The sequence below is a fragment of the Lissotriton helveticus genome, chromosome 1_2, assembly GCF_964261635.1.
Source record: "Lissotriton helveticus chromosome 1_2, aLisHel1.1, whole genome shotgun sequence".
Classification (NCBI taxonomy): domain Eukaryota; kingdom Metazoa; phylum Chordata; class Amphibia; order Caudata; family Salamandridae; genus Lissotriton; species Lissotriton helveticus.
In genome coordinates, this window is record NC_136058.1 from 347,661,189 (window position 1) to 347,733,277 (window position 72,089).

A 72,089-nucleotide genomic window follows, 5' to 3' on the forward strand; every position below is an offset into this window, starting at 1 on the left:
GACCGTCACCCAGGCACTCGTCACCAGCCGACTGGACTACGGGAACGCCCTCTACGCCGGAACCACAGCCAAACTCCAGAGAAGACTCCAACGCATCCAGAACGCCTCCGCACGACTCATCCTGGACATCCCCCGACACAGCCACATCTCCGGACACCTGAGAGACCTGCACTGGCTCCCCGTCAGCAAGAGGATCACGTTCCGACTCCTCACCCACGCACACAAGGCCCTCCACGACCTGGGCCCCAGTACCTCAACGACCGCATGACCCTCTACACGCCCACCCGCCAGCTACGATCTACCAGCCTCGCACTCGCCACCGTACCACGCATCCGCAAAGCCACCGCCGCAGGAAGATCCTTCTCCTACCTGGCAGCCAAGACTTGGAACTCCCTCCCCACCCACCTACGGCGAACCCAAGACCATCTCTCATTCAGGAAGCAACTCAAGACCTGGCTGTTCGAGCAGTAAAATACCCCTCTTCCCCAGCGCCTTGAGACCCTCCCGGGTGAGTAGCGCGCTATATAAATGCCATGATTGATTGATTGATTAAGTGGGGTTTTGTCTGCATTTGTTAGAATTACCTTCTCCTTAGCAGCATACAGCATAGATTTAACAAGCATTTACAATGCAATGGTTTTGCCTTTGTTAAAGTTAGAGCTATTGGCATTGCTCTTGACATTATTTTTATTTATGTTTATTTTTAACATAAATAAATGGCATTGTCATTTACAATCCCACTAGCTTTATCTCTCGCAAATGACACACACAAACACACACAGAGCCCCCCACACACACAGCCACACAAAGCCCCCCACACACACAGCCACACAGAGCCCTCCACACACCCACACAGAGCCTTCCACACACACCCACACAGCACAAGCAGGCAACAGGGGCACACGGAGGCACCCTGCATAAAAATGTAAACTTGGCTGAAAACCTTCAACCACCCCCTTTTGGGGACTATATCCTGCACTCTTACAGTGCATAATCATCTCCATCCTATCTACTCATCCCACCAACCATATTCATGACCTTACACAACCCCCACTATTGATCACACCCAACGCCTATTAATCTAATCTACCACTAGGAAACAGGACCAAATGCATAAAAGTAATTCCTTGGGAGCACAATACTAATGCCAGTAACCAAAAATAAACACACCAAAGATGATGGGAGGAATGCTTGCATCCCAATCTATCGTTCCTTCTTTGCTCATCATGCCATTTCATTTTGGACTCAGCTATATGTAAATCAGTAAGAACAGTCCAGCCTGAACTGCCAGGACGGGTACTCCCCGAACTGGAAAAGAAGCAACGCAAGACCAGCTGTGCCCTGATTCGATCTGAAAAGGGACTCACTTCTTGTACAACAATGGTGGTGCAGCATCTCCTGTCTTTATACAATTAAATTCTCAATAGCCGCCTACGTGTTTACTAGTTGAAAGAGACTATGGCTCATGGTGGCAAACAAGCAGTGAAGGAGTACTAGGTGTTGTAAGACACCCTTGGTTGATCGGGTCTTGCGATTTGGGTATAACTTGGAGGATGCTGCAAATTGCTAATGAGACAAGTTGCTATTTTATGGCTCATCATCAAACATTGACCATCTTGTAAAAATATAATCATGAGAAGTTATTTCATGTTCTCTGCTCTGAATGGCCCACTCTGTCGAAGCAACATGATTGTACCTGGTACCCACTGGGATTGATTCCAGTTCGTGAAACTGAGGGTTCTGGGGTGGCTTTCAAGTATGAAAACTAGATGAGTAGGTTGTGTGACAGGAGATAGAATATGTGCAATTTATTCTTTTTAGATGCCCAACGATCAAAGTTAATGTGACCAATCAGGAGAGAGGGATTTGCAGACACAGGAGAAAATACATAGTGTGATTACGAGGGTTGTTGACGACTAGATCTGTTATCGATTGATTATTTTAAATTTTAAATATTATTGTAGGTTTGCAAGTGTATATTTATGAAGAAATGTACAGTATGTTAACTAAAATAAAGAAGTAAATAAAGCACTCCCTGTACAAGAAACCTAAATCTTGAACTATGAGTCAACTTGATTCTGTTTCATCCATATATAGATCAAATCCCTTAAGCAGACCGACCGATTTCTCCACGCTCTTCTCATCTTGGTACATTTACCAGCAGAGCATTGATGCATCGGTGAAGAGTGCTGCAGGCTGGAGTGCAGAATGTCATTAAAACCTACCACAGAACCAAGCAGCCTTCAGCAAAATACAAATGCTTGTTGGGAGATTTCCAACTTCCTTCTTGCTCCTTTTCCTTGTCTTGTTCTCTGTGTCTATCTCGGTCTATTTTGCTCTCACTCTTTCTCTCTGAATTTTCCGCATTATCTATCTATCTATCTATCTATCTATCTATCTATCTATCTATCTATCTTCCTATCTATCTTCCTATCTATCTATCTATCTATCTATCTATCTATCGACCTATCTATTGATCGATCTAGCTACCTGACATTCATTCTTTCTCTTTTTCAGTCCGTCTCAGTCTGTCTCTCTTCCCCCTCCTTCTACCTGTCCCACCCATTCGCGTTTTCTTTTTGTTCCTTATACCTCTCTCTCTCTCTCTCCTTCTCATTCTTCTTCTCCCTTTCTCTCTCCTCCCTCTTTCTACCTCTCTCTGTGTTTCTCTTTAACAGGACCCTCTCTTGATCTGTATCTATCATTCTTCCTTTCTTTTTTCTCTCTGACATTCTTTCTTTAACCCTGCTCTTACACTCCCTCACTCACCTACTCACCTCTTTGTCCCCTTCTCTCTTTTTTTGTTGCAGTTTTATATAGTGCGAACTCGACCAGAAGGTATTGGAGAGCTTTACATGAGCACCAGTTACCTTACACAAGGACGCATTCATTTTAGGTAGGCAAGTTGAGATTAAGTGATGTGCCCAGAATCACTGGAGGTTGAGCCGAAGCCGAGACACGAATCTTGTTTTCCGGCGCCGAAATCGCCAGGTCTGGCCATTAGGCCACATCCTCTCGATATTTATTTTCCCTTTCTGTCTCGTTTCTCTCCGCTCTCTTTCTTTCCCTCATTATTTCTCTCACATGCACCACTTATCTTGATCCCTCCTCTTGCTTCTTTTCTGTCCTCTCACTTACACACCCCTCCCTTTCACTTTATGTCTCGCCATCTTTGTCTTTCTTGTCTCTCACTCAATCTCTATCTCTCTCTGCCTTTCTCCTGCTGTCCCTCTTTTTTCTCTCTCCCTCCCTCGCCCTCACGCACACTCTCTCTCGTTGTGACGTGTCAGATACACTGCTCCCCAGGCGGGACCTCAGACACCCGTCTAAGGCTGTCAGATGCCACAGCTGTTATTCCTGACAGTGGCTTTTAGCAAACACAGCCAGGGACCTCAGCCCAGTCAGCGGAAAACAAGACAAACATTGTAAAGAAAACAATAATGACAACAATAGGGAATGCCCTGTCACATTGTCATGGTAACTGTTTGCATTCATTCTGCTGCTTAGCTCCTCGTGCACAGCCGGTGCATTGCTAATTGTGAGGAACGAGCCTAGGTCATTTGAGAGGAAATATGGCATTCCTTCGCCTTATCCCACTAATAGATTGTGCTAGATACACCAGGTGCTCTAATTCATGACAGACCACCAGGCCCTCTCACGTGTATGCTTATAAAGAGCCTAGTTTATAATAGGACGCCTCGCAGCGCTGTACATTGTATGCCTGGATCTAACTTGGCCTTCTTCACTGGATACAGAATGATTTAGGGGTTCTTTCTGTTATGCACTATGTAAAGCGTTTAGGATGACACCCGTGATTTACACCTGCCTCTCCCCTATCAGGCGTAGGCCCTACTAAGAGCCTCGTTAGATCTGCCTCGGTATTTTGGTGCGGTAATACCGCACCTGGTAAATACAGATATTATGGGTGTCCTATTACCCAGGGGTGGGTTTAACGTATTCTGGTTTCTGCGCCTCCTATTTAGGAATACTGCGGGAATACACTGTACTTTCGCTCTTACCAGGTGTGCTATCTCGGAATGTGAGTATTGTGCCCATACAAATGCTGTCAGTTTTTCCTGACGAAAAGTGTGAGAGCAAAAACACAGCGGTCTAGTAATTACCGTAAAACCCAGAGTCCTAACTCGGGTGCAAACTCTTGTGAAGCTGCTTACAACATCCGCGTGCCACTGTGCACAGCGTTTTATCTGAGGAGTAGCGCTGAGGTTAGAGCACGTATTAATCCCGCTTTTTACAGCACCGGAAGGCTCCTTGCAACGGGTTACTGCGTCCTGCGGCCACACACGAGGTAAACGGAGGAGGGGGGGGCGGAAAGGCACGAAGAGCGGGAGGGGGGTCGGGAACGGCCACACACGAGGTAAACGGAGGAGGGGGGGCGGAAAGGCACGAAGAGCGGGAGGGGGGTCGGGAACGGCCACACACTGACAGCGGGAGGGTGAGGGGCGGGAACAGACACACACACACGGACAAAGCAACAAACTAAAAAACAAAGCACTCACCTGGACATCTTCCGGCAGATCTCTTGCTTCCTGCTCTCCACTCCTCCTCCCGATGACGTGGTGGAGGCTCGGCCGGCTGGGCCAATCCCAGCGCAGCCCTGGCTGGAGGCGGACGGCTGCTTCTTTCGGCTGGCCGGCCTGAGGAGAGGGAGGGAAACGGGCTGCCACGGAGCGGGAGGGAGGGGCTATCGAGCGACTTTTGTGCAATCGTCCCGAGCAGGAAGGCTGATGCAGGTGCCGGCAATGGCGGACCAGATTCGGGGGCGTTCCCGGCTTTTGGCTGACGTCGCGTGACGTAGCCAAAAGGGAAAAATTCTCGGGAACGCCCCCGAATCTGGTCTGGGATTGACAGACAGAGCCCTCTACCAATGGCTAGCCTCCATTTATGGAGCTAGCCAATGGGAGGAGGGGGCAGATACCCGACCCCACATAGAGGATATCATTAGATTTTGCTAGCGCATGCGTACTTCGTACGCATTGCGTAGGCAAAACCTAAAAAACTAAAAGATTGAAATGCGCGGCAGGATTGTAGATTTCATAAAATGTGATTTCTATATGTGCTGGAAAAGAATCTCGACCACGAAGGGACTCAAACCCTCAATCTTCTGATTCGAAGTCAGACGCCTTATCCATTAGGCCACGCGGTCACTGTGGTAAACATCTGTTTGTGCTGCTGACCCCGCTCGGAGCATCCCTGGCCCCTGTGAGCCGAGCACGGAGAGGACTCTGGGCGCTGCACTGGAGAGAGCCCGCGCCTTCTACTCAGAAGCACTCGCTTGTAGGCGCTATGTGTGTCCGCTCCACTCCATCGCTTATTTGCCTGCGCCTCCATGAGGATCGAGAGATTACGTTTTGATAAACAGTCCTTGTAGTATGAAATATTTCAAGATCACAAGGGCAGTTTGTTGACTTCTGATCTCCTGTGTATCCGTTTTGTCTCTGTTCTTCATGCTAACATTGTGTTTTTCTCAATCATCTCTGCCAGTCTTATTCTTCTTTCAGCCTCGGTGGTTTGTTTTCTCGTCGCCTCTGTGTAGATCCCTCCCTCGCTGACCCTCTCTGCTGTTCTGTTTCTTTCCTTCCTCCGAGGCGCGTGTTCCTGCAGTAGTCTGTGTGTGTTTTATTCCTGTACAGAGCTGAAATTACCAACCTCCTCCCACACACCCTGACTCAGACCAGCTGAGTTTGTCTCTTTATTTCTTGTTTTTCTCTTTGTGAAGAAACTCAGGATTTCCTCCACAGAGTTCACACTGAGGGGCAAATGACATCCTAGCTCTCACATGTACGGAGCACACCTGCTCTGAAATACAACAAGCCCGGATTCTGAAAACACGCCTCCCATATGGTCTAGCGGTTAGGATTCTTGGTTTTCACCCAGGCGGCCCGGGTTCGGCTCCCGGTATGGGAAGATACTACTTTTCACTCACAATTTTTTTTTTAATACAAGGATTACACAGATTTCACTTAATTGTATTTACACTCCCTTCCCTCTATTGTCTTATACCTTCGGCATATTACCCAGAAACCACCACTATAAGACCTAACTGATCCCCACACCCTTTTTGGGTCTCGCTGGCAATGCATCCGTAAGGATGCGCCAGCTGGAGACCAATAGCGATCACTTTGGGGGGAAGGACGGACCAGAGGGTGTGCGAGCTTTTCTAGCTGGATTCGTGTGCGCGAACGCGCACGTCGCGTCCCGCGCCGTACACATGCGCGCGCAGACAGACACTCGCTCACACACACACACACCCCCTCCCCCACAGTCAGACACACGCACTCCAAGACACATACACACACACACACACGCACGCACACACACACACACACACATACACAGGCCCCCCCCGCGCGTACATGTTTCCCCCCCCCCCTCCCCGCCCCGCAGCTCAGCAATGCACTCACCGGCTTCCTCTCCTCAGCTGCAAGGCCCGGCAGCAGGACTCTTCTTCCCTCCTTCGGCACCGGGGCGCAGGGTAGGCTCCTGCGCCCCGGTGCTCCAAACACGGCTCCAATCGCGGCTCTTCCGTGGGAGGCGGGGTAGGCTCCCGCCCTCCTACTTCCTGTTTCCTGTTGTCGCGCCGGCCTGCCTGACTTCCTGGTTGCAGGCCGGCAGAGTAACGAGGATGTTTTGCGGTATTTATTTATTTAATTAATTATGCATTTTTATATAGCGCAGACTTTACCCGAAGGCGGTATTTATTTATTTATGTATTTATGCATTTTTATATAGCGCGGACTTTACCCGAAGGCGGTATTTATTTATTCATATATTTATGCATTTTTATATAGCGCGGACTTTACCCGAAGGCGGTATTTATTTATTCATGTATTTATGCATTTTTATATAGCGCGGACTTTACACTTTTGGTGCTTTGCCCCTTTGGGTAAATAATTTGAGTATTTTAGCCAAAAATGGCACATAAATCTTTTCTTCGTGCCAAGTATTAGTTAAAAACTCTGTCTTGAAAGCTTCCAGGCCCTTCTACATACTTGTTAGCTCTGGGTTGTTTTCAGAAAACCTCACTTGAGTTCCTCCATGTCATTGGTGCTATTTTCCCACAGTCTTGCACGGGACGTGCATGAGAGAGAGTGAGCTGGGGCTGCTTATAGCCATTGTTTAGTCTAGTGTATGTGTGTTTACATCCGTGCTCTACATTTATAGGCAGCCATGGGGGGAAAACAGATTGTGCCAGATTGATTGAGGGCATCAGGTGAAGAATGTTTTCTTTTTACTGTCCTTTTTCTTTAAAATTTAGTGTGTGCTTTCGCTTTTTAAATGTAAAAACGTGTCATGTTCAATCATTTTTTCCAGAAATCCTGTCAGTAATGTTTCATCCCCAGAGAAATCTGCCTGCACGTGTGATTACATTTGTATTAGATCATTATGCTGAAATGTGAAAAATTGCTGCTGTTGAAGTACTTTAGTGTGTTTATTTTTTAACAGTGTAATAGTTCAAGTTTTATTGGAACTAATAGTTCTGTTTTATCTAACAGTTTAAGATCACCCCTAACCCTTTATGTTGAATGGCTACACAGCTGCAGTATTGTTCAGTATTGTTTCTCTCATCTTCTTTGTGTCTTTCTCTAAAAGCAGAGGCTGCAAATCATCTTGCTATTTCATGTACTGCTTTCAATTGAATGCCACCTGATAAACTAGGGCATTACTATTGCAGTTCTGTGTGAGTTGTGTGTACGTAAACACTTTACTTAAACGATTTTAATAAGAACAATTAAGTGCTGACCTATTTCTGTTATGTGTTTGTTTTTGTGAAAACGTGTTAGTCTGGGACTGTCTTCATATCTTGTGTTTCTAGTAAATGTTTTCCTTATAGACCAGCGTGAGTACCTGACCTTGATTACTGGGCGGATCCATAATAGGTTGGCACCCGAGGTAGGCATGTATCCAAGACCAGTTGAGCATGGTCTTGTAAAATGTCACCTGGTACGTACACAGAAAGTATATTGCAAGCCTGCAACATCCATGTAATACACTTCCATTTTATGTACATGTTCGAGATGGGACGCAAACTACCAAGCGTTATCCTGGTAGTGATAAAGTGTAGTGTAGTTCCTATTATCCCAATAGGCTCTGCGCATTGGAATAATACCTTCAATAGTATAGGCCTAGACCAGACGTTAACTAGGTCTACTACTGTCGATATTAGACTTAAAGTTTTGGGTTTGCCAGCTAGCTCAGAGTTCACTAGAAACTTTCTCGAATAGGCAAGGAGGAGTTGAACCTCCCTGGATAGACAAGAAGGGATTTAGTTTCTGACAACCATAGAACATGACAACTTTGCTCTCCCCTAATCAAGAGTGTATCTCTAGAGTTGTGTGAAAACAAAAGACGACTTATTTTACTCAGTCAGTACGTGCATTCTTAGTCTCACCAGATTGTAGAGAAAAGGAAGAGACGGGCGTGTTCAATAAAAGATGGTATTTATTGATCAGTCTCTTTTCTCATACAAGAGAAATGGATCGATATTATTGCAATACTTATGGTTAAGTAAAGTGCATACATTAAAAGCAGCAGTATAAAATAATACTGTACAAACATTGATATGGTTTCTAAGCCATATGAAGGTTTAAAATGAATAAAATAGATACATACACATATACATTTGACTAATCGTACTCAACTGGTGTTTCTAACTACGCCTACCCCGTGTACCTGACCTAAGCCTAATACGTGGGCGGGAATAGAAAGTAACAGTTTAAGTTAAGTTTGTTTTGCCAAGTGACTGACTAAAGAATTCTCTGCGAGGGGTTATTCAGTTCTGTACCTGGAATCTAGGATGGTTGAGGGATGGTATCTCTCGTCTCTGGTCTCGATATTCCAGGCTGCCTGCGAGGGATACCCGGAAGCGCCGGAGCTGGATTTCTCGGCAGGAGAAAAGGCAGCTTCTCGTTCTCAGCGCGTCAGGAAGGCGGGGCTGCGCCAGCGGGGTCTGCTCTGCTCTGGGCTTCGGCAAGTCTGGCTGCTCTGATCTCGTCACCACCACGTGTGTTTGCATAGGGCAATATCGGTAATATTTAAACCTTTAAGGTGCCGAGATTGACGTAAGGATGGACATAGATACGTCAATAAGGATGTCATACGACTTGGTCGTTAGCACATTCTTTTGCTGAAGTTCTCGGTGAAATCAAAACAATGGCCGCCGGGTTTTTCCCAGGTTGTCATAGGTTTGATTTGTTTTGAGAACTCCGTATGCCTTATCAGGGGCTGGAGGAATATCGCTTGTCTAATTAGATGGCAAGCGTTATGACCTAATCAGATAACACGTTCCTGTGCCGTAGTGTGGCTTAATCAGATAACGGTTTCTGCATCATGAGGGTTTTCTGCATCATGGGCTGGCTGCTAGTTAACTTGTTAACCAGAATAGGGTCAGGAATAGGGGGATCGATACAGAACCTATAGGAATACATCACACCCACTCCACGCTAACTATGGACATATTTACTAATCTATGCATAGTAAAACATACTGTAGAGTATAGTGTATACCTTACCACCCCAAAATACATAAATGCATTTTGAAATTATCAAATATACGGAAAAACAGTCATATGTATTATATGCACTCAAGCTGTAGAATAATGCTAAAGTAATCACGCATATCTATACATTATTGCTAATTGGTATATGAGAATTTACACATGAAATGGTTCTTAATACAGAAAAAAGGTTCGAGACCATTTCATCACAGAATAAAATAATTATGAACATACCAGCGGGCAGCTAATGTCTATAAAGTATCTAAAATACTGCATCTCACCAGAACTCCCGAGGCGACTCCGGGAGCAACGCTGCTTTTAAAATTACTTGGACACTAGTCTACTAGTTCTTAGCCCGCCTACCTGCTTCGCTGTTTGGCGCTACGGAGCCAGCGCTTCTGCTCTTCCTGGCTGCTCCTGTCCTGCTCGCTGACCCAGACCGCCACCGCTGATCGCCCCCTCCCTGCTGACTCTTGGAGTGGGACGGGCGGCTCCACCATCTTGGGCGGGTCTGGGCTCGGCGCTGCAGTTCTTTGGCCCCTCCCCCCTCGTCAAGTACTTCAGGCGGTCAGCTGCTAGCGCGCCTATCCTGCATCTCACCAGAACTCCCGAGGCGACTCCGGGAGCAACGCTGCTTTTAAAATTACTTGGACACTAGTCTACTAGTTCTTAGCCCGCCTACCTGCTTCGCTGTTTGGCGCTACGGAGCCAGCGCTTCTGCTCTTCCTGGCTGCTCCTGTCCTGCTCGCTGACCCAGACCGCCACCGCTGATCGCCCCCTCCCTGCTGACTCTTGGAGTGGGACGGGCGGCTCCACCATCTTGGGCGGGTCTGGGCTCGGCGCTGCAGTTCTTTGGCCCCTCCCCCCTCGTCAAGTACTTCAGGCGGTCAGCTGCTAGCGCGCCTATCCTGCATCTCACCAGAACTCCCGAGGCGACTCCGGGAGCAACGCTGCTTTTAAAATTACTTGGACACTAGTCTACTAGTTCTTAGCCCGCCTACCTGCTTCGCTGTTTGGCGCTACGGAGCCAGCGCTTCTGCTCTTCCTGGCTGCTCCTGTCCTGCTCGCTGACCCAGACCGCCACCGCTGATCGCCCCCTCCCTGCTGACTCTTGGAGTGGGACGGGCGGCTCCACCATCTTGGGCGGGTCTGGGCTCGGCGCTGCAGTTCTTTGGCCCCTCCCCCCTTGCCACACCCCCGGACTCTTTCCCCCATGTGTCGCTACTTAATGGTTACCCAGTCCCGGCCGCGTAGCGGACGCGCGCAGCGGGCGCGACGAAGGCGCGCCGAAGTTGCGCCTAAGTTAAGCCCGTCTGCGCCCGTCCGCGACAGGCCGGGACCAGGGGCCACACCCCCTGCCCTTTCTTTAGCTTATACCTCCGCACAACTCCTAGCTTTCAATGCTGTTTCCCCACTTTCACCCCCACTCTTGCGCCACCTTGACACACTTGGTATTCTCGTCCCTCCTTCCCCTCACTTGACTCCGCTTCTTTCTAGCCCCAATAGCACTTCCCCCCTAGCTACTGATCCCCCCTCTGCCTCCTTTTCCTCCTCCCTCTCTGCCTCTGCCGCTGCCGCCGCTTCTGCCATACTGCTTAACACCCGCTCAGCGGCCAAACATCAGACGGCTCTCTTTAATCTTCTTACCTCCGACTCCCCAGATTTCCTTTTTTTGACCGAAACTTGGTTCACCGCTGACTCCCTTCCCGACCTCTTAGCCATTCTTCCCGACTCCTATTATGCCCTCCGGGCTGATCGTCCGGACGGCAAGGTGGGGGGAGGGGTGGCGATGATCATTCGGTCAACCCTTAAATTTCAACTTCTTAATTACCCCCCTATCTCTAATGTGGACTACCTAGTGGCCCGCTCTCTCAATCTACCTGTCCCCCTCACTGTTGTCCTTGTGTACCGTCCTCCTCAATCTATGCCCTCTTTTGTAGCCTCCATTCAGGACCTTATGGCCACCCTTGTGGTCAATAATTCTTCCGTCCTATTGCTCGGCGACTTTAATTATTGGCCGGGCGACCCCAGGGAAGACCTTCCCTCGAAAGATTTCTCAGGCACTCTCCAATGCCTAAATTTCACTTCTCATATCTCAGTTCCCACTCATGTCCAGGGTCACATCTTGGACCAAATCTGGTCCTCTCGCCCTATTGTTTCACCCCCTCTTGTTTCCCCTTGCGTCTGGTCGGATCATTTTTCCATCTCTTTTGCCATCCTCCTGGGAGTGGTTGACAAGCCTCCCCTCCCTAAGAACATCTCAGCCCGCAATTGGAATCGAACGGACCTTGACTCTCTCTCGCTCACTTTGGCTTCATCTGTCCCTACCCTCACCAATCTTTCTCTTGATTCTCAGGTCAATGCCATTGGCACATGGCTTTCCTCCTCCTGCGACCTTGTCGCTCCGCTTAAAAAGATCAAGGCGATGCGTCCTCATGACGCGCACAAATGGTTCTCTCCAGAACTTAAAACTCTTAAACTCGACCTAAGGCGGTCGGAACGCCACTGGAGACGGAACTATTGCCCCTTGTTGCGCGCCAAATACAAATCACTCCTTGCTGAATATAAAAATGCGATCCTGGCGGCAAAAACCGCCTATTTCTCTGAGAGAGTAGCTCTCGCGAATAACAAATCCCGTGAAATCTTCTCTCTGGTCTACAATCTTGCCACCTCTGATCGCTCCACCCCCAGTCCGGTTCCCTCACAGTCCCTCTGTTCTTCACTTAACGATTTTTTTATTGATAAGATCGTTAAGATCAAAGCTAACATTCCCACACTGCCACAACCCCGCCCCACCTGTCTTCCCATCTATCCTCCCTTCTCTTTCTCCTCTTTCCCTTCTCTTTCTACTGAACTATTTCTAAATCTACTGATCAAAATCAAGTCCGGTTCCCCCTTGGATTGCGCGCCAGCACGCATCCTTAAAACCCTCTTCACCACTTGCTCTGGACCTCCTCTTGCCCTCCTTAACTCCTCTCTGGCTCTTGGATCTGTCCCCTCCTCTTTCAAATCTGCCATAGTCCTTCCGATTTTAAAGAAAACTGGTTTAGATCCCTCTCTTCCCTCCAATTTCCGTCCCATCTCTCTCCTTCCCTACCTGGGCAAGATCCTCGAGGCTCATGTCACTTCTTGCCTCTCCTCTTACATTGAGGAGAACAGCCTCCTTGCATCCCATCAGGCAGGATTTCGCCCGGGCCACTCCACGGAGATGGTGGTCCTCGCAGTCTTGGATGAGCTTAAGGGGAAGGCTGACTCCAATCTCCCCCAGGCTCTGGTCCTTCTCGATTTGTCCGCTGCGTTTGACACGGTCGACCATGCCATCCTTCTCGACCGTGTCAGCGCAGCGGGCATTCGGGGCGTGGCCTTTTCCTGGCTGGCGTCCTTCCTTCAGGATAGGTCCCAGGCAGTTCATCTCTCCGGTTTTTCCGCTCCTCCCCGTCCTGTCACTTGTGGAGTTCCCCAAGGCTCTTCTCTCTCCCCTCTCCTCTTCAATCTCTATATTCACCCCCTCATCACTTCTCTTCTTGAGCTGGGGGTCTCTGTGTATAACTACGCAGATGACCTTCAGCTCGTCTTCGATCTTTCTTCCTCCCCTGACTCTCTTCCCAAGTTCTGTTCCACTTTAGTTTTCATTTCTGACTGGATGTGCGCTAACCAACTGAAGCTCAATCCAGATAAAACCGAACTTGTTCTCACCGGTGGCTCTTCTAACCCCTGGACTCCCGCACATTGGCCCCTCTCTTTTGGTCCCCCCCCTGTTCCCTCTTCTTCTGTCCGCACTCTTGGCATCAAAGTCAGTCATGACTTATCCATGCACAGTCAGATCAGCTCGGTTGTGTCCTCCTGCTTTCTTTCTCTCCGTTTAATCCGGAAAATCTCCCGCTTCTTCTCCTCTGATGCTCTCAAATCCATAGTCATGGCCCTCGTCATCTCTCGCCTTGACTACGGGAATGGCTTGTATGTGGGCATACCTGCTTACGAATCTCGCCGCCTACAGGCCATTCAAAACCAAGCCGCTCGTCTCATTCTCTCCCTCCCCAAATCCTCTCATATCACCCCGGCTCTTAAATCACTTCACTGGCTCCCTGTTCGTCTCAGATCCTTTTTCAAACTGGCCTGTCTAGCATTCTTGGCTCACTCTCGCTCCGCACCCCTGTTCATCAACTCTCTTGTCTCTTCCCATGCCCCTGTCCGCACCCTCCGTTCTTCCTCTCTCTCTCTTCTTCACACCCCTCGTTTCCGCAAATCCAGAACCGGGGGAACCCGATTCTCAGTCCTTGCCCCCCAGTTTTGGAATAGCCTTCCTCTCTCTATTCGCTCCATTCCCATCTACTCCCACTTTCGCAAAGCCCTTAAAACCTTCCTCTTCCTTCAGGCATTTCCCTCTTAAATCTTTCCTGGGTCCCCTCAGCCGAGTTTCTGATCAGGTCCCCAGCGCCAGGAAGCCGCTTGGCCATCGCGCGCTTTATTAAATATTTTATTCATTCATTCATTCATTCATAAAATTAGAATTTTTAGTTCTCTAAGAATAGTTCTTACTTTAAGCAGAAGATAAGTGTCCCGAAAAATATGCAAAAATATTTTGGGGCTGCTGAAAAAATTGCTGTCCGTGAACTGGAGGGAAAATTGTTCATGTGACTCTATTATTAAAGTTGAAGGCCAAATTCAGGGAACGCCGTGTGCGAGCTTGCTCAAAAGTCTCTATTTCTGCTCTGGTGAGAACATCATATCATTTAGACTGTCGAAAAAGCTGTCAACAGCTTCCTGGGAGAGTTCCACTAACTCGGAAAAAGGTGTAACCATGCATTCGTGCGCATGATTGTCTCCATTGACGTTTTGATTTGGATTGCTGACAGAAGGTCGTACCTGATCGATGCTGCTTTCATCTCGAACTTCACTACCCCTTAATCGTAGTGGTGTAGCTTCCACGAATACCGTCATCAGGATTGGTAGCCGTTGAGGGCAGCACAAAGCATGAGCCTTTATTGGACTCAACAATGTTTCTGCATCCATTGGCGCATCCGATTGTAGCGTCAGACAGGTGTCTAACACGCATTCTTCTCCGCATAGCAAGCACCTTAATACATGTAAAACACATCAATGCCACATTGGTCGAAATGATAGAAACCAAGTCATGTTCAGGTCTCTAAGCCGGGATAGTCCCAGGATTTTTGATATCCGGTCCCGGTATCCATTGGCTAGGATTGTTTCTTCCCTTGTCGCAGGTGTTTTGTCTGTGACATGGTTTGCCATAACGAAATATTAGGACCAAGAATAGGATTCCTGCAATTAGTCCCAAAATGAGGGGAAGACCGCCAAAAATCGAATGGACGAAATCTGGAAAAATACCCAGTATGGCTTTGAATGGTGTTAATGCCATCGAAAATACTGTCTTAAATACTTGTGAGACTCCACTGGTATCAGAAATATTTAAGATTTCATTCAGGATTTCTGCGAAATGTATGGGGGAATTAGTTGATAACAAAGAGTGAATCTCTGCAGTCGTCCTTGCGACTTGGAGATCATACGTTTCTTTTGATGACGTGAGCCTGGTCCGCGTCTGAAGAAGCACTGTTTTCATTCTGCTTAAAGTATCTATTCGAATAGAAGTAATTTTCAAGTTGGGCCATGCCCTTGCCTCCCTGTCTGGAAAGGAGCTGGGGAACAATGAGTGTCCACAGCACTTGACCTTCGCAGTCGTAGTTACGAGATAAGGAGTCCCGGGCATAAGACTACAACATCTGCGATCTACAATTAGAATGTAACTCCCATTATAGAGTCTTTGAAAGAATGGTTCTATCTCTGTTGCAGGTGCGCCTTGCTGGTGACATGAAAGGTTATTTGAGTTCCCTTCACAGGCTCCATGCAAACTAATTCCATTACACAGAAGTGTACCGCTTAGTGACATTGCACAATTATTGCCACTAAGAAACACTTTCTGTCCTTTATTACTGACACATGCATGTGAATAGGGCAAGTTCCATGTTGTTTTAATGTACCCTTTTCCCAATTTTTCGTACATGCCAGCCTGTATATATTTTTGGCAGTATTGAAACCTGAAGGTTGATATTGGAATATTAATTATCCCATGTATTATCCATTCACTGACAGGTCGTTCTGACATTGTCACTGGTAATCTTTCGAGTTTCTCAATGCTCAGGATTGTATAATCAGCACCCTTTTGTGCCATACTGATTTGTCTATCAGTAAGGTTAAAGATATGAAATAGTGACGTTGTGTTGATTAAACGCCAAGGCACATAGCCTGAACGCAGATTTTGTAGCGTCCAGCCAAGCTGTACAATAGAACGCAATTGAGACTGACCGTGTTGTAACAACAGTAAGTCTTGCGATAATATGTCGATTGCTGAAGACACAATGCTGTCCAAAGAAAAAATTCTGGAGGACAGAGTCATTAACCCATTGTCCACTACAGAAAGTGATTTTTCCAAATTAATACGGTAAATTTCCCGTATTCTCTCTGCTGTTTCAATTTGAGTCACCTTCCAGGCCTCGTTGTATGCTGCATATACAGAGGCTGCTATGAAACGTTTTTGACGCTGTTTGCGTGGTCCCATAATGAAATCACGCAAGTCAGCACCATCAGTAAGTAAAGTTAGGTGTTGCTTAATTTCTGCCAGTGTGGAAGTTTGCAGCCATTGAAGGCATAATTTGCCCACACTGTAGGTGGTTATTATCCCTGGGTGATGTCTTTGGGGATATCTAGGGTCTGGCCTGGTCATTTTGAACCCCTGTGTTTTGTTCAGGAATCTGTCTTGACAGTTATTAGTATCTGTGGGCCAGATCAACCACTGTTTCCAATCAGGATGTGTTCTGTTTTGGTTTAATACATAGTTTACGTCTATCTCTTCATCTGTAGAGCTATTGCTGTACATTGTTGGCTTTGGAATAGACGGTTTATTTAAGTCTTTGATTTTGGCTAGGCCAAGACAGGTGGTTTGTTGGACAGTGTCATTTAAAAATATAATTTGTTCTGGGATCATGCAGGCTCTAAACAAAGATTCTATACCTTGTACTTGCCATTCTTTTGTACCCCAAACACTCTTCAATTCAACATTTTTGTCCCAATAATCAAAACCAAAAGTATTCATTTGTTCAAAGAATGAGTCTGAATATATCAATTTTGTGTTTGTTATCATGGTCTTTGTCCCTGTCTTATTTGACAATTTGAAATAAAATGTTTCAGCGTTACTTGTGTTAAAACCTGAAAAGTATGAATATTTGTCATAAAAGGTTCTTGAGCTTTCTTTTGGAGGGGTTGCACAATGTTCCCATTGATTATAATTTAAAACATTTCTAGGTTGTGCAGATTTATGTAGAAAATGGTTGCCATAGTGGTTATAACAGTACATACTATCATAATTTGTTGAACCCTGCAAATAATCATGTTTGGTAAATTTAGCAGACATCACTAAGTCAGACATCATATTATTTATACTTTCGAAGTCCCAATCATCCGCAAATGAGCTTGGTTTTACAAAGTCACTCAATGAGATCTTAATTTGGTGTGGATATTTCAGGATTTCAACCGGACCATAGATTTCGTAGTCAGTGTTGTCCCATGCTACCCCACCCGGTATAGGATTGGCTGTGAAGTTGACTGAAGAAAGTTCTCTTTTCTCGATGTGTGAAGATGTGTGTGGTTTGAGGATCAAGTTGATTTTCTGACTTGCTGTGTCCATTTTAGCATATTTTCCCTCAATGAAGCGTCCCTAAGTTAGTACCATGATGAGCCAAAGTATGAGGATAAATGCACCAAAACCCACCCAAAATTCGATCCATGGAGAAATCAGATATGTTTCTTTCAGTTGTTTCAAAAGTTCTTTAGCTTTATCTTTAAAGGTTTTTGTTGATGGCTGTGCTTTTGATTCACTGAAGCCTTCAGAGGAATCATCGAAGTTTATGAAGTAGCCGGATGCAGTTCTGTCAATTGTTCCAATTGCTTCTGGATTACTGTTTCTTGCATTATCATTTGGTACTTCATTGTAGATTGGTGTGTCTCTGCTAAATGTTTTTATTTGGGTTTTCAGAGGTCTAAGTTCCATTGCATTGTAGCATAGTCCTTGTTGTTCTTCTGTAGGCGTTACGAATGTGATTAGCCTCTTTGTTAGGACCTCTGTACTGGTAGCAAACCTTGGTGTTCTGCTACTTATTGGGAGTCCACTTGGCCTACTGTTTGTTATCGGCCACATGATTGTGCTTTTACCAGGTCGATGGATACAACTCGGTTCTCCTTTTTACCAGCAAGCGGCGGTAGTACAACTGATCTTGTCCCGTTGATGGACAAGACAGGAACTGCTTTTCTGTAAGAAGGCCCAAATTCCTTCTTTACCGCGATCTTTTCTCTGACTAGATCCCCGACTTTTGGAATCCAGACAGGTCTTGCTGGGACAGGTGGTGGTTCTTCAGTGGTTGTTGGCTGTTGTTTCAACTTTATGTTGCTCAAGTCTTTTCTTGTTTCGTTTAAGTCCTGTAAAATAGCCAAACGATCTTTGATATCAAAGCTTTTTTCCTTCACCACTGAAGTCTGACTGTCGAGGTCAGAGATTAACATCCTAGTTCCAAATAATAATTCGTACGGACTGAATCCCTTCAGAGAATTTCTTGGCAGGTTATTTAGACTACATTGGACACTTATTAGATGTTTGACCCACCCAGCTCCTGAACCTAATACCTTTGCCGTTATAGATTGCTTTATGTCACGGTTTTTTCTTTCAACAATTCCGTTCCCCTCAGGGTGAAATGGACAAGAGTACCGCAATGTAACGCCCATGCTGACCATGGCCTCCTTATAAGCTCTAGAGCTAAAAGCAGGACCATGGTCCGAATGCAGCATGCCAATTGCGTATGTGCCGATAAAGACTCGCAAATCTTTTATAACAGTTCTGGCGTCAGCCGTTCGCTGCGGCCACATCCATATGAATCTCGTGCATGAGTCCACTGCAACCAAGATATATTTATAGTTACCATCCCTTTGTAAGGGACCACAGTGGTCTAGGTAAACACAGGCTAATGGTTTATCCGAGATTAGAAGGGGCGTCTGTGCTGGACGTCTCACCGTTGATACTTTCATTCTTTGACATATTTCACATTCTAAAACATAGTTCCTTGTTTGTCTTCTCATTTGCGGCCACCAGTATCTCTGTTTTAATAATGATACTGTGGCTGAGACGCCAGCATGTATAGAAGCAAGCCCTTCGTGTGCCGCTATTATCAGTCCTAACCTATGTTCCATGTTTGGAATTGCCCTATCCCCCACTCCAGGGATTCGAGCAAAAGGAACATTGTTTGCATCAGTTATGTATGAGTATTTTACTGGAAAGCCTTTCGGGAGTGTTTCTATCGAATCCTTTTCTGTAGCGCTGACAGCCTGTAATATTTCGCTGTCTATTTTTGTTTTTGACCGTGTGATGGCAGCTACGGAAGCCGTTTGCACAGCTGCCTTCGCGGCCTCATCAGCCAATGAATTCCCTGCAACGTGAACGCCATCACGTTGATGACTCAGCGTATGTATCACGTGAGTCTTTGGTAGTTCTTTTTGTAATAGAACTACTTGTTCCCAGAGCATTTTATGCTTGATTGTGCCTCCTTTTGATTCCTTGAAGCCATTCTGAAGCCAGATCTGCAAGTATTCATTGTAAGACTGAACGCAATAATACGAATCGCACACTATGAGTGTGGGGAATTCTCGATCGGTATTTTCAAGCGCCATCTTGAATGCCAGTAGTTCAGCTCGCTGAGCTGTACAATCTCCTAGAGATTGTGTTTTAGTGACCGCTGGTTTAAATTTTCCTTCGTGCCAGCGACCTTTAACAATCGCGCACGCAGCAATGTAAGCTTGTTTACCCCCCACTGCGGGTTGTGCTGATCCGTCTGTATATATTATACAGCCGTAATGTTCTAGAGGCAGAATTTCGGTCGGCGGAGGACATTCAAATTCATATTGGAGAAATTCTTGTGTTTTTAAGTTAGGATCAAATTCGTATGCCACGTCTGTTGCAGCAAGAGAATTAGCCCATTGTATCCATCTCAGATGGAGCGCTTTAGCATTCGGAATGCTTGCTTTTGTTACAGCCTCTAGGGCTGGTATCGGTGTCACGATTATTATTCGTTTACCTTGTGCCAGGGCTCGTTCTTTTGCTATAGCTGTCTGTGTTGCAGTTAGAATTTTTTCCGTTGGGCTAAATTTCATTTCAGCCTTAGTGTACAAGTGTGATTTGAATGCAATTGGTACCTTTTCTCCCTCATTAGAGGTCAGGTATGTGAATCCGCATCTTCCTGGGATGACTCGAATCACAAGATTGCGTGTGTTATCACGTGTTTCTAATTTTGTTTTAATTAACATGTCTGTTTGTAAGGATCTCAGAATTTCTGTGTGTATCTGAGTCCAATTGGTTCTTTTAAAATCTGGTTTTATTAGATCATAAAGGGGTTTGACCCTTTCTGCGTAATTTGCAATGTATGTTCTTCCGAAGTTTAGGAAGCCTAGAATTGACTGTAGGTTTTTTAGTGTTCTAGGTGCTTGGAGTACGGCACATTTCTCTAGGAAATTGTCAGCCAGGCTTTTGCCTTCACTTGATAATTCATATCCTAAGAACAGGACTGTCAGATGGGCAATTCTGGACTTTTTAAAGTTGAATTTGTAACCCTCTGCTGCGAACCCAAGTATTATGGTGTTCACTCTCTTCAAGTGAGTATTCAAGTCATCATCTGTTAAGTATATGTCGTCGACATAAGATAATGCTTCGTCATCATATGTTTGTAGTAATTCTGTTACTCTCGCTGAGAATACTCCCGGGCTGTTCTTGTACCCCTGGGCTAACCGACAGAATTGTTTTTGAGTGCCATTTATTGAGAACGCAGACAAATATCTGCTCTCTGGTGCTATGTTTTGACAAAAGAATCCATTAGAGATGTCTAATGTTGTTTTGTATTTTTTGCGCACTATGTTATTCATTAGTGCAGCACTATGCGAGTTTTGCACTGCAAAAGTTTTGCAACATGAGTTAAGGTGTCGGTAATCCAAAACTAGACGATATGAATTGTCTGGTTTGGAGACCGGAAACAAAGGGTTGTTCATTTGTGAGGTGCAAGTTTCAATCACCCCCTGGTATTCTAGCTGATCTAGTATTTCTTTTACCTGTTTTTTAGCTTCTTGCTTAATTGGGTACTGCCTTTGTGCAGTAGGTTTTGATTTTAACTGGATTTTGTGAGGAGGAGAGTCCTCATCCCATCCTACATGATTTTTATATAAAGCAGGAGCTAGAGCTACTGCCCACTTTCTAGCAAGTGTGTATTTTTTATGAATTGGGATATGATTTGAGAAGGCAGGCATAATTATTTCTTCGCCATGAGGGCAATCCCTGACAAACTCTGGTGGCCAGTCTTTTTCAGCTAGAAGGATGTCATAACCCTTGGAGAGATTATCCCAAAATAGTCCCTTTATTTTTCTAGTCTTATCTCCCTCTATACGTAATGTTATTTCATATATTTTGTGAGGTTTGCTAACTCTGGTGTCTGCAGTTTCCACTTGAAGATATTCATTCGTGTCCACTGTCTCCAGATGATTCATAAGGACTTTGCGAGCTATGCTCACTTCTGCTGCGCTGTCTAGCATTGTCTGAGCCCATTCTCCGTTTTTCAGTTGTGTCCTCAGTATTCTCGGCATTGTTAACTACTTTAATGCTGGCTACCTTCTTTTTTGGAAATTGTAATTTCTTTTTTAGATGAGCAGGTTCCTTGTCTTTGGACTTGGCGTGCTCTTCTCTTTGTTCTGATCGTCCTCTTCTTTCCGATTTCTGCGAGGAAGTCTGAAAAGATTGAGAGGGACGTGTATCAATGTCTTGATATCTATCAGGCTTCTTTATATTATCCCTATTTCTAAGGTTATATCTTTTCCCAGAGGGATCACTTTGGGGTGACCTATGTCTTTGGTTCGGAGATTTTTCTCTCCGCCTAGGTGACCTTCCTCTGGACTGGAATTTCTTTTCTTTAGGATTGGATTGTTTGTTTCCATCCCAGCTCTTTTTTTGTGATGTTGAATTATTATTAAAAAATATTTTTTCAGGACTTTCAATCAGTTGTGGTTTTACTGGTATTCCACCTAAACTATCTCTACCTAGTTCCTCATAGGATTTTTCTATGATTCTGGCAATTTCAGCTGGTTGGTCTGCTATATCTGTCTCTTTTAACCTCTGGCGGATCGCCACGTTCGCTGCTTCTCCCTTTATGTTGGCTAATAATATAGCCGAGACCTGCTTGAAGTCTTTTAGTAATTTCATACCAAGAGTTAAAGCGGGTTCTGGACCATATTCATCTTGAATTTGTTTTAGCACATCTGGTATTACCGAGATGGATGGAACACCATGCGTTTTTGTGTAAATGGAAGCAAAGACTGTACCCCAAGTGTCACAGTCCTCCACGTGTGGTGCGATTCCCATTGGAAGACAGATAGTCAGAATCCTGTGTTTTTCTAACGGGGTGGTGTCTGGAAACACCGCCTCTATTTGGGTGATTTTTTGTGCTAGCCAGAATGGTATTTGTTCCCGTTTAGCCGGTACTTTACCTAGGCAGGACTGTATGTTTTGTGGTGTAATTTTATTTGTGTTCCCCTGGTGAGGGGTCAGCTGTGGAATTTTAATTGCTGGTTGAATTGTTGAAGTCCGCATCACATATTGGACTAATTGTCTATGTAATTTTATTAATTGTTTTAGTTGTGTTAAAAGCTCTGCTGCAGACATCCCGTCGATGTCTGGATGTGGTGTGTATCCGGCTAGGACCGGCCACGTTGCTCCTGGTCTTCCTAAAGGACCGAGCCTGGTGATGTGATTATTATGTTTTAGGGCGCCATTAAATAAGAGAGAAATTTAAGTGGTACTTCCACCTCCTCGAAAGGAGTGTACTCATTAGGAGGTACCTCTGTTTTGTAATAGTGGAAGTACTTTGTTACAGCATTTGCTGCTGGAAAATGTATCCATGAATAGTATACCTCTGTCTGCCGATATTCGTGTGCCTCAATTACGAATATGACTGTGCCACCTCTAGGTGTCAGTCCATTTTCTATAAGTTTTAAGGTTATAGATTTCCTTTTAATGACCGGGATGAGTATTATATCCGGGTCTGCTTCTTGCATAGTATTATCAGCTTCTGCGAGTTCAGTTGCTATTCTAACTGTCTCTCTTTCATCATCACTGTCTACCATTTTACCGACAGGAAGGTTATTCTGTTTGTTTGCAGATCAGGTTTCTTATGGAAACAAAGATTAGTTGCACAATATTTTGGAACAGTGTATCCTTCAACGTTGACTAAACCAAGAACCATACATAGGAGTTTCCTCCTGCGAGGTCTGGCGGATATGACCTTTTACCCACTCCAGACGTCTTTGGAGTATTATGGGAAAAAAGGGGTCTGAGTGAAAAAGCACGACCGAGTTACTCTAAATGTCTTACGTTAGTTTTATCGCCTTATCCAAACAGGTTGGGCGCCATGTAGTGTAGTTCCTATTATCCCAATAGGCTCTGCGCATTGGAATAATACCTTCAATAGTATAGGCCTAGACCAGACGTTAACTAGGTCTACTACTGTCGATATTAGACTTAAAGTTTTGGGTTTGCCAGCTAGCTCAGAGTTCACTAGAAACTTTCTCGAATAGGCAAGGAGGAGTTGAACCTCCCTGGATAGACAAGAAGGGATTTAGTTTCTGACAACCATAGAACATGACAACTTTGCTCTCCCCTAATCAAGAGTGTATCTCTAGAGTCGTGTGAAAACAAAAGACGACTTATTTTACTCAGTCAGTACGTGCATTCTTAGTCTCACCAGATTGTAGAGAAAAGGAAGAGACGGGCGTGTTCAATAAAAGATGGTATTTATTGATCAGTCTCTTTTCTCATACAAGAGAAATGGATCGATATTATTGCAATACTTATGGTTAAGTAAAGTGCATACATTAAAAGCAGCAGTATAAAATAATACTGTAAAAACATTGATATGGTTTCTAAGCCATATGAAGGTTTAAAATGAATAAAATAGATACATACACATATACATTTGACTAATCGTACTCAACTGGTGTTTCTAACTACGCCTACCCCGTGTACCTGACCTAAGCCTAATACGTGGGCGGGAATAGAAAGTAACAGTTTAAGTTAAGTTTGTTTTGCCAAGTGACTGACTAAAGAATTCTCTTCGAGGGGTTATTCAGTTCTGTACCTGGAATCTAGGATGGTTGAGGGATGGTATCTCTCGTCTCTGATCTCGATATTCCAGGCTGCCTGCGAGGGCTACCCGGAAGCGCCGGAGCTGGATTTCTCGGCAGGAGAAAAGGCAGCTTCTCGTTCTCAGCGTGTCAGGAAGGCGGGGCTGCGCCAGCGGGGTCTGCTCTGCTCTGGGCTTCGGCAAGTCTGGCTGCTCCGATCTCGTCACCACCGCGTGTGTTTGCATAGGGCAATATCGGTAATATTTATACCTTTAAGGTGCCGAGATTGACGTAAGGATGGACATAGATACGTCAATAAGGATGTCATACGACTTGGTCGTTAGCACATTCTTTTGCTGAAGTTCTCGGTGAAATCAAAACAATAGCCGCAGGGTTTTTCCCAGGTTGTCATAGGTTTGATTTGTTTTGAGAACTCCGTATGCCTTATCAGGGGCTGGAGGAATATCGCTTGTCTAATTAGATGGCAAGCGTTATGACCTAATCAGATAACACGTTCCTGTGCCGTAGTGTGGCTTAATCAGATAACGGTTTCTGCATCATGGGGGTTTTCTGCATCATGGGCTGGCTGCTAGTTAATTTGTTAACCAGAATAGGGTCAGGAATAGGGGGATCGATACAGAACCTATAGGAATACATCACAAAAGGGTTACTGCCCATACCCAGAGTTAGGTTAGAGGTATAGTCCTGCAATAAGTGCTAGACACTCAGGCTCAGGAACAAGCGTTACATGGGCAAGGTGGCACTTGTGCAAGTATCAAAGGTAGCCCGAAATACAGTACCACTGTGATCACAAAATTCTTAAGCACCCTGCAACACTGGGGATTTACAGGAATCCAAACACCAGCGTAAAGTACTCGAACAACAATAACGTCTGTCTTATAAATGTGACAAAAAAATGTTAATATTTCACTTCTGTTCTTGGATTTGCGTGAAAATACAACACATATTGCATTACAAATGCTATAGGTGTCACATTTGTGAAAGTTAAAACTATTGGCATTGTAAATGACAAAGCTATTACTTTAGCTATTACTATAGCTATTTTCACAACCAACACATAAATAAAAAAAATGCAATTTACAATACCAATGGCTCAAACTTTCCTAATGCGAGACCTATTGCATTGCAAATGCTTGTTAGTGGTATGAAGGAAGGCACCTTTCATGTCTCACATCAATAGTATTCACGGAATACTAGAATAAACAGAATAACACAGACCAGACCCGGTCTGTGTTTATTCTGATGGTTTGTGAATTCTTCAGAACTCTTAAGATATTGGGGGATGTTGATCTCAGCTGAGTGACCCCGAAGATTCACAGGAAACGATGACCCCGAACTGCAATTCAATCAACAAATTATAGATCTGATAAGCAAAGAGAATGTGTCTGCAGAAACTGAAAATCCATTATGTATATATACTTATTGCATTTTGGGGACAAGAAAACGAGAGGTTACAGAGGCGAAAGGCGTTGGCGTTGGCACAGGCGTTGCCACCAAAATAGCGCTCCAGGGTGAACTAAAAAAATGTGAGTAGTTTGTTACATATGAAGGTGGTGGTAACATTAACTATCTTTAAAAAACAGATAGATTAGAATGCCGGCAGGATTGTAGATTTCATAAAATGTCTATTCTATAATTGCTGAAAAAAGACCCTCGACCACTAAAGGGACTTGCAATGATTTAGTGAGGGACACCGTGCAGTGTTTTAGTGAGGGACACCGTGCAGTGTTTTAGTGAGGGACACCGTGCAGTGTTTTAGTGAGGGACACCGTGCAGTGTTTTAGTGAGGGACACTGTGCAATGATTTAGAGAGGGACACCATGCAATGATTTAGTGAGGGACAATGATTTAGTGAGGGACACTGTGCAATGATTTAGTGAGGGACACCGTGCAATGATTTAGTGAGGGACACCGTGCAGTGGTTTAGTGAGGGACACCGTGCAGTGTTTTAGTGAGGGACACCGTGCAATGATTTAGAGAGGGACACCGTGCAATGATTTAGTGAGGGACACCGTGCAGTGGTTTAGTGAGGGACACTGTGCAGTGTTTTAGTGAGGGACACCGTGCAATGATTTAGAGAGGGACACCGTGCAATGATTTAGTGAGGGACAATGATTTAGTGAGGGACACTGTGCAATGATTTAGTGAGGGACACCGTGCAATGATTTAGTGAGGGACACCGTGCAATGATTTAGTGAGGGACACTGTGCAATGATTTAGAGAGGGACACCGTGCAATGATTTAGTGAGGGACAATGATTTAGTAATGGACACTGTGCAATGATTTAGTGAGGGACACCGTGCAATGATTTAGTGAGGGACACCGTGCAGTGGTTTAGTGAGGGACACCGTGCAGTGTTTTAGTGAGGGACACCGTGCAATGATTTAGAGAGGGACACCGTGCAATGATTTAGTGAGGGTCAATGATTTAGTGAGGGACACTGTGCAATGATTTAGTGAGGGACACCGTGCAATGATTTAGTGAGGGACACCGTGCAATGATTTAGTGAGAGACACCGTGCAGTTCTTTAGTCCGGAACACAGTGCGGTGCTTTAGTGAGGGACTCTGCAGTGCTTTAGTGAGGTACACTGTGCAATGATTTAATGAGGGACACAGTGCAGTGATTTAGTAAAAGCCACTCTGTGCAGTGCTTTATTGAGGGACGCTGTATAGTGCTTTAGTAAGTGACACTGTGCAGTGTTGTGAAAAAGAGTTATAATTTGGGAATTTGCAGCAAGTTTATGTATTAAGTGGGCGTTTTGTCTGCATTTGTTAGAATCGCCTCCTAAGCAGCATCCAGCATAGATTTAAAAACAAAAAACTTTTAAATGCGCGGGAGGATTGTAGATTTCATAAAATGTGATTTCTATAAGTGCTGAAAAAGAACCTCGACCACGAAGGGACTCGAACCCTCAATCTTCTGATTCGAAGTCAGACGCCTTATCCATTAGGCCACGCGGTCACTGTGGTAAACATCTGTATGTGCTGCTGACCCCGCTCGAAGCATCCCTGGCCCCTGTGAGCCGAGCACGGAGAGGACTCTGGGCGTGCACTGGAGAGAGCGCGCACCTTCTACTCACAAGTACTGGCTTGTAGGCGCTATGTGTGTCCGCTTCACACCGTCGCTTATTTTCCTTCGCTTCCATGAGGACCGAGAGATTAAACAGTCCTTGTAGTATGAAGTATTTCAAGATCACAAGGGCAGTTTGTTGACTTCGGATCTCCTGTGTATCCGTTTTGTGTCTGTTCTTTCGTACTAAGTCTGTGTTTTTCTCAATCATCTTGGCCAGTCTTATTCTTCGTTTCAGCCTCGGTGGTTTGTTTTCTCGTCTTCTCTGTTTACCCGTTTTGTTTCTATTCTTTTAGACTGAGCGTGTGTTTTTCTCATCCTTTTCTCTGCCAGTCTTGTTCTTCTTTCAGCCTGGGTGGTTTGTATTCTCGTCGCCTCTGTGTAGATTCCTCCCTCGCTGACCCTCCTGTGGTGTCTGCTGCTGTTTCCTTCCTCCAAGCCCCGTGTTCCTGCAGTAGTCTGTGTGTGTTTGATTCCTGTACAGAGCGGAAATTACCAACCTCCTCCCACACACCCTGACTCAGACCAGCTGGGTCTGCATCTTCATTTCTTTCTCTTCTTTTTATCTAGAAACTCAGGATGTACTCAACACTGATGTACGCACTACCAGAGGATACAGGCTTCTACACTACAAATAAACTGAACCCTGCAGAATGTTCCACACCTCCCATATGGTCTAGCGGTTAGGATTCCTGGTTTTCACCCAGGCGGCCCGGGTTCGACTCCCGGTATGGGAAGATCTCATTTTACTGTTGCATTTTTTTGTAATACATATGGTTTACACATTTGATTTTATTTTATTTCCACTTTCTTCACTCTGTGTGTTGATACCTTAGTCACATTACCCAGAAACCACCGCGTATAAACCTAACTGATCTCCACCCCCCCCCCCCCCTTCCTGCACTTGCAAGTGATGAAGTGAAAGAGGCGCCGCTGGCCACATCTTCCTCCCAGAAGCGCCTCGAGGTTTGTCCTTGATCCACCATCACTCATCGAAAGAAGGCACCGCTCAGACCAAGACAACGGGGTAAAGTCGCTTTTTACTGGTATGAAGGAAGGCCCCTTTCATGTCTCACACCAACAGTATTCACAGAAGGGGTCTGGTCTGTGTTTATTCTGATGGTTTATGGAAGCTTCAGACTTCTAAGATATTGGGGGACGTTGATCTCAGCTAAGTGACCCCAAAGATTTACAGGAAATGACAAAAACAATCAACACAAGCAGCAATTGAATCAGAAAATTATAGATCTGACAAGCGAGGAGAATGTGGGATCATATATACATAAATCAATTATGTATATACTTATTGCATTTTTGGGGGGCAAGAAAACAAGAAATGACACAGGTGATGGTCTACAGGCGATGCCTCCAAAATAGAGCCCAGGATGAAGTAAAAAAGGTGCGCAGTTTGTTACACATGAAGCTGGCGTTAAAATCAACTATTCTCCACTCTACAAACGTGTCTTCGAGGGTTTGTAGGAGTCCAGGGGCAGGGGGAGAATCCTCTGGACTTGAACAGCATCGCATGTTCATTATACTCGAGTTTAAATTGAGAAAATTCCTCTTCTGGACAGTGGGACAGGGTACAAAGTGGTTTTAGAACAGTGAAGGTGTGATGCAACCTTACCAGACCCTGTCCAAAAAGACTCACGTGTAGACAATGTGAGAGGCAATGAAATAGAATATCAAGAGGCCACTTTGGACCCTGCCAGCGCCTGGAAACCCTCACGGGTGACAAGAAGCGCTCTGCAAATCTACTGATTGACTGAAAAACAAGAACCCCTGAGCTAGAAAGAGCAATCAGATTCTATAGCGCTTTGTGAAGATGCAAATGGCGGAAATAGGCGGCATAAATGCAGTCCTGCACAGCCGTGTGCTTCTGGGCTGAAAAAAAAAGTATGGGCCATATTATCAAGAAAGGGCGATACATTATCGCCGCTTTTATCGGCAGGAAACACCAGAACCTGGGCTTCTATGGGAATTCACAAGGGCATATACTCAAGCACATTATCGCCGATTTAGCTGCAGTTTCCTGCCGATAAAAGCGGCGATAATGTATCGCCCTTTCTTGATAATATGGCCCCATGTTCTACCTGTCCAGGACTAAAATTAGCAAGGTGTTATCATTTTACACAATTATACAAAAGTTGTAGATTGTCACCAAGAGTGTAGTGATGTGTGTTTGGAAGAGTCCGATTGACGGAAAGGTCCACAGTGAAGTGACGGAGGGTTTAATGTATTTTATGGAAGATGTGGAGTAAGCCGAACTGTGTTTTTAATGTTGAACACTTTATAATTGGATGGTTTATATGTTTTTACGCTGGAAATAAACCTATTTTAAAAATTAAAAAAACAGCTGATAAAGGGTATTCTAAATAGTAATAGACTCTACCCCCACTTTCCCCTGCAAAATCAGGGTACTGTTTTTTGTAATGTTTGTGTTCTTTGATCCATAGTCCAGGCAAGCATGTGCCTCTGGGTGTGAGTTCAGTCAAAACAGACCGATTGCTAACAACATCCATAGAGTAGGCTTTGGCTCAATCCCTCTAAAAAACTGGGCTCCTTATAACAGCCTCGTCCATCCATTGCCTTTAGAATTTGTCTTTTTTTAATCAATATTTCTAGTAGACAATTTCCTTAGAGTACATCTGTGAGCTACTGTCATCATTGTTACATTGTTACATTTTACGTAGGTACAGCCTCGTTCATCCATTGGCTGTAGGCTGTGTCAGTCACGTCTTGTGTGGTACTGACTTCTGAGCTAATGCCATTTGTCGTTTCTGTGTATCCTTCCACCTCCACTTGAATGCACTCAAGTGCTCGTATTGAACTGCAGAAGGGACTACTTAGAAACTACAGCAGTCACTGGTCGCAGCTACTGGCACCTAGTGTATTTTGCACTATTATGTTAATGCTGTTTTAGCACATTAAATACACACCTATGGACTTTGCCAATGCTTATTGATTTGTTAGCTGTGAGTAAGCAGGCAGCCAACTGGTGTCTATAGAGAGCCCCTCACAGCGGGGCCCCAGTGCCAGTGGTAGCCGATGGCGCCTCCCTGCAGTCATACAGTGGCAGTCACGGTGACACTGATGGTAACGCGGGCAGTTGCTCAGTCCTGCAGTGAGCATGACTCTATGCAGTGCAGCAGTGAGTGAGTCTGACTCTAAATAGTGCTTTGTGGACAGATGCTGCATACAGCGCTGCAATGAGGTTCACTATGTGCAGAGCCGAAGTGATGGGTTTTTCAGAGGAGTTTTTCTTCCTAAAATATAGGGCAGAATTATGGGTGGGCGTAACTCACGTAATTCAGCGTAGCATAAGCCAGCCGCGGCCGGTAGTGGAAGTACCGGCCGGGCTGTGATGTGGGGAGGGGAAGGGGCTGGGTGGGGGGTAGTAATGTATGGATTACGGAGTTTAACAGGTAAGTAAACATATGGCGGCCAGTACTCCCACTACCGGCCGCGGCTGGCATAAGCATGCTGAATTACATAGGAGCTCTGTGAGATTACGCTTGAATTACACGAGTAAGGTAATTCTGCATTTAGCACTATTTTGTAAAGCAAAAATGACCCCTTGCTTCTAACGTGGACGCGAGGATGGATTTTGCATCGAGAAATAGCGCTAAATGCAACAGAACATGAATAGCGAGCAGTCATGTGCGTTTGCTAATTGTGCTTTTGGGGTAGGATCTTTCCCCAAATTACTACCAGCATTTAGCTCTATTTTCTTAGCGCAAAATGCACCCTGGCAACCTAAATGGACGTAAGTGTGCATTTTGTGCTAGACAACAAGGCTAAATGCAGCAGAACAAGAATAGTGAGAACGTGCGGCATTCGAGCTCCCTAAATGTGCTTTTGTGGCAGGGTTTTCACCTCAAATTACTCTTAATTACTCGTGGAGCAAGTGCGTAGTTATCATAAAAGAGCAATGCGACATTTTCGAAATTACTCCAACGACTCTGGCGTAATAACATTTCTGCCCGGGCCTAGGCAGAATGGGAATGACGCCTCTATTGGTATGTCTACAGAAAATGCACCTACGCAGTTATCACAGCGACCGACTCTACCAGAAGGGGCGCAGCGAGAGGTAATACAAAGTTACGATTTAGAACTTTGCAGCCATTTTATTAATTGAAACATATGGTAGCCTCTCTAAGAGAGAGATGTTGTGACCATTGTTAGAATCACGTAATTCTCAGAATCATCCTCCATGCCTTTAAGAACAGAAACGTTGAAATGCCGGACATGAGTATACATTTAATAAAATGTATGTAGTGTAGCAGCAAACCAACAAATAAAACAAAAATCGACCACGAAGGGACTCGAACCCTCAATCTTCTGATTCGAAGTCAGACGCCTTATCCATTAGGCCACGCGGTCAGGAAACTTCGGCCTCTCTAGGTGATATTTAGCCTCAGTGCACCCTTGACCGCTCGCACCAGTATCGTAGGTAGGCAGAGGGGACTAGAACTGTGTTTTGCCTGAAAGAAACTGTATTTTCTACTCAGAAGTACTTCTCTACAGGTGTAAATGTACAGGAATTTATATAGCGCAAATCACCAAGCGGTTTCTAAGCGCTTGCTTAGGGAACCCGTCCTGGTATTCCCCTGTGAGATAACCCCGGCAGGGTATCCGCAAGGTGAAAGCCAGGCATCCCACCGCGAGGGGCCGTTGCATCTCCTCACTGCCTCTACACACCTCCGCTTACTTTCCCCTGTCTTCTAAAGAAATGAGAGATTACATTTTGGAAAAACGTGGATCTAAGTACATTAACTTTTGTGTCCATTCTAAATGGTGCTCAAAGTCGCACGTGAACAAGATCACAAGTGCACTTTGGAGTCTCGCGCCCACTTCTGTTTACCCGTTATGTTTCTCTGTTCTTTCATGTTGTGCCTGTATTTTTCTCAGCCTTTTCTCTGTCTGTCTAATTTTTTTCGGTCTCACAGTAGTTTTTAGTCTTTTTCCCTCTTATTTCTTCCTCACTAGTCCTCTCGGCTCTGTCTTTGCTGCGCTGCCTGTTTCCTTCCCATTACTCGACTCCCAGTGAAGGAAGGTGCGTTTTATTAATTTAAATTCACTCATTTCTATTCTGTTCTTTCTCAAGATTCAATTAACACCGATTGATTTTCAGAGAGTTCATTATACTTTTTCTGCTCCCTCAGGCCCGTGTCATAATATCCTGGGGAGCACAGCCGCCTGACTTTTAAAAGACAAGTCATTTATGAAAGAGGAGGACACGCGTGACCTTTAAAAAAATCTTTTTTAAGGCTCCACCATATATGTAGATATTTTACAAATGTCTTATTTCACAACGATGAGGGTTGTGCACTCACTCCTCACCCTTTGCAAGGTTAGCATTGATGGAGCGAGATAGAAAACAAAATTTTGTTTAAACTCGCAAAGTCACATTTCCATAACATGAATAAAATTATTAATGATTTGTGATATGTTGTGCTAATACAACCTAGATTAAACTTTACACGTGGGGGGGACTAACATGTGTGCTCATAAACGTGCATAAATGTTGCATCTTTTTGTTCGTGCAAAATAATAAAATAATTTATTGTTTTCGTTTTTGTCATTACTAACTGCTGCATATTTAAAATAAGCATGTGCTTGTTTTGCTTTTTCTTGTCTGTGTGATGTCATTTCTACTATTCTAGGTGCATATGGGTCTCATAGAAAAACGGAGACTGGTAAATATAAACGCTGCTTTATTTGTTTGCAATGGCTAGGTAACATTTTGATTAATCGGGTGGGCTAATTATTTAGTAAACCATGGGGTGGATACAGAATATACTTTATTTCTTACATTAATACTTTTCTTGTGTTTGTTTTATACTAGAAATCATAAGTTGCCTGCTTTTGAGGCCTAGCTATTTGAGCCGCAAAATAAAAGCTGATCTATAATTCTGCAGAAAGTCACGAGACGCCCATTCTGAATTAAAACGTTTATTGAAGCTGCATTCACAAAGCAAAAACTGATGAGCTGACATCATTCTGTCGGACATGGCCAAGGTCGAAAGTGAACTTTTTTGTCAGTCCTTAACTTGGCATCCGCGGAAGTTGCTCTGAAAAGCTATGGAAGCTGCGAGGATGATCTGTTACAAAGTTGCAATAGCAGGAAGCCTCTGGCTTCACGTGGAAGAGACAATGGTCTTTGTAAGACATGATTTTGTGGAACTTTTTAAGAATCGGGTGACATGTCACTTGTCACTTTCAGCCAATGGGACGTCGAGTATTTCTGAAAACTTTCCTTTGCTAGTTTAGTTAGCGTAGAAAGGTATAAAAAGTCATGCCCTTAGGGTTGGGCTGGCTGCTGCTTTCTGACTTTCCGATGAGGGTGATGTGCTGCTGGACTTTGCGTGGAGCACGTAAGAATCCTCAAAGAACTTTACTTTAATTTCTGTCTATTTAGCTCAGTTAGGGAAATAGGTTTTAGAAATGCTAAACTTTATATAATTTCTTTAAATTGATTCAATTGCTTAAATTGTAATTTTCTTATTTCTTACTATCATGTTTGCTTTAATGCTAATAAAATTTCATTTATAAAACTTACAACTTATATACCATAATCTAGAAAATAAAATCTTACTTTTGACAAACAAGCTGGTCTTGGTTATTTAGAAGTATAGGTTACCTTTAGCTAGATCACGTCGCCTATGGTGGTCGTTTAAATGGTTGGGTTTTATTCTAATGACAATATTCTTTCTGCAAATGTATAAATATGTTTATAGTTTGTAAATAATGTGTATATAGATTTATTTGACCACCTGATTCAGTAGGCCCAAAAATATATCAGGTTCATAAATGGGTCCATGTATAGTTTAGAATTTTGTTTATAGGTTATGAAATTGGGTAGCGTAGTTTATGATATATTTTCTATAGCCCGCTGGATCAATTATCTGGTAGCAGAAATTGATGGTTGCTAAGGGGTAACCAAGGTAACATGTTGGTTGCTAAGGATTACGTCATGGTATGCAAATAGGATTGATGTTTTAACACTTGTTAAGTTCGTTTTTCGTGCCTATCTGTAAGCTATACCGGTATAGATTGTGTGGCGAGAAATTAGTCACGCAAGCCATCTGTTCGTTTGTAGTGATATCGCCGAGTATCACAAGAGGTATCGCCGTGTACCATAGTGTTGTCGCCGAGCAGCACAGTTTTAGGGCTAGGTCTGAATCTTGTATAGTGAGGATTTTCTAAGAAATCAAAGCAGCATGAGAATAGGGACAAAGCGCCTTCCATAAAACTCACTGTGATGAGAGTATTAGTTATATCCAAGCTTGAGTGAAGGGTAAAATTTAACGTCGGTGCATGATTATCTATAAACAGGTTAGAGTCCTGTACGGGTACATGTTTCATATCTATAAACAGGTGAGAGCCCTGTACGGATAACGTCGTTATTTTGCTAACGGTGCATGATTTCTATAAACAGGTGAGAGTCCTGTACGGATTTCGTGTGTGTTTGAATTTAGGGAATTTTCCGTGTAAAAGTGCGAGTTTGAATTGTATTTTATGTTCAAGTGGAACTCTTAGAACTTTCACTTCGCGGTGGGTTCAGAGCAAAGCGAGTTCATAATTATACGTGTTAGAAGGGTGGGGTAAGGATACTCTACTGACAATTGAATATTATCCTTAGTGTGAATAGCGCCGTCTATTCCGAAGTGTGGATACTTGAATGTATGTAAACTATCCTAAATAGTGAAACGAACAGATGTTGTCTTTATAGTCATTGTTAAGAATTAATTTACACTGAAAAGTGTTCTTAAAATGGCGCTGTGAAAAGATTTTGTGAAGGAGGGGTAAGCGCCAGGAGTGAGAAGCGAGAAACCGCAGCTGCTGTGTACGTCACAGAGCCGCGCTGGGATTGGGTGACCTACGTCACAAGCTGTATTCTGATTGGCTCCTGAGTCTCTGACGACCTGTGAGCTGATTGGTCCTTAGGAAAATCTCCAAAATTATTGGTCGAGCTGAAAAGTGACGCAGCTCAACTGCCATTGGCTTGTTGGTGTGTTTCGCGCACGGATTGGTTGTTTGCGGAACATCCCGGAAATATTTTACGAACGATTTTGTGAATTAAATTTAACTTTTAAAAATGAGTTATCATTTTAAACATGTTGAGAAAAAGACAACATTATTTCAGAAATTTAAGAATTTATTTTCACCTGACAAGAAAATCGAAACGCGAGGTGGTAAACTACTTCATAAGTATAAAACACCTGCAGCGTACATGGAAGGTGAATACGGATATCATACTGTCTTATGGTTCGACAGTTGGAAACGCTATACTAAAAACGATGGTGTTTTGGCTTGGCCTGATGATGGTTCATTTAATGTAAGAGTTTTAAGAAACTTACGAGAGAAAATGAATGCTCTTGTTCCAAAACCGAGACCAACTCAATTTGAAGCTTTAGTTGAGTGGGAAGATGAAATGTATCAGTTACAAAGAGAAGCTAGTGGAATTAAAAGACCTTCTAAAAATCCATCATGGAAAAGAGAAACTCATGAAGATAGATTACGAATGTGGAGACAGGGAAACATGAGTGAAGGATTGTATTTAATTCATGAAATGGTAATGGGTTCTCCTACAGGAAACTCTATGGAAAGTGAATCTGAGGATGCAATTATGGAAGAAATATATACAACTGCTAGAAATAAACAGCCTAATCAGCCTTTGAGACCTCCTAGATCATGGTCTACTCCGGTGGTTTCTACTGAAACTTCACCGAGTGCACCTCCAATTGGTGAAGCTCCTAAACTTTATCCAAATAATTGTGAAATCACTGAAACTCCTAGAAGACCAGAATTTGAGAATGCTCGAAATGAGGGTAGACATTTTTCAATGACTCCAAGAGCAAGGGAACCTCCAAAAGATTATGCAAGAGAGACAAGAAATGTTGATGAGGTCGATTATAATGAATACTTAAAGTCTAAAGAAGAATTAATCAAAAGAATGACAAAAGGCATGGAAGCTGTCACAGTTCCAGTAACAATAGGTCCTGTTCAGCCTGTATTTGATCAAAGAAATACAAACAAAACTGGATTAACTATTCCTTTAAATACAGAAATTCAAAAGCCTGCTGAAAAATTTTATTCAGACTTGACTGAATTAAACACTTCTAGATCGAGAATGCCTGATTTAACCTTTAATGAGGATTTATCTCCAAAAACACCAATGGGTGCTATGTCAGATGTAGGAAGTCCTGAAGTCAGGGTAACTACACCAAAGCTTGATGTGGCCAAATTAAAAGCAAATATTGAAGAATTAATAATTGGAACAATTGGCCCAGATAGTTTAAATTACTATCGGGATGATGAACTACTATTCATTTGCAAAAGTATTCAGTGGAAAACGAAAAATAAATATGATCAATTAGAGGATCTAGCTGCAGAACTTGAAATCGATGTGAGTAAACAAAAGAATTTTGCAAAACATTATAGATTAGATTTCTCAGAAAGCGACATTGAGAGTTTGAACTCAATGGGAAGAATAGTTCACATTAAAGATTTGATTGTCTATATCAAAAAGCTAGGAGAACTGAACAAATGGAGAGTTAAATGGACCAAAAGAAAGGAAGATGAAAGATTAGAAAGAATGTCAAAACAATTTCCAATGAGAGAAGTTGCAGGTGGAGGATATGTTCATGTCCCATGGTCGAGACAGGACATTCTGTTATTCACAAATGACTTTCCAAAATTAAGAGAGAAACCTGTTGAGTGGTACAGGCAAGTTGATAGATTTATCAAAGTGTCAAAAGTTCTGTGGATTGATTTAGATGGATTTTTTGACATTGTTGTTCCATCTGATCTTTGGACAGAATGTAAAATATCTATTAGTTGGCCAAAAACAGAACCTGAGCGAATTAAAGAAACAGGTGCCCCAAATCCACTTGTAATAGATTTTTATGAGAAAGTAATTGTTTGGATGAAAAACAAAATTCCACCCAAAGAAGTTGATTGGGTTAAAATAGAAAGAACAGAGCAGGAAACAAAAGAATCAGTTCATTCTTTTTATGAAAGGCTACTGTTAATCTTTAAACAATACAGTGGTTATGAAAAATTAGATGAGAAAGACATGAGTCATTTTATCTATAGATTTGTTTATGGACTAAAACCTGAAATTGGAGAAATGATCAGAACTAGTATTGTCGGATGGCAAGCACTATCTATAGATGATATTCTGAGAAAAGCAAAATATTGTAGCGATGAATTAGAAGTAAAACAGAAGAAGCTAAAGGAGAAAGCCATGTGGGCACAGGTAAAGGTAGCTGAGCAACAGATTGCCAGCATGGGAAATAAGAACACTAATTTTGTTCAAACTGGAAATACGAACCAGATACAAGGAAAGTTTAAAGGTAATAATTTCCAAAAGAAATTTAGCCCAAAAATAGAAGAGCTGAAACAAAGATTACCTTGTTTTAATTGTGGCGAAATTGGACATTGGAGGGATGAGTGTCCTCATCCTCCTAGAAACTTAAAGAATCCCTTATTGAATCCACAGATGCAGAATGGTGTTAACGTGCAGCAACAGCTACAGATGCAACAGGGGTTAAATGAATTTAATATTCAGCGACAATTACAACAACAGCAACAACAACAGGTGAATAATCGTCAGGACCAGTTGCCACAACCACCTTTTCCGAATTGTGGGGGAGTTCAAAAATATAATCCAAAAGTGGGATTTCAGGGATGTGAACAGGTAATAAAACCACAAAAACAGCAAAAGCAGCAAAGGGTTCAAATGCAAAATGCTTCACAACAATTTTTATTAACAGAAAGCCAAGACAGTGATTCTGATGATTATTGCTGACGGTGCCCGAGAGAGGAGGAAGAGTGTGTTGTTGGAGCCACTCTTGAGGTTGACCAGTCTGGTCCTTATGTAAACGGGAAAGTTAATGATGTAGACATCACTTTTCTAGTGGACACTGGTGCTACTCGTTCTACTGTTAGATCAGTGGAAATTGAAAACCTACCTCTCTCTGGGGATACCATCCAAGTTGTCGGAGTAAGTAATCAGCAAATTAAAACAGACTTAACTGATCCAGTACCAGTTGAAATTGGAAATTACAGAGACAAACACAGATTTGTGGTTTGTAATAGTAGTCCAGTAAATCTATTAGGTAGGGACATCCTATGTAAAATGAATTGCAGAATATATTGTTCTCCTGAAGGAGTTGAATTACAAACAATGGAGGAAGATGGTTTGTACAGAATGACAATGATGATGATGGAAGCAGAAGAAACAAAATTGTTTCCTGCATTTGAAGAAAAAGATTTACCTGAAGAGCTAAAAGAAACAGTGAAATCTGAAATATGGGATTTTACTGGGAATGAGATGGGTCTGATGAAAAACGTAGATCCTGTTAAAATTGCATTGAAGCAGGGAATAGAATTTCCAAACACTCCACAGTATAAAATGAAAACAGAGACAATTGAAGGTATTACACCTGTAATTGAAAAATTAATCAAGCAAGGTGTATTGAAAGAAATGAAGAGTAGCTCTTGTAATTCACCAATTATGGGAGTTAAAAAGGCTAACGGAACATTTAGGATCGTACAAGATTTGAGAAAGGTTAATCAAATTGTTATTCCATGTTGTCCTGTGGTTCCAAATCCAGCAGTAATTCTATTTCAGATTCCATATGATGCTGAATGGTACACAGTCATTGACCTTTGCAATGCATTCTTTACTGTTCCTCTACACCCAGACAGTTATGAAATCTTTGCTTTCAGATTCCAAGGTAAGACCCTTGGATGGACAAGAATCCCTCAGGGCTATACAGAAAGTCCTTCAATCTTTAACGAACTGTTAAAAAGATCATTAGAAGATTTAGACTTACCAGGTAGGTCTACGCTGGTGCAGTATATTGATGATTTGTTAATAGCTGCAAAGACAAGAGAAAATTGTGTAACAGACACAATAATTCTGTTAAATCGCCTTGCAGAAGAAGGACATAAAGTGTCCCCAGCAAAACTACAGTTTTGCAAACAGGAAGTAAAATATCTTGGTCACAGAATTGCAAAAGGAAAAAGACAAGTAACAATAGAAAGAATAAAAATGATTCAAGCAATGTTACCGCCAAAAACACAAAGACAGGTCAGAATGTTCCTGGGAATGGTAGGTTACTGTCGACAATGGATAAGTGGATTTTCAGTAATTGCGAAACCACTACAAAGACTGACCAAATCAGATGTAAAAGATCCAATTATTCTCAATGATGTTGAGATGGAATCTTTTGAGAACTTGAAAAAGAGCTTATGCCAAGCTCCTGCTTTGGGTATGCCAAATTATGAGAAAGATTTTGAACTGTATTGCAGTGAGAGAGAAGGATGTGCATTATCTGTGTTAATTCAGAGACATGGGAACCTAAAGAAACCTATTGCATATTTCTCTGCAGTTCTTGATCCAATTGCAAAAGCATTACCAGGTTGTTTAAAAGCAGTTGCAGCTACAAGTATCAGTCTTGAACAAAGTGAAGGAATCATTATGGGATTTCCTGTAAAAGTTTTTGTGCCTCATTCAGTTGAAATATTACTGACAAGAGGTAAGACTCAACATTTAACAAGTAGCAGATTGACAAAGTATGAGAAAATCATACTAGGAGCAGATAATGTTTCGATTTCAAGATGTTTGAATCTGAATCCTTCTACATTACTGCCTGATTCTGAAATTGTTGATGACATCGAGACAGAACATGAATGTTTAGATGTCATGGAATTCTGCACAAAACCAAGAAAAGACATCAAAGACAGACCTTTGCCTGAATCGGATTTTGTCTACTTTGTAGATGGCTCATGCTTAAGATCCGAAGGTGGTGTCTTGAAAGCTTCATACTCAGTTTGTACAGTCGAAGATGTTGAAGAGGCATCATGTCTTGAAGGAGTTCGTTCAGCACAAGTGGCTGAATTGATTGCTTTAATTCGTGCATGTGAAATATCAAAAGATATAAGAGTTACCATCATTACTGATAGTCAGTATGGGTACGGAGTTGTGCATGATTATGAGCAACTCTGGTCACAGAGAGGATACATGACATCAACAGGATCACCAATTAAAAATGCAGTTTTCATTAGAAGATTAATTGAAGCAATACAATTGCCAAAAGAAATTGCCATAGTCAAGTGTGCAGCACACACTAGAGGGACTGATTATATTTCCAAAGGAAATGCCTTCGCAGATGAAACAGCAAAGTACTGCGCAAGGAAAAATTATTCTTACAATCGGAAAAGAAGTACAGAAACTGATTCAAATTCATTAATGCTAACAACTATTGTAGAAACATGGAATGAGATTAGAGATTTACAAAACGAAGCAGATGATGAAGAAAAAGACCAGTGGTTAAGATCAGATTGTAGACAACGTGATGAAGATGGAGTGTGGGTTTACAAAGATGGGAGAGTAGTTTTACCAAATTGCATGATTTCTGACATGGCCAGATTATATCATGGTCCTGCACATTTAGGAAGAGATTCTATGGTCAGACTGTTTAAAGAAACATGGTTCAATACCAAATTTAGAACCATTGCAGAATCTTTTTGTCAAAGGTGTTTGTCATGCCAACAAATGAATCCTAACAGAAAATCAGTGGTGGGGACAGGAATAATTGGTCGAGAGGGTGGTCCCTTTACCAGGTTACAAATAGATTTCATTGAAATGCCCTTACACAACTGTTTGAAATATGTACTTGTAATTGTATGCTTGTTCTCAAGGTGGGTAGAGGCTTTTCCTACAAGACATTGTGATTCAATTACAGTAGCAAAACTAATGCTCAGAGAAATCATCCCAAGGTACGGTTTTCCAGTCACTATTGAGAGTGATGGAGGAAGTCATTTTGATAACAAACTGTTGAAATTAATTTGTGAAGCTATGAGTATTGAGCAGAAAATACACTGTGCATACAGACCAGAGGCATCAGGTGTAGTTGAACAAATAAATGGAACTATCAAAAACAGAATTGGGAAAATGTGTCTAGAGACAGGAGTGAAGTGGACTGATGCTCTTCCACTTGTTTTGATGTCAATAAGAAGTACACCAGATAAAAAGACAGGTTTGAGTCCTCATGAAATTTTGATGGGAAGAGTTATGAGGCAAGCTTTTGTACCTGTAGGTAAACTGTTGAGCATAAATGACAGTGCGATTTTGGATTACTGTAAAAGGTTATCTGATATGGTAACTTCTGTATCTAATCAGGTGGGAACTGAAGCACAATCAAATGACAAAGTTTTGACACATGATCTGAGACCTGGAGACTAGGTCAGAACGAAAGTACATCGGAGGAGGAATTGTCTATCTCCTAGATGGCAGAAACCTAGGCAGGTAATCTTGATCACTACTAATGCTGTAAAGTGCAGAGGATTGAAGCGTTGGATTCATCCAAGTCATACTATTCCAATACCAACTCCTGAGAATTCTGATGTTGAAAGCGATACCACAGATGACTCTGATTCTGAAGCAGAAGACAGAACAGAAGGTGAAGTAATTCCAGATTCTGAAGATCGACAAGAAAGTCGACATCTGGAAACTGTGCCGGTGAATGGAAATCTGGCAAGAAAAGACTTAGAAATAATTGAAATAGATTCTGAAGGTGAAGAGAATCTGTTAAAAGGAAAGATAACTGAGGATTCGGTTGTCCATATTGAAGACAAAGAAGCTGAACCAAAAGAAGTTTCAGACCAGGAGAGTATCGAAAGGCAGAGAACAAGCTCTGAAGTAAGGAACAAAAATCCGAAATCTGGGAAGCTAAAGGTAATTGAGGAAGAGGAGGAGAACGAATTACCGAGTACCAGTGATGGAAGACAAAGTGAAGTTCCTGAAGGAGTGAAATTGCCATATAGAGAAGTTCCTGAGTCAATTGAAATTTCAGACTACGAAACTGAGGAAAGTGACGTGGAAGGTGGAAGTGAAAACAGAAAGAAAAGGACTTGGAAATCGGAATCGAATAATTCTGAACCAAAGAAAAAATATGTGAGAAAAGCAGACTACTGGCCTGGTGGAAGATTGAGAGTCAGATTGATTAAAAAGCCAATAGAACAAGTTGAAGAAATCAGTAGTCAAAAGAGTCCTGGAAAAGAGGTTGGAGTTGGAAGGAAAATAGAAGTGATATCAAGAAAAGGGAAGAGAATAATTAGACCAAACCAGAAATACAAGTCTCCTGAGTGGACTTACTTAGTAATTCCACCTGTTATAGACATATATGATAGTAGTGAAGAAGAAAACGAAATCCAAGAAATTAGTGACAATGATTGAAGTACAAATTTATTAAATTGGCATAAGGCTGAAGAAACCCTGTTAGTTGACACAAGGTCGAAGAAAAACTGTCTAGTAGAAGAAAACTTATGTATGACATAAGGTCGAAGAAATCTTGTTTAGGGTTATAAAAAAAAAATATATTTTAAAAGGGGGGTGTATATAAAATTTATTTTTATTTTTATTTTGAGGCTAAAACTAACCTAAAAATGCCTTACATTAAGGAGAGCACTTCAAAATGCTCTGTTTTTAAAAGATGCTGTAAGATGACTCTGGTGTGTCTGCTCATTTTAGTTCTGCTCTGGTTGGTACTAGCAGTGATTATACCTTTAGAAATGAATAGAGAATTACATAAAGTTAACTTAACAAGCAAAGCTCTGGTTAGCCAAACTAAACATAGTGCATCTGCAAAAGTAATTGATCATCAGCCTAACATTCATCAAGATAAATCAATAGGTGATTTTTCAAGCAATACTTTCACAAAGCTTTTGAGTGAATATGTAAAGGTAATGGATGCAAAGGATTGTTATGTATGCGTTAAGTTACCCGCTTCTGTTTCTGAGGGAGTAACATATAATATGCTTCCTCTCACTTATGCTGTTACATGTAGTGTATTAACTAGTTTATTTTATCAAACTGGTCGTTTAGAATATTACTATTCAAATTATGATGAGATTTTTGCTAATGTTAAAATTGATAATGCTTTAAATAAGCATAAGAAAGCTAAACAATTAAGAGAATATTTCCTTGTTACTAACGAACTCACTTATGAGTATGCTTACAAGAATAATCTAACATGTAAATTAAGTGCTGAAGGAAAGAAATTTCTGAATATGGTTGAGGAGAGAAGAGCAATTTATAAGAGAAATGAATTAGTCAAGCAGACTAAGTCATCATTCTGGCAAAAAGAGGATGAGAAACTAAATGGTAAAATGCTTGAAAATATTGCAATTCACATAGACAAACCTGTTAGTGGAAAGCTTTGCATTAGAAGAGATAACACACTTTTTGATAATTATTTTGTAGGTGCAAGCAACTGTGAAGATACTTATCAGATTATGGGAGGTTGGGGATTTAAAGGTGGAAAAGATCCTATCTTTCCTGGAATTTATTTTGTTTGTGGTGACAAAGCCTACTACAACCTTCCAGACCATTGGTATGGAACTTGTTATGTGGGAATTGTTTTTCCTAAAGTGTTTCATGTTGACAGAGATTCAGAAGGATTATTTAAAATCCATAATTATGTAAATAGAGCTAAAAGAGAAACTTTTACTGAAGTTCTGGGAGATATTTTCCAAGCTGTAATACCTTTTGTTGGTATAACCCTAAATGCAGGGAGAATCAGAAAATTGTCCACTATAGTTGATAGATTATCAACTGACACTGCTGATGGGTTTCAATTAGTGAATGTTGAAGTTATTGCAATTAGATCCATGGTAATTCAAGACCGTCTTGCTTTAGACATACTCTTAGCAAAAGAGGGAGGAGTCTGTGGCATTTTACATGTCCAACATTGCTGTACATATATACCGGATGAAAGTAAAAATATTGAAATGTATATTAAGAATATTACACAAATGCATTCTGAAATAATTCCTTTAGAAGAAGAAGATTTTACTGGGAAACTTTCAAATAGGTTTCAAGCAATTAAAAACTGGTTTCATAATATCGGAAGTTCAATTCTTGGCAAGATTCTGGCACCTTTGATTATAATTATATTCATTTTTATTTTGACTAAAGTAGGTTGTTTGTTGCATAAAAGAAAGAAGCATTTGAGAGAAAAGAAGAGAATTTATAAACTCAGAAAAGAAGAGGAAAGGGAGATTGAGTTGCAGGAGTTACATAGAGAGCGTCATGTTAATTGTAAAGATTATGCTGAAACAGACTTTTAGGTTTACTAATACAAATGAATTTGAATCGATTTCTTAAAATTTAATTTACCAAAATTTTGAGTGCTGGTGTGGTGATTTGTTAATCACCAGATGAGGGAGTTGATGGAGCGAGATAGAAAACAAAATTTTGTTTAAACTCGCAAAGTCACATTTCCATAACATGAATAAAATTATTAATGATTTGTGATATGTTGTGCTAATACAACCTAGATTAAACTTTACACGTGGGGGGGACTAACATGTGTGCTCATAAACGTGCATAAATGTTGCATCTTTTTGTTCGTGCAAAATAATAAAATAATTTATTGTTTTCGTTTTTGTCATTACTAACTGCTGCATATTTAAAATAAGCATGTGCTTGTTTTGCTTTTTCTTGTCTGTGTGATGTCATTTCTACTATTCTAGGTGCATATGGGTCTCATAGAAAAACGGAGACTGGTAAATATAAACGCTGCTTTATTTGTTTGCAATGGCTAGGTAACATTTTGATTAATCGGGTGGGCTAATTATTTAGTAAACCATGGGGTGGATACAGAATATACTTTATTTCTTACATTAATACTTTTCTTGTGTTTGTTTTATACTAGAAATCATAAGTTGCCTGCTTTTGAGGCCTAGCTATTTGAGCCGCAAAATAAAAGCTGATCTATAATTCTGCAGAAAGTCACGAGACGCCCATTCTGAATTAAAACGTTTATTGAAGCTGCATTCACAAAGCAAAAACTGATGAGCTGACATCATTCTGTCGGACATGGCCAAGGTCGAAAGTGAACTTTTTTGTCAGTCCTTAACTTGGCATCCGCGGAAGTTGCTCTGAAAAGCTATGGAAGCTGCGAGGATGATCTGTTACAAAGTTGCAATAGCAGGAAGCCTCTGGCTTCACGTGGAAGAGACAATGGTCTTTGTAAGACATGATTTTGTGGAACTTTTTAAGAATCGGGTGACATGTCACTTGTCACTTTCAGCCAATGGGACGTCGAGTATTTCTGAAAACTTTCCTTTGCTAGTTTAGTTAGCGTAGAAAGGTATAAAAAGTCATGCCCTTAGGGTTGGGCTGGCTGCTGCTTTCTGACTTTCCGATGAGGGTGATGTGCTGCTGGACTTTGCGTGGAGCACGTAAGAATCCTCAAAGAACTTTACTTTAATTTCTGTCTATTTAGCTCAGTTAGGGAAATAGGTTTTAGAAATGCTAAACTTTATATAATTTCTTTAAATTGATTCAATTGCTTAAATTGTAATTTTCTTATTTCTTACTATCATGTTTGCTTTAATGCTAATAAAATTTCATTTATAAAACTTACAACTTATATACCATAATCTAGAAAATAAAATCTTACTTTTGACAAACAAGCTGGTCTTGGTTATTTAGAAGTATAGGTTACCTTTAGCTAGATCACGTCGCCTATGGTGGTCGTTTAAATGGTTGGGTTTTATTCTAATGACAATATTCTTTCTGCAAATGTATAAATATGTTTATAGTTTGTAAATAATGTGTATATAGATTTATTTGACCACCTGATTCAGTAGGCCCAAAAATATATCAGGTTCATAAATGGGTCCATGTATAGTTTAGAATTTTGTTTATAGGTTATGAAATTGGGTAGCGTAGTTTATGATATATTTTCTATAGCCCGCTGGATCAGCATGCACAATGGAATAAATAAATACACAACACAATTCTTTGTTGGGAAAATATTGATGCAGGTTTATTCCATACAAAAGTATGCAACATGGTGGGTTAACTTACGGGCGATCCAAGGGCAGGCAGGAGTGACTGACCTACGCTGCCCTTCCCACCTGAAGAGCCCCCTTTTAGGGCGGAGCGTTGCAAGGCAAGCCCTCGGTTGCTCAGGCTTCCAACCGCCTGAAGGACTAGCAGGGCGCCGACGATTCTTTCTCCAGGGTCCTGCTGTAAAGACTCCTAGGGTTTGGCACATGCACCCCTATTGTGCTCCTGAAGAGGTACCCTTCTGTACCCTTCCACCACCGGATCACCCTGTAACTCCACCTGCAACACAAACAAAAACATTAAATAGTCTTACCTAACCGTGCTCCCCAGCCAACATGCCGGGTATGCGGTAGGGCGGGAGACGGCATGTCCGGCAGCAAAGAGGGCGCCCGAAAGACGGGGGAAGGTATAAATACCTTCCCCCAACTCTCTGCGCGCCGGAAAGGAGGAGGCCCACGCGTCGGGCTGTGGGACTCCTTCTCAGGGTCCCAAGGGGGGTGTTGGTGTGCCTAAGTTGCACTAAGGTGGCCGCCCTTTTAGGTGGCTCACTTCAAGAGCCGCCGGTAGACGCATTTCATGTTCCGCGTCATCCAGTAATGTCTAGAGAGCTGCAGTTTGGTGTGCTTATATTAAGTCAAGTCAAGTCAGATGATTTGTATAGCGCGCTACATACCCAGAGGGTCTCAAGGCGCTTGAAGAAGGGTGGGGAGTTACTTGTCGAATATCCACGTTTTGAGTTGCTTTCTGAATGCTAGGTGGTTCTGAGTAAGGCGAAGGTGAGTGGGAAGTGAGTTCCAAGTTTTAGCTGCTAGGTAGGAGAAGGATCTACCTCCCATGGTGGTTTTGTTGATGCGAGGTACAGTGGCAAGGGCTTGGTTGGAGGATCGTAGCTGGCGGGAGGGGGTGTAGAAGGATAGTCGTGTGTTGAGGCATTCGGGTCCGATTTCGTAGAGTGCTTTGTGTGCGTGGGTTAGGAGCTGGAAAGTGATCCTCTTATTGACGGGGAGCCAGTGGAGGTTTTTCAGGTGATCAGACATGTGTTCTTTACGCGGGATGTCTAATATGAGCCTGGCTGAGGCGTTCTGGATGCGTTGTAGTTTTTTCTGGAGTTTTGCGGTGGTGCCGGCGTAGAGGGTGTTTCCGTAGTCCAGTCGGCTCGTGACCAGAGCGTGGGTGATTGTTTTTCTAGTTTCGGTAGGGATCCAGCGAAATGTTTTTTTGAGCATGCGAAGAATGTTGAAGCAAGATGAAGAAACGGCGTTGACTTGTCTGTTCATCGAGAGTGAGGAATCCAGGATGACGCCCAGGTTCCGTGCGTGGTCCGTCGGGATGGGTGCTTTTCCAAGGGCCTCTGGCCACCAAGAGTCGTCCCAGGCGGAGGGGGAGGTACCTAAGATGAGGACTTCTGTTTTGTCTGAGTTCAGTTTCAGACGGCTGTGCTTCATCCATTCGGCTACTTCTTTCATTCCTTCGTGTAGGTTGGTTTTGGCCGTGTTAGGGTCTCTGGTGAGTGATAGGATCAGTTGAGTGTCGTCGGCGTAGGAGATGATGTTGAGGTTATGTTGGCGTGCGATGGCCGCGAGGGGGCTCATGTAAACGTTGAAGAGGGTGGGACTGAGTGAGGACCCTTGAGGTACGTCGCAGATGAATTCAGTAGCCTCTGACTTGAATGGTGGAAGGCGGACTCTCTGGGTTCTTCCGGAGAGGAATGAGGTGATCCATTCCAGTGCTTTTACTTGGATTCCGATGTTTTTGAGGCGCTGTAGAAGGGTGCTATGGCAGACTGTGTCGAAGGCTGCGGAAAGGTCGAGGAGGATGAGGGCGACTGTGTCTCCATTGTCCAGTAGAGTTCGAATGTCGTCTGTTGCTGCGATGAGGGCTGTTTCGGTGCTGTGCTTGGCTCGGAAGCCGGACTGTGAGGAGTCGAGGGATTTGTTGGTTTCGAGGAATGCGGCGAGCTGGTTGTTGACAGCTTTCTCGATGACTTTGGCCGGGAATGGAAGGAGTGAGATAGGGCGATAGTTTTTGAGTTCGGTGGGGTCAGCTGTGGGTTTCTTCAGGAGGGCGCTGAGTTCGGCATGTTTCCAGCTTTCCGGGAAGGTTGCGGAGTTGAGGGAGCAGTTGATGACGTCTCGGAGGTGCGGTGCAATAATGGAGTCTGCTTTGTTAAAGATGTGGTGAGGGCAAGGGTCAGTGGGGGATCCTGAGTGGATAGAGTTCATCAGACGGATGGTGTCCTCAGTGGAGATAGGCTTCCAGTCATTGAGGATGATCAGGGGGGGTGGGGGTCCTGCAGGGGATTGGGTGGGTTGGTCTCCGGGTTGGTTGTCGAAGCTGTTGTGGATGTCTGCAATTTTGTTGTGGAAGAATGAGGCTAGGGAGTCGCAGAGGGCTTGAGAGGGGGTGATGTCGTTGGAGTTGGCTGAGGGGTTGGTAAATTCCTTGACGATGTTGAAAAGTTCCTTGCTGTTGTGGGCGTTGTTATCTAGACGGTCCTTGAAGGCTGCTTTCTTGGCATTTCGGATTAGTTGGTGGTGTATGCGGGTGGCGTTTTTGAAGGCGTCCTTGGTGCTGGTGGTTGGGTCTTTTTTCCAGGCCTTCTCGAGGGAGCGACAGAGTTTCTTCGATTTCTTAAGGTCATCGTTGAACCAGGAGGCCTTTTTGCTGCCTAGTTTGATTCGTCGTTTTTTCAGTGGTGCTAGGATGTCGGCGCTGTTGGATAACCATTGGGTGAGGTTGGTGGCTGCTTGGTCTGGGTTTGAGGAGTGGGCGGGGGGCTTTTGAAGAAGCGATGAGGAGATCTGGTCGATGGTGATTTTGTTCCAGTTTCTTTGCAGAGTGGGTTGGGGGTGGTTGTTGGATGTGGGCTTGTTGTAGGTGAAGTGAACGCAGCTGTGGTCAGTCCAAAGGAGAGCTGTGGTGTGGCTGAAGGAAACATGCTTGCTGGAGGTGAAGATAGGGTCGAGTGTGTGACCTGCGATGTGGGTGGGGGTAGTGACAAGTTGTTTAAGTCCGAGGTTTGCGAGGTTGTCCAAAAGGGTGGTGGTGTTGCGGTCGTTGTTCTTTTCAAGGTGAAAGTTGAGGTCTCCCAAAAGGATGTAGTCCTCGGAGGGGAGCGCGTGTGGAGTGATGAAGTCTGTGATGTCTTCACTAAATTGTGCGCGGGGTCCTGGTGGCCTGTAAAGGAGGGTGCCTCTGAGTGTGGTCTTGGGGTCGGTGTGGATCTGGAAGTGAAGGTGTTCAGAGTTGGCGAGATTGACGTCTGAGCTGGTTGAGATGCGGATGGATTTCTTATGGACGATAGCGATGCCTCCTCCTGTGTGGCCGGTACGGTCCTTGCGAATGATCTTATAGCCTTCCGGGATGGCAATGGTGATGTCTGGGGCTGAAGAGGCATTCATCCATGTTTCTGTTAGGAAGGAGACGTCCGGAGAGATGGTGTCGAGTAGATTCCAGAGGTCAATGGCGTGTCTGTGGACCGAGCGGGTGTTGAGCAGGATGCATTGTAGGTGGTTGGGATCGGATATCTGTTGTGAGTTCGTAGATGAGGAGTTGTTCTTGGTGCCGTCGAACTTGCAGGAGTAGCAGGAAAAGGGTCCATGGGTGTGTCCAGGAGCAGCTAGGACGCAGTTGAGGGAGCGGCCGGGGTTGAGGGCTAGGAGGGTGGTGGCATCGTAAGTAATGCGGGAGGGGTGGACTTTACGAGGACCAGGGGCTCTGGCGCTGGGCGCGGTCCAGGCGCGGACGGGCGTAGACGGGCTTACCTTTGGCGCACCTTCGGCGCGGCCGTAGCGCGTGGACGCTGCGCGTGGGTGCATCTGACATTAATGGACAGTGAAGGGGGCGGAGCGTGGGAGGGGCAGCAGCTGGGAGGCGGTAGCGGGGAGGAGGGGCGGCCCAGGGAGCACCAACACAGACAAGATGGAGGGTGAATGTGAAACTGAGGCAGGGGCAGCAAATGGGATCAGAGCGCCTACAGCAATGCGGAGCGGAGCGAGCAGCGCTAAATGCCAATACAGGTCAGTTACAGTGTCTTCAAAAAGAGCCACGATGTGATGCAAAACACTGCGCCACCACAGACAACACACATCGCTACACAGAGCGAGTTAGGATGAATGCCCACACAGCGCTATCACACTGATACACAGCGCTATACAGAGAGAGCTAGCCTTAAATGCACACACAGCGCTAACACAGTAATCCACAGCGCTAGCAACGATACCCAAATGCGGTCAGTAGCAGTCTTAAAGCGTGGGCCCAGGGAGTGGGAGAGGGAGCGACCGTTCTGGAGCAAGTCCGGGCGGTCACAGTTGGTCAGGAGAGTTGAGGAGCCCTCTATTCGTGTGTGGGAGGGGCAGCAGCTGGGAGGCGGTAGCGGGGAGGAGGGGCGGCCCAGGGAGCACCAACACAGACAAGATGGAGGGTGAATGTGAAACTGAGGCAGGGGCAGCAAATGGGATCAGAGCGCCTACAGCAATGCGGAGCGGAGCGAGCAGCGCTAAATGCCAATACAGGTCAGTTACAGTGTCTTCAAAAAGAGCCACAATGTGATGCAAAACACTGCGCCACCACAGACAACACACAGCGCTACACAGAGCGAGTTAGGATGAATGCCCACACAGCGCTATCACACTGATACACAGCGCTATACAGAGAGAGCTAGCCTTAAATGCACACACAGCGCTAACACAGTAATCCACAGCGCTAGCAACGATACCCAAATGCGGTCAGTAGCAGTCTTAAAGCGTGGGCCCAGGGAGTGGGAGAGGGAGCGACCGTTCTGGAGCAAGTCCGGGCGGTCACAGTTGGTCAGGAGAGTTGAGGAGCCCTCTATTCGTGTGTGGGAGGGGCAGCAGCTGGGAGGCGGTAGCGGGGAGGAGGGGCGGCCCAGGGAGCACCAACACAGACAAGATGGAGGGTGAATGTGAAACTGAGGCAGGGGCAGCAAATGGGATCAGAGCGCCTACAGCAATGCGGAGCGGAGCGAGCAGCGCTAAATGCCAATACAGGTCAGTTACAGTGTCTTCAAAAAGAGCCACGATGTGATGTGATGTATATATTAATATAACCAATAAAGGATTGTATTGTATTGGACACAAGAGACCTACTTACAGCAGCTCATGAGCTACTAGTTGGAGAAGCCTGCTGTGGACAAACATGTCTGAGGCCAAGAAGTGGTCTACAGTAAATACCGTACTTCAATGGTCAACGGGTACATAGATGCAAATGGAAAATTCCTCTTTCAGCATAAAGGAACTGTGAAATCACATGATGCAAACATGCATGACAGCCATGCACAGCACTGGGCACAAGTCAGATTCTGGGATACCTCTGGTGATAAAATGAAACTGGCAGCAATCTTTAATTGGGCATTCCCTGAAAAGGTGAGTTTCAGTGTAGAGAATTTCTTGAACTTTGGCAGGTTAAGACGTAGAGATGCCTTAACTCCTAGGTTTTATTTCCAACCGGTAGAGTAAATCTTGAGGCGAGATGCAAGGTAGTGGCCAGGTGAATGGTCCTGCATGCGATGGGTGGTTGTCTTGAAAGTGCTTCTGACAGCACTTAATTTGCAAAACAATAAGTGCCAGGGCTCTCGTCAGGCGGCCAATGCAGCTTGCACCACACATTGCCCCTGCCAGCGCTGCCAATGATTGTAACAACACAAGTTCTAACATTCACACTACTACAAATGTACAAGTGCCACCTTGTGGTAGACTGCCACAAACGCTGGTGTTGACAATTTAGTGCCGGTGCCCAGCACAGGAAACCACTGGCTCAAATTAAGATCTAGCTTCTGGCCTCCTGAGGCAGCCAGTTTAGTTAGAAGTGAAGAGGGGTGACATAGTTGAATGTTCCCTTTTCAGCAAGGAGCTGGGCTGCAGAGGGCAGAGCAGGTTTCTGAGGTGTACGTAGGACATGGGTTAAATAATACTGGAAAGCCCTGACTTGTTCAAATGTGAATAATAGCTTTAGTGACTATATAATTGCATCATTTTCATCATTTCATACTTTTTCTATTTTTAGGCCACTCCGCCTTTTCATTTTCCATACAACCATTTGTGCAGTTTTGAAGGAATGGGTTTAAATAGGGGGTCTGGACCTTTTTTACATAATAGGTCACCAAGGCACTCACCATCATTCAATTTTTTATTTTTCTGATCGATAATGTAAACGAAAAGCAGGACAGTACATCATGTTTATGCAATTTCTGAAACTCGGGATTGTGAACCTCAAAAAATTGATTTTGGTTAAGATAATTCAAATTTTCTCTGAAGGATTAAAAAATCGAAAAGACGTGAGAAAATATGTCACTTTGAAATGATGTGCCACTGGATTCAAGCTGAAGGGTAATACCCAGAAACCGGTCCTAGGATGCTTGTTTGCGGTCCAGGGAGGACCTGGCTTGGCCATTCAGGCTGGACTGTTCCCATGAGGCACAGGGTCAAGACTGATTTGCATATGGTCAGGTCTAAACTGGGGTGGCATGGTGAGCAAAAGAATGATGGATTTAACCCAGATCTCTTGACTGGGAGTGAATGTTTTGATTTGTTCTGCATTCCATCCATCAATTGTGTGTCTTTTGCTTTCTCACCCTAAGTGTGCCAGGTAAGCCCAGACGTGGGTCCTGGGCTCACTGTGCCACTGGAATCAAGCTATCCTAGCTGAAAAGGGGTGAAACCCCGAAACCGGTCATAGGATGTTTGCTTCCTGTCCAGGGAGGACCTGGCTTGACAGTTCCGGCTGGACTGTTCCCATGAGGCAAAGGGTCAAGACTAATTTGCATATGATCAGGTCTAAACTGGGGTGGCATAGTGAGGAAAAGAATTATGGATTTAACCCAGATCTCTTGATTGAGGTGATGGTTTTGCTATGATTACGTTTGGTAATCCCCATTACTCTTAGTCCTACTCGTCCTCGACCCAGTCATCACTCATGAGGTATTCCACAGACAGGAAACAAAACAGGAAACACTTTTAGGCTCCACCCCCCCTCCTGCCAGGTGCTATATCAGACCTAACCACCAGAAGCACATCCTGACACACCAAGCAACAAAGGCCCGGACAGGGAGGGAGGGTGGGAAGTATGACTGGGTCGAGGGCGAGTAGGACTAAGAGTAATGGGGATTACCAAACGTAATCATAGCATTACCTCTACGTTCCTCGTCCTCGACCCAGTCATCACTCATGAGGCATACCAAAGCAACGCCCAAACAGGCCTTTGGCAACCCAAACACAGCAAAACACAGACCAGACACAAAGGAGTGCAGCAAGTGAAAGTTTTAATAAACAAACAGAATCAGAGTGGAGGGGGAACCCCCGCAGCCTGCAACACCCCACTACCAAAATTGGTCCGGTCAGACAGGGCACAATTCAACCTGTAGTGCCTCACAAACGTGGACTCGGAGGCCCAGGTCCCAGCCCGACAAGTCTCATCAAGAGACACACCATGGTAAGCAGCCCAGGAGGCAGACACGCCCGAGTGGAACGCGCCTGGACACCCGCCGGGCAAGGCAAACCAGCACCAAGATAGGCAAGAGTGATGACAGCCTTAATCCAGCGACCCTAAGTGAGCCTGGAAGCAGCCTTACCCTTACCAGCCAAACCAAAGGTCACGAAGAGAGAGTCAGAAGAGCAAAACACCCCAGAACGAGCCACATAAATGGATAAAGCACGCCTGAGATCCAAAGAATGAAGTAACAGCTCAGAAGGAGAAGAAGGTGAAGGACACAAAGAAGGAAGAACCAGCTCCTGAGAGGAATGGAAACGGGAGCGGACTTTCGGGACAAAACCCGGATCCAAAGGTAGCACCACAGCGTCATCCAGAAAACGCAAAAATGGGGGGGAAGCAACGTTCCCCCAGCCGTCTCGCAGATGTAATAGCCACCAGAAAAGCCACCTTGTAGGACAGAAACTTAAGGTCCACAGACTCCAAAGGCTCAAAAGGGGAAGACTGCAAAACACCCAACACCAAGGAGAGATCCCAAGGGTGCACCAAAGAACGAACAGAAGGGGAAGAGAGAGAGAAACTCTAAAAAAGGCGAGAAATCAACAAGCCATCCGAAGGAAGAAAGGAATCCGGGTCCCGGAAGGCACGGATAGCAGCCCACTGGCCCCGCAAGGTAGACAAAGCAAAGCGCTTCTGAAAACCATCCAGAAAAAACTGAAGAACAGAAGACACAGGGCAAGTGGTAGGAGACAGACCAGAGGAGGAACACCACCCCGAAAAAGAAGACCAGTGCTTCGAATAGGAAGACAAGGTAGACTGCCTATGAGAGGCCTGCATCACAGAAATGATGTGGTCGGGCAGACCACGGACCCCAAGAGGCAACCGTTCAACCTCCAGACCGCCAAGGAGAGGGGTACCAGAAGGGGTGATGGGGACCTCAGAGGGGAGGGGTAGCGGGGCAGAAGCCAAGGAGGGCCCACCGCTAGGCCCAGCAACAGAGGAAACCAAGACCTCCTCGGCCAGTGTGGAAGAACCACCATCAACTGAGCCCCCTCCCGTTGAACCTTCAGCAAAAAGGCAGGAATCAGGGGAAAGGGAGGAAAGGCATAAAGAAGCCAAGGAGGCCACAGGAGAGACACGTCATCCACCCCCCAGGCGCCTACCTCCGGAGACCTGGAGCAGAACAGGGGAACCAGGGCATTGGACCTGGAGGCAAATAGATCCAGATCCGGAGTCCTGAACCTCAGGCAAAGTATCTGAAACGTCCGGGGAGCCAGACACAGGGACTGAGATGAAGGAAACCTCGGGCTCAGCGAGTCCGCCACCACGTTGTCTACACCCCGAATGTGCTGAGCGGAAAGGGCCAGAAGATGAAGTTACGCCCAAGCCGAGATGGAACAGGCCACCAGATTCAGGGATGAACTGCGGGTCCCCCGTGGTGATTGATATAGGCCACAGTCACCGTGTTGTCTGACCTCACCAGGACATGGCAACCCTCCAGATGAAAATGGAAATAGTGAAGCGCCCTCTCCACTGCAGACAACTCCCTCCAGTTGGACGACCTGCGCGACTCCGACGGGAGCCAACAAGCCTGCACCACCCAACGGTCCAGAGTCGCGCCCCAGCCCGAAGCGCTGGCATCCGTGGTCACAACCAGAGGAGGAGGCAAACAAAACAACATCCCCACGGAAAGGTGGGAGGGATCCAGCCACAACTGGAGAGCAGACACAACGTCCAGAGACACAGATACAGGAACCGCAAAATCCAGGACAGGAAAGGGTACCCACCGCTGCACATGCCACAGCAGAGCCCGCAGATGAACCCTGGCCCAGGGCACGGTGAAAACAGAAGCAGCCATGTGGCCCTGAACCTTCAGCCACTGAAGGAGGGGAGCCGAGGCCCGTGACAACAACTTCCTCAGCAAGGACTGAAGGCGACGAATCCGGGCGTCCGGCAGGAACACCCTGCCCAACACAGAATCGAACACGGCTCCGATGAAGGTCCTCCGGGTGGCAGGCTCCAGGTGACACTTCGGCAAGTTGATCAAGAACCCGTCGTCCCAGAGCGTAGACATGGTCAAGAGAAGGTGGCGAGACATGACCTACAGGGATGGAGCCTGAACCATCCAGTCGTCTAGATATGGGAACACAGACAGCAAAGACTGGGCAACATACGCCCCATAAATACCAGAACGAATAGCCAGGTGCGAGGCGGCATAAGACTTCTTCAGGGCAGAATCCACCTTCTTGTCCACACCGTCCTTCAAAATGCTATCATCCGCCATGGAAGGACGACCCACAAGACTGGCCACAACAGAGTCCAAAGGAATGTAGTCAGGCAAAGAGTCCACCATATCCTGTAAAGGATAAAGCTTGGATATAAACCTGGGCATGGCAATATGATCCGGGTCCTTCCACTCCTTCAGTAGGACATCAGAAGCAAAGGGATGCACCGGCAAGGAAGAGGCAACAGGCTTCCTAAACTGCGGCAAGAGTGAATCCTGAGAGGAACTGGGTGCAGAATCATCCGGGAACCCCATGTTAAACCGCACATGGGAAAGGATGTCAGGCAAGAGATCCCTCGAAATGTACTTGCCCTGAACATGACCAAGTGCGATGCAGCCATTATATAGTTAGACATCTCATAATGACTGATGTCCTCTATATACCTTAAAATGGCTGAATGCACTTACAAAGCATGGAGAATCAACTCTGGGGTTTGCACAGGGGTGTCCTGCTCATGCAGGGGCACCCTCATACTTACAACTAAGCACCCTACCCTCAGGACTGAAGATCTTGCCATGGGGTGACTTATAGGTTTTAAGTGCAGTGGCCTCAGATATAAGGAAACGTATGTCTGTCATGAGAGGTGCAACCACCATCTCACACATGCTGAAATGGCAGGCCTGCATTCAGAGTTTAAGTGGACTCCCATGGTTGCACAGTACATGCTGCCGTCCATGGGATACCCCAGGTGTACGTAGCAATTGGGTACCTTAGAACATACTAGGGACTTATAAGGGTACACCAGTAGACAATTGTGGATGTACAAAAGTACTTACCAGAGTAAATTTAGGGGAGAGAGCACAGTTGCTGGGGTTCTGATTAGCAGGATCCCAGCAGATTATTATTATTATTACTGTTTTTTTGTATAGCGCATAGCTACCCAAGGGCGTCCCAGCGCTAGCGACAAGACAGAGAACAGTTAAATTATTAAGTGGATTGATTGAATCCCCAGGTCTTGAGCAGTTTCCAGAACGGAAGATGAAGAGATTTGCCACGGATAAAAGGGGGCAGTGTGTTCCAGAGTCTGGCCACATTGTTGGTAAATGATCCGCCTCCAATTCTAGACCTTTCTATTTTCAGTGTGACTGCCAGATGGAGATTGGAAGAAAGAAGGAATATCCTTGGATGGTAGGGGGTGATGAGAGGTCTGTTAATGGCTGGTCCTAAACCCCAATAGGTCCTATGAGCTATACACAGGGCCTTAAATTGAACTCTCTCCGCGACCAGTAGCCAATGAAGAGATCTAAGGGTGTGTTTGGTTGACTTATTTTTTGGTTCCCCCAGCAGTAGTCTAGCTGCACAATTCTGTGCAACCTGGAGTTTCCAGAGGGTAGCTGTGGGCGCTCCCAAATATAAGGAATTTCCGTAATCCAGTTGAGATAGAACCAGAGCCTGTATCAAGGTCCTCCTGGCGCTCACTGGAAGAAGGGGCAGGATCTTACGGAGGAGTGGCATGGTCCAAAAACATGCACCTGTGACTTTTACACCTGGGTCATCAAATTTAAGGGAGCTATCTAGCCAAATGCCCAAGCTTTTTATCTTGGTCTTTGGGGAGGGGGCAGGCCCAAGACAACTGGGCCAGACCTGTTTCAGGTCGAGGCCCGAGGTGTTACCTAGAATCATTAGCTCTGTTTTTCCACCGTTCATCTTTAGGCAGGCGTGTTCCATCCACGAAGCCACCTTCCTTAAACAAATTCCCAGGTCTGAGGGAAAATTGTGTGTGCCATTTAGAGAGATAACCAGCTAGGTGTCATCTGCATAGGTGACAATCTTTATCCCATGAGGTAGCACACTGTCAGCCAATTGCTGCATGTAGACATTGAATAATGTGGGGCTTAAGGAAGATCCCTGAGGGACACTATAGCTGATCTCTCAGCCAGTGGATGAGAATTCCACTGAGAAAACCTGAAAGGTCCTCTTCTCTAAACAGGATTCAATCCATTTAAGTGCCTCACCTGAGATGCCCTTCCTCCTAAGTCTCTCCACTAGGATTTTAAAGTTCAGCATATCAAAGACAGAGCTCAGGTCGAGGAGAATGATGGCCACTGCTCCCCCTTGATCAAGGATCAATTTAGATTCCTCCACCACAGAGAGTAGGGCGGTTTCCATGCCATGAATAGGCCTGAAACCTGTTTGAGTGGGGTGTAAAAGGTCTTAAGGATCCAGGTATTCGGAGATACTTAGGTTAACATGCCTTTCTAGAGCCTTAATAATAACAGGGAGCAGAGAAATTGGTCGATAGTTACCTAGATCGTCTGGGTCCAGATTAGATTTTTTTTAGGAGAGCCTTCACCATAGTGCAGAGACTGAGCCAATAGCCGTAGACGAATTAATGAGTTTAAGCATGTGAGTAAGTATAACTTTTCCTGCTTTGTGTAGTACTTGAGGGGGTGCTGGGTCCAATGGGGAGCCGGACTTAATTTGAGTGAGAATTTCCGATAATCTGGCTAAAGTGAGTGGGGGAAATGATTTGAGTGCAGGGTCTGGGCCATGCAAAAGTATGTCTGTGATAATAATGCCACGATGGCAAGGTGAGCTAGGAAAGGCCGAATTTGTTTTTTTTTCTAGAAAACAATCTGCAAGTTCACTACATTGTATAGGGAAACCAGTATGAGATGTATAAAATCTGGGCAGTTCTAAGAGACCCTTCGCCACGTGGAATTTCTCTTTGCCGGAGTTGGCAGCCAGATTAATTTGTTCTTCATAGTGAGCTGCCTGAGCTGCTTTAATTTCACCTTGATAACGTTTTATAGCTTCTTTATATTGTTGCTTATTAGTGATGCTGTAATCTTTCCTCCACTTTCGCTCCAATCTCTTACATTCCTGTTACAATCAAAACACATTGACACCAGACAAAAAGTTGGGGTAAACAAGATAGCAGATCCTACTTTCCTACAGTGGTTTTGTAGAGTAGGCATCAGATTTAAATGTTATCCTTGCCCTATTAAGAGGCCTGTGTAACTCGATGGGAATTAAAGTAATCTGATTTAATTTCAGAGATAAGGACATACTTCTAGTTTGGCATGTAGAACAGTTTTCAGAGGGAAGAGATAGGCTTGTCAGATGCCCCCAAGGACGCTGTGGCCAAATTCCAGCCATGACAGTATTTTTAGTAGAAAAGAGGCAAGAATAGCTTCATCTTTTTAGGACCCAGAGGTAATTATTTGCCACTTTAAAGATTTTGTATATACGGAGGAGTCAAACTTGATGATGGGTGAGATTAATGGGAAGTCAGCAATACCAATGCGCCTATGGGCTTTTGGATTTCATTGTCAACTAATAACATTTTGGCTGGCATGCTGATCTATTGCCCCCCCAATTTCTGTCTTCCCTGGATGAGTTCCTTTAAAAGTATATGTTGAAATACTTGAATTTCACAGTTCTAGGGGACCTTAATATACATGTGGACGCATCTTCTTACTCGCATGGTCAACCTCTTTTGGAGCATATGTCATCTTGGGATATGTCACAGTTTGTGACTCAGCCCACTCACATAACGGATCACACCTTAGAACCATTTTTCTAACACTCAAGTTTGGGTACTCGACATTAGTCCCCCAGACTCGGTCCAACCATGATCTCATTCACTTCCATTGTTCACTGGACCTTGGCCCTCACGGATGTGAGTTTCGCTGTTCTCTACCATATCATAATTGGGCCACTGTCTCTTCTACGGAGTTTAGTCTTGCCTTGAGTATCACTCTCCACCTACTACGGAGAACATGGAGGTCAATGTCAGTCGGTTTGTTAAAGGTGAGGCAGATATCGATCGTTTTAACCTTTAAGTATTGCCCGGCGTTAGCCGCCTCTCAAACCATCCGAAAATATCAAAAAGAAGAGGCAGGCACTGGAGACTGGAAGGCAGGAAACAGAGTTTTATTCCGACGGAGCAGAACACATCAAATCAGACAACAAGGTATCTTCTCGAAGTGCTCTAACAACATCTCTTAGGCCTGGCCTCTTATACACAGTTTTACGGCTATATTGCAGATTACATATCATTGTTGATATTTTGAAGTACGGAAAGGCATTCCCGGAATCCCCGCTTCAGGCTCGTTCCCACGCATATCTACAGTAGATGTTCCCACCCCAATCTTAGCAGGTAATGACTATCGCGCAGCTGGACATTCCGCTGGGAACGGGGATGTGTGTGATCGGTCGGATCTTTGGGGCGTGAAAGCGTTGATTAATCTCCGCTCCTTTGATGGGGGTGAGTTTCCTACTGTAGGAGGCAATAAACTACATCTGTGGGGCCAGGTGGTGGCCTGGGAACAGCCCGGACAATGGCCAGGGAGGAAGAGGTTATCAAAGGAAGTGAGATGAAAGGAGTGTGGGGGTTTCAGCGCGGGATGTGGCTCTGAGGCTGGGTCGCGCTGGAGGTGCGTTTATGGCTTAGGCAAGAGAGATCGGGGGCTATCAGAGCGCGGGGGATGCTTGCGAGGCCAGAGAGTGAGGGGGAGAGACGCGCTGGCTATCGGGAGTGGGTAGAGAGGCCATTGCAATCAAAATGGCTGCTGCTTATGCGCACGTATAGATCTGAAAAGGACAAGATGGCGCCGATAATGTTTATGCCACAATCTAGATTTTAACAGGTTGACTCCTGGTTTACAAACGTGTTTAATGGCATCGTCCTTAATAAACACATAGATGTTAATTCCTCAGGAAAAAAACAGTCAAAGCCTTGGATAGTGAGGAGCTTAAACTACTGTGTAAGCACAGAAAGGAAATGGAAACTGATTGGAGGCATCACTACTTAATGACAAAGCGCTCTAGAAGAAGGCTCTAAATATCTACCATTGTGCAATTAAGAAAGCCCAGCCTGACCTTTTCTACAAATCAGATTGACATGTCTCAAAACAAGTCTGGGGAGATATTTAAAATCGCCAAAAGGTTTATGCCCCCAGAAGTCACGCATCAGCCTTTAAAACCTCTTAATTTATGTACCCAATTGTCCAACTTCTTTTACACTAAAATCTAAACCATCATGGATGCTTTGCATCTCATGGACTCTGCCTCAATGAGGATCATTGACCACATAGCACTGCAGGTAGAAAAGGTGCCCTCTCGTCGGCAATTACTACAGAAATTTGCCTTGATTTCACTTAGGTAGTAGTACACTCAGGCCTTGTAACTGCAAATCAGGGTTGGCAGATGAACCTTGTCTGCCTCACATTCTTGCCACCAAAAGATCGGCCATCAACCCTCTTCTAAACCAGTTTCTAACTCACTCAACTCAGATGGTCACAGTGCCCAGATGTGGGAAGCAGGTCAAATTGATACATCTTTTAAACAAACCTTCATCAGACAAGACCAATCTTACCAATTTTTGTCCCATTTCTCTGCTGCCATCCTTTACCAAGATTTTAGAGAACCTCATAAATGAGCAGCTCTCTGCTGTGTGACAGCAAAACGTGCTTCTTCACCCTACCCAGTCAGGGCTTCCGCACGAGTTTTAGCATCGAGACCACATTGACACTGATCTTCCTTGATCTAGCCGAGGCTTTTGACCCGGTCTCACATTCTACACACCTGCAGCATCTCAAAGCCATTGGTGCCTGAACTTCTGCTTTGGCAGACAGACAGGTTCCGGTCAGTCTGGATGGTCCCATTTGCCTCTGATCCTAAACCATTGGATTATGGGGTCCCTCATGGATCTGCCCTAAGTCCCACATTGTTTTCAATGTGGATATGACCTCTGTGGCACCCCTAATTGAATCCTTTGGAGTACAGACAATATTATGCAGATAATCCGCAACTGCTCCTCACCCTTGACAGAAATTTACCTATTAAACTGCGTAATTTCCAGACCTGCTTGACGTCTGTGTATCAGTGTATGCGTGATAGTGACCTCCAATGTAATACTAACAAGATAGAAATTCTGCTCTTTGGAGTCCCCCCCCCCCCACCTAGCTGGGACAATAACGATTGGCCCAGGGATTTTCCCCGCCACCTCCCCCTACCTTTCTTGTGCCCAATTTTGGGAAAAAAATGTTATTATACTGCTTCTTTTGCCTCCAGGGTGGGAGTGGGGGGTAGTATGCCCCTGTTTTGGCCTGCCCAAAACTTTAAAATTCCTCTTAGCTTTCCTCCTCCCGCAGCAGAAAACAGCAATCCATGTCTTGATTAACTCAAGGCTAGATTATGCTATGTCTCCGTACTGAGGCCTGACTGCACATCGCCTGAAGAGAATATAGCTAGTCCAGAATGATGCTGCCAGGCTTCTACTAGGCCTTCAACAGATGCATGCCGTACCAACCAGCTCGGTTTCTTCGGTCATCCATCTCTTTGCTGGTAGTAATTCCTTAATTAAGTTAAAAAAAGTGGAGTTGTTGCTCCTCTTATCTGGCCGCCAGAAAGGGAAATACCCTCCTAGTTCAGTTCCCTACTTCCAGGGACATTCTGAGCCTTCTTACAACCTGGCTCTTTGGTTCTGCCTTTTAGTACCTCTGTTATTTAGGGATCAGACTTGCAGTTTAGTGCCGGGAAATCTATTAAGTAGCTGTTGCGCTCTACAAATCTTTAAATAATATTAATAATGTATAATTGCTTCAGCAGGTTGGGTTGAAAGACTTTTTGTCCTTGGAAAAGACCAGGTGAATTATTTTTGTGTTAATTTAGAATAAAGAAGTTCTTTAAATGTATAAAGGTTTACAAGTACAGAACAAGCATGTCCAGCGTGAAAGATGTGTTAAGGCAGATTAGGGTGTTGTCTGGGTATTGTTGGATGGAGACATCTCTTTCCACCAGTTACATAACTTGGTGACCACTGGCCTTAATGCAACCACATATAATGAGACCCTACTACACCAGAAAGCTGTCCCAAATCCTCAGTGAATCTTGCCACTCTTTAACCTTCCTCAGAATTTTCCACATAAGTCTGTCTGTCACAGGAGGCGACAGCAGTGACATACCTTTACTTAAGATTAGATATAATAGTTGTCACTGCCAGCACATCATGTTGTTTTTGCGATTAGTGTTCATGATGGCTCAAGTTAGCACAAAACCATAATAAATACAAGCCCCATTATTAAAACATAATTTTACATTCTTTCACAGTCCGAACAGAATACCACACGATAGCATGTATATGTTATGTTTCTAGAATCCTATATGAGTGATCCCCTCCCTAGGTTTACACTATCCAAATGCAAGTAGTAGGGCACGGTTTTGCCCAGTGTCAACAGAGACGCTATAATGCACATATGTTCTCATTTTCCAAAGTGATACTGTTAAGTTCAAATTTGCCAATGGGGTGGTATTCATTGCTTTTTCTTTGTGTAGGCAAAACTACACGTTTTTCACCAGAATACAGTTATCTTCACAGTTTAGAAAAAATGATCTGTTTGTTTAAAAACGATATGTCGTGCTGTGCGACAGCTACTCCTCAGACATACTCATATTTTAGTTGTTCGCTTCCAGGACAATCATACTTCTAGGACTTTCCCTTACTCGTTTCTGTTTGTGTCTGAATAATGCTGTATTTAATGAGAGGAAAGGACAAGGTCTTCACTACAGCCAGTGTAAGGGCGAAACGTTTTCCTCTAATTCAGGCCCCACCTCCACCTCCACTCCAAGTACATGTATATGTCGTTCAATCTAACTTAGCTTTAGGCACTGCTAAACTCTTAGAAAGTGGCTACTAAGAGGCACATATAAAGTGTCTTGTAGCCCCCCCTTACTTACTGTTGGTTGGCTTCAACGTCAACCTTTTCTTTTTCCTTTTCATTGATGAGCACATCTCTAAGCATTCCGGTTTCACCTCATCTCCATGTTTCTGTTTTCTTCCCTGAAGCATGGCCCAAGCACTGTTTCTCAATGTCTTCTTGTCCCACCTTCGCCTATAAAAAAATTTCCTGTACTGCAAAGCTGGTCAAAAAGAAAATACAATTCTTTCTCTTCCTGCTGCTGGATCATCCTCTTCAAACTTCCCTAGAGTTGCAGATGTTTATATATATATATACATATTACCTACTGGCGGTCGCCAGTAGGTATATATAGTTAGGATTTTTTCTCTATGGGTTTTTTGAAAATTCTATGTCTAATAACTTTGGCGTTTGTGGACGGAATTGGCTGAAATTTTCAGGAAAATGGCACATTTTGTTTCTGAGCAGCCCTTGAAAATTTGGGGGGGGTTCGTCCAGTGGGGGCCGAGAAAAAAGGGGGGTCCCAAAACGTGTTTTTAACATTGAGTTTTCCATAGGGCGGTTGGCCTCACTTTCAGCCCGAACGGCTGAATGGATTTGCACGAAACTTGGCAAAATTGTAGGGACTGGTAGCCCGATGTGCCTTTTGTAGGTCTCAATATATGTGCTCCAGTGGATTTTGAGAAATTAACGTTTAAAAAAAGATATATATCTGTAACAGCGGACCGGTTAGCGCTCTGGTTCGCGGACTTTTCGCGCAACGGAGCTTTGTGAAGCGAAGCTGATTGGTTCTCCGGCGTCTGTCAACATTCCAAACAGTCCGTAGCGGCCGCCATCTTGTCTCTCGGTAGGATCGAGAGACAAGAGGAGGTCAAAACAAAGGGGGAAATAACTATAAGGGGGCATAGTAGATCCTCGCTGACCCCCTAGGTTTGATGTGGAGGTTTTAAAAGGGCCCCGCGGGGCAAAAAAAAATAATAAAAATAATAATTGAACGGCTGAATGGATTTGCACGAAACTTGGCAAAATATTAGGGACTGGTAGCCCGATGTGCCTTTGCTAGGTCTCAATATATGTGCTCCAGTGGATTTTGAGAAATTAACGTTCAAAAAAAGATATATATCTGTAACAGCGCTCCGCTTCGCGTAACGGAGGTTTGCGAAGCTGATTGGTCATTCTGTCACTGGGCTATAGTTGGGCTACATCTGGCTGATATTTGGGCTACATTTGTTTTTTTGTGTGTCTGGCGGCCATCTTTGGGCTACATTGGGCTACATTGGGCTTCATTGGGCTACATTCGGCTAATTAGCAAATAGCTCATCGCAAACTAGGAATGGTAAAGAATCGCTATTTATTCCTTAAAGTTCGCTATTTAGGAAATGCAAATAACTTTGATGATACATATGGCGGTTCATCTCTAACAAGATAAGAAGCATAGGGATAGATTTATGATGACTGGCGCATCACCAGGGATGTGTTAGTCATTCTGTGCCGCTGTTCCGTCACCTATGGTGTGCTGCATTTACAATGCGGCGCATCACGGGGCAAAAACAGCACAGATGCGTGATGTATCTGTGCCGTAAAGGTGGCGCATTGCTGGAGTTGTATCGCAAGTGTGATGAAGGTCCAGCAAGGGTCGGGGGTGCCCCTGTCGCAGGGTTTCTGTTCTCACACAGAACTGTGGACAGAGGATTGGAACCTCGGCGAATTAGGGTGTCCCAAAACTCACGTTAGTAATCAAAAACTATTTAGCAAGCTAGGTACAGTGTCACATTAGATATAACAAACTCTCAATGTTTAGACAATCCAGAATATGAACTTATAGTACCTCAGGATACGTGGAACTCATGAACAGTCGGTCGTTATATATTTCTTAGAAACCAGAACATGGAGTTAAGAAGAACACATGTGTATTTGAAATGTTTATTTACTAATGCCGTCTTCTCAGGCGTAGTACCTTAGATAATAAAAGTACACATATTATCAGTAGCAAAATTACCAGCATAGTTACTAGTACATAAAAAGTGAATGGTGATAGTATGTTAACATGCTGTAAATGAATAAGAGTTAGCAACCGGGGAGTTGCGTTTCGCGCCTCGGTCCGCGCCCCGGGGCACTTCCGGGTGCGCTAACGCAGTACGTCATAAGACGCATTACGCGGCAACGCGATACCGTCACTATGTTGATTTGTTACCGGTTCGCGGACCGGATCGCGGAATCGAATTGAGCTAACGGGAAGCTTCCCGGTTAGCGGACCGGGAGCGAAACAAAAAAAATATTTTAAAAAATTTATTAAGAAACATATAAAATATATTTTTGGATTTAAAGAAGAATACATTTTACTTCTGTAGATATTAGCTTTTAAAAAACCAATGAAATTCACTGAAAAAACCATAGGTTATAGACCATATATAGTTAGGAATTAGCATTTACAAAACCTTGAAAATTCACTGAAAAAACCATAGGTTATAGACCATATATAGTTAGGAATTAGCATTTAAAAAACCTTATTTTACTCACACAAAACCATTGAAATTCCATATATAGTTAGTTGCACTAACTATATATCGCGCACCCGCAATCCACTGCTGATCATGTCACATATTACATCATTCATGACATGGTCAGTGACATCACTGATGACATCACTGATGACATCTCAAATGACATCACTGATGACATCACTGATGACATCTCAAATGACATCACTGATGACTACATCCAGTGACTGTATAATTCTGTAAAGTTAAAATATGTCTTACATATTGAAGAATGAGTGGATGTATAAGTGTCTTGATGAAGGATTTAGTAGGGGCATGGCTGACTGTATGAGTGACTGATTAAATGTGTCTCACTGAGTGCATGGGTTAGTGACTAAACTGTCTTAATTTGTGCATCATTATGTCTGTTGTTCTGTAAACTGCTGCATGTGTTGATCATTAGCTATATGATTAACTGTATGGGTTATTGATTGGTTGCCAAAGCATTTGTATGGGAGACTGAGTGTGTGTGTGGGTGGCTGGGAGGTGTATGACTCTCTGCATAGATGTGTGAGCAGTTGATTGACTACATGTATGGGTTCAAAAGTGCATGTGGAAACAGCTGTATGGGCGGTTGACTGTGTGCATGAGTGTATTGGTGAGTGAATGGATATCTCAGTGCTACATGTCAAAGTAAGTACATATGTAAAACACAGTACATGTGAAAGTTGACATATATAAATAACTGTGCATAAGAGCCAGTGAATGTGTGAGTGGCTGTATGGATCATTGTGAACTTGTATACAGGATTGTATAAGTGAGTAAATATGTTTTAGTATATGTTTGAATAAGTAAGGTGTGTATAACTGTATAGTTGAGGAAATGGAGGTGTGATTGATTCTTTGCATGACTGACTAAGTGTCTGAGTAACTCCATGGATGAGTGACAGTCTATGAGTGTCTATTTACACTGAGTGTATCTAAGGTTATATTAGAGTCTGAAGAGGTTCATTGTATTATCACATGAATGATGTCATCAGTGATGTCATCAGTGATGTCATTTAAGATGTCATCAGTGATGTCATTTGAGATGTCATCAGTGATGTCATCAGTGATGTCATTTGAGATGTCATCAGTGATGTCATCAGTGATGTCACTGACCATGTCATGAATGATGTAATATGTGACATGATCAGCAGTGGATTGCGGGTGCGCGATATATAGTTAGTGCAACTAACTATATATGGAATTTCAATGGTTTTGTGTGAGTAAAATAAGGTTTTTTAAATGCTAATTCCTAACTATATATGGTCTATAACCTATGGTTTTTTCAGTGAATTTTCAAGGTTTTGTAAATGCTAATTCCTAACTATATATGGTCTATAACCTATGGTTTTTTCAGTGAATATATATATATATTCACTGAAAAAACCATAGGTTATAGACCATATATAGTTAGGAATTAGCATTTACAAAACCTTGAAAATTCACTGAAAAAACCATAGGTTAGAGACCATATATAGTTAGCTGGACATTTTATTGACATAAAACCATTGAAATTCCATATATAGTTAGTTGCACTAACTATATATCGCGCACCCGCAATCCACTGCTGATCATGTCACATATTACATCATTCATGACATGGTCAGTGACATCACTGATGACATCACTGATGACATCTCAAATGACATCACTGATGACATCACTGATGACAACATCCAGTGACTGTATGTTTCTGTAAAGTTAAAATATGTCTTACATATTGAAGAATGAGTGGATGTATAAGTGTCTGGATGAAGGATTTAGTAGGTGCATGACTGACTGTATGAGTGAGTGATTAAATGTGTGTCTCACTGAGTGCATGGGTTAGTGACTAAACTGTCTTAATTTGTGCATCATTATGTCTGTTGTTCTGTAAACTGCTGCATGTGTTGATCAGTAGCTATATGAGTAACTATATGGGTTATTGATTGGTTGCCCAAGTATTTGTATGGGAGACTGAGTGTGTGTGTGGGTGGCTGGGAGGTGTATGACTCTGTGCATAGATGTGTGAGCAGTTGATTCATTAGATGTATAGGTTCAAAAGTGCATGTGGAAACAGCTGTATGGGCGGTTGACTGTGTGCATGAGTGTATTGGTGAGTGAATGGATATTTCAGTGCTACATGTCAAAGTAAGTACATATGTAAAACACAGTACATGTGAGAGTTGACATATATAAATAACTGTGCATAAGAGCCAGTGAATGTGTGAGTGGCTGTATGGATCATTGTGAACTTGTATCAGGTATTGTATAAGAGAGTAAATATGTGTTAGTATATGTTTGAATAATTAAGGTGTGTATAACTGTATAGTTGAGGAAATGGAGGTGTGATTGATTCTTTGCATGACTGATTAGGTGTGTGAGTAACTCCATGGAAGAGTGACAGTCTGTGTCTGTTTACACTGAGTGTATGTAAGGTTATATTAGAGCCTGAAGAAGTTCATCGTATTATCACATGAATGATGTCATCAGTGATGTGATCAGTAATGTCAAATGAGATGTCATCAGTGATGTCATCAGTGATGTCATTAGAGACGTCATCAGTGATGTCATCAGTGATGTCATTTGAGATGTCATCAGTGATGTCATCAGTGATGTCACTGACCATGTCATGAATGATGTAATATGTGACATGATCAGCAGTGGATTGCGGGTGCGCGATATATAGTTAGTGCAACTAATTATATATGGAATTTCATTGGTTTTATGTCAATAAAATGTCCAGCTAACTATATATGGTCTCTAACCTATGGTTTTTTCAGTGAATTTTCAAGGTTTTGTAAATGCTAATTCCTAACTATATATGGTCTATAACCTATGGTTTTTCAGTAAATTTCAATGGTTTTTTAATAGCAAATATCAAAAGCATTAAAATGTATTCTTCTTTAAATCGAAAAATATATTTTATATGTTTTTAATACAATTTTTTTATGTATTTTTTTTTATTATTTTTTTTTGTTTCGCTCCCGGTCCGCGAACCGGGTAGCTTCCCGTTAGCTCAATTTGCTGCCGCGACCCGGTCCGCGAACCGGTAAACGTTCCGTTTGCGCAACTGCCGCGTTAGAAAACAACATCGTGACGCGTCGCGTAACCGCGACGTATCGCATTGTCCCGTAATGCGTCATATGACGCGCCGCGTTAGCGCACCCGGAAGTGCTCCGGTGCGCGAAGCGAGGCGCGAGGCGCGAAGCGCAGCTTCCCGGAAGCGATCCGGGGCGCGGCGCGGAGCGCGTAACGTAAGCATAACAGGTCATGTGGCTTGTTAATGAAACTTTTCATTGGTTCATTTCACTTTTGGTTTCCTAATGATGTAAGGCTAGGTCATGTGACCTAAAAATAACACTTTTCATTGGTTTAGAACAATTTTTTTTCCCAAATGATGAAAACCCCTCCTTGTTTCCTCACTCTGACTTTCAACTTTGTGAGAGGAAGACCTATTTTGATTACTTAGAAATGGCAAGTCTTGTAGCTGCACCTGGTGCACCACCACCACCACCTCCTAGGAAGAGAGGACCACCTCCTCAGGTTATCGTTCAGCAAGAGGAGGAAGAAGAGGAAGAAGAGGAAGAGGAGCAAGAGAGGAGGCAGTTTTTGCCTGAGGAGCCTAGGAGGTCCCATGTCAAGGAAAATTTCATTTGGCAATTTTTCAAATATCCCCGGGGCCAAAAAAAAGTTAATGCTCGGTATGTTACTTGCCTTATCTGCCAAAAAGATATGTCCAGAGGGACAGATAAGAAAAATAGCTATGGTAATTACACCATGCATCGCCATATGGAGAGGTGGCACCCAAATAATTATAGTGCTGCGCAGGTACGTGACCTGCAGGATAACCCCCCTCCTGTGGCCAGAAGATCAAATGTAGAGGCAGTGATGGGACCAGAGGCGAGGGAGACGGTCCCAAATATACAGATGAACTTTGGGAGTGTGAAACAAGTGTGCGTTTATTGCAGTCAATTGATTTGCTACAGGGAAAGTAGCATAAATTTAATCAATGTAGCTATTGACAATCATAATTGTCCAAAACGCCCCAGAAAATAAATTATCTTTTTTTTTGTTGCTCCTGTTGAGCCCTTTATAATGAATCATTTTCGTTTCTCCCCCCCCCCAAAAAACAAAAAAAATATAAAACCGTTCAAAAAATACAAAAAAAGTAAAACAATGTTCAGAAAAATAATAAAAAAAATATAAAACAACAAAAATAATTAAAGAAAAAATCTTTTCAGAACTACCTCCCCTTTATAAAAAATTGCTAGAATGTTTAGCACTCTGGCAACCTCTATTTCTTTTGATTCGCTTCCCGGTTCGCGCGCCGGTACGCGAACCGGAAGCGAACCAGAAATTATTTCTTTTTTTTTAAAAAGAAGAGTAAGTATAAGGGAAGGAAACAGAGAGTAATGTTAAAAGAAAGACAGCTAGAGGGAGTAACACAGAGATACTGTTTAATAGATCTATTTACCGAAGAAAAGATGGAAGAGGGTATAATTGTGAAACACAAAATAGATAAGGAAGTGAAAGAAAAAAAGGAGAGCAGAAGAATAATAAACAAGAGTTTCTTAGAGAATGTGAGTGAATGTTCAAAATAAGAAGAAAAACAGTAAAGGATGTGGAATGAGAGGTAGGGATAGAACCGGACTAAAAGAACAATCCTGAGGGAAAGTGTTAAGAAAACAGTGAGCAAAAGTAAATAGGAATAAAACAAGATGTATGATAGTGACTAAGGTTAAAACATGTGGAATAACAGAGAGAAAAAACAGAAAGCAGAAAAGAAGAAGTGACAGAAAAGGAATGATTGAAACAGCAAAGAAATGTAAATAACATAGGGGCATATTATCAACACAAGCGATAAAATTATCGCTGCTTTTATCGGCAGAAAACTGCCGCTAAAGCCGCTTTTTTAAATGCTTGTTTGGTCTTCGCCAATGCTTGTTTGGTCTTCCCCAATGCTTGTTTGGTCTTCGCCAATGCTTGTTTGATCTTCGCCAATGCTTGTTTGGTCTTCGCCAATGCTTGTTTGTTCTTCGCCAATGCTTGTTTGGTCTTTGCCAATGTTTGTTTGGTCTTCGCCAATGCCTGTCTGGTCTTCGCCAATGCTTGTCTGGTCTTCGTCAGTGCTTGTTTGGTCTTCGCCAATGCTTGTTTCTATTATATTCGCCAATGCTTGTTGCTAAACTCAGTTCGCCTGACCTCAAAATGGCCGCCTACAGTTTGCACAGGGAGGATGTCCCAAAAGTTGCCTGACTCAAAGATGGCCGCCGTGGTTATCTGCAGGCACTACTTTCTCTCTCTTCATTCCACCCAGTTTCTTCACACAGGACTCACCGGCAGTTGCTCCCAGGGTCAGCATACTCCTGATTTGGCTCTCTCTGGTCAAGGCTGCAGTCAGGTGAGGTTGGGGTGGGCTCCCGCCTTACTTTGCAGAGTCCTTCGGCAGCGGCGTGCCAAAACCCACGCATCCGGCGTGAGGTTTTCCGACGCCGGGCACAATTTTACCGCGCTCAGCAGCGCTTGACAGTGGACCTTCGCGGGGGCAGTCCACACCAGGATGCACTCTCTTTCGGCCACAGCAGGCCACAGCAGTCCTCAGGTGAGCTTGGGGTGGGCTCCCAGCTCACTGTCACAGTTCCCGCTCTCACTTACGCCGACAGCATGCCAAACCTCACGCATCGGGCGTGAGGTTTTACTTTCACCGGTATTCAAGCTCCGGTTTGGCGCGTTTAGCCGCGCTTGGCTGCAAGGTTATCGGGGCAGCGTCCTCTCCTCCAGGACACCTCTTCACTCGCCGTGTGGCGCGAGGACAGGGTCGGAGTGGTGTGGTAAATAAATAAATAATACCTCTATTTTTGAATGGATAAATGAATAACAGATAGCTCAATAAATAAGAGTCAAGATTCGAGGTAGTAGGAGTTTTGCAGGTTTATTACAGCATAAAGGACAGGAACAGGACAACCTGCACAGGAGTAGGATGGCAGGGCCTGACAGGGGGGCCCCGACAGCTGCCGGGCAGGATCCGGGATGAGCGCGCTAGCATTTAATAACAATACACAAGTATATATAGTAAAACAGTTGCATTACAGTACATATGATAGGCGGAGCAGTGGGTGGAGCAAAGGGTGTGACGCGTAGCAGTCGCGAAAGATAAGGGTGAAAAGTGGGTGTAACAGGGGCGTATTCATAGACATGTGATGCAAACGTGACAGAATATGTCATGAATAGGGCGGAAACATGGAGGGGGCTACCTAAGGAGCCGGGACCTCTAACCTGATGGTGCGCGCAAACTGGCAATGACGTGTTACTAGAAGAAGCTGGGGGCTACGAACTCTGTGCTAGGAGCAGAGACTGAAGTCTGGAGAGTCAGGGCGACATGTACCTAAACAGTATCTAGTATCTGATGTTTAGAGAACATGTTGATATAAACTAGAAGTCAGGAGGGGAAAGGCTAACTTGATTCTAAGACTGGAGCATGCATTATTCTACATGTAGTGCGTGATGAAGAAT

At 43.9% G+C, this 72,089-nt stretch overlaps 5 non-coding genes across 5 annotated transcripts; 2 read left to right on the forward strand and 3 right to left on the reverse strand.

Moving 5' to 3' along the window:
- Positions 1–5,091: 5,091 nt before the first annotated feature.
- Positions 5,092–5,164, reverse strand: TRNAR-UCG (transfer RNA arginine (anticodon UCG)). Its single transcript has one exon. It is a non-coding gene; the product is annotated as a tRNA-Arg (tRNA).
- Positions 5,165–5,853: 689 nt separating this feature from the next.
- On the forward strand, positions 5,854–5,925 carry TRNAE-UUC (transfer RNA glutamic acid (anticodon UUC)). Its single transcript has one exon. It is a non-coding gene; the product is annotated as a tRNA-Glu (tRNA).
- Positions 5,926–26,641: 20,716 nt separating this feature from the next.
- On the reverse strand, positions 26,642–26,714 carry TRNAR-UCG (transfer RNA arginine (anticodon UCG)). Its single transcript has one exon. It is a non-coding gene; the product is annotated as a tRNA-Arg (tRNA).
- A 773-nt stretch (positions 26,715–27,487) lies between these two features.
- On the forward strand, positions 27,488–27,559 carry TRNAE-UUC (transfer RNA glutamic acid (anticodon UUC)). The gene has a single exon. It is a non-coding gene; the product is annotated as a tRNA-Glu (tRNA).
- A 3,573-nt stretch (positions 27,560–31,132) lies between these two features.
- TRNAR-UCG (transfer RNA arginine (anticodon UCG)) lies at positions 31,133–31,205 on the reverse strand. The gene has a single exon. It is a non-coding gene; the product is annotated as a tRNA-Arg (tRNA).
- Between the last annotated feature and the right edge of the window lie 40,884 nt (positions 31,206–72,089).